We start from the raw sequence: 72,089 nt of genomic DNA, 5'->3' as shown, positions 1-72,089 counted from the left end.
CATGTCAAACAACTGGGTTATGGCACTGGCCTGGGGCACTGATAGCCTTATTAAAATGTTACCATCATAATTAAACATACCTTGTAACTTGTAAGAGGGAATACTAGATCAGAGCAGTTATAAAGTTTCCAAGTATCTTTACCAACTTAATGGAGAATGGTGGGACTTTAAAAATAGATTTTCATGCACATCTCCCCTGTGCTCAACTTTTATGGTGTATAACAAGCTGTGGAGAAAAATGGAGAATTAGATCTAATATATAAAAAAGAATGCCAAATAACTCACTTTGCATTCATTTTTGCAAGCAGACCTGTCGTTTCATGTTCAATTTGTAGGTCATACCACAACTACTTTGATAACAACTAGGTAAAATAAAGATTCAGTTCTTTACTGTGCCAGAAGCTCTGCTTCTCACAGCTGAGGAGTGGAGGTGTCATCCTTATAGGAATATTTTGTTCTCCAAAACCTCAAGGCTATGGAGGTCAATTTACCTTCTGGTAGAATTGGAAACCTCCTCACCAAGATACCTGCTGTACAAATTCCAGATGTTATCACAGCGTTGTGTGCTCCAGCTGAGCTTGCTTGTACACCCAGCCAGCAAGAGCTCACTACCCCAAAGCAACCTTGTGCTATTTGGTAAAGGCAGCATTAAGAATTGATTTGTGCTGCAAAAAGCCTTTTCAAATGTATAAAACTTGACTTAAGAAAGTTTCCTAAGAGTCCTTTTTATTCCTATCATTTAACAGGGTATTATGTGAGTATAAAGTTTGCAGTACAAGTGAGAAAAAAAAGGAGGTAGCCTTCTTTATCATACACACATCCCTTAACTTTCTAAAGACACATTCAGAAGTGAGAAGTTGAAGTTAGCTTTTCTCCTCCCTCCACCTCAGTCATGTTGATCAGAAATGGGAGTTCTTTTATTCCAGCTATATTCTCCTCCATTATAAAAACATTACAAAACCATTGCTATAACTCATTTAAACCTCAAGTAGTTGTCATCAGAGGGACCAGAATACTACAAGGCAGCCACTGGGGATCACGTGAAACATCCCTAGTGAAACATCTGTGATTACCGCAGCTTTCAAGATGTGACAATGTAAATATGGAAGTGTTCTCCAGTCTAGACCAAATTCCAGTCCTGCCTATGTTTCACTCAGACTCTCAATGGAGTATGATCTTTCTCCTCAGTCCACGATTATTGCCATAGTGTTGCTGCTCAGCATTCAGGAGCTGGTGTGCTTTTCTCCCTTTCCTCAAACACCTACACAAACCTTGTAATTCAAATAGCAGAATCAATTGCATTTATTTTTCTGCCTTCTCATTCCCTGTTCCATGTAATTATAAAAGTCTGATAAAGAGACCAAAGAATTAGAGCCCTAATATGACAAGATGCTAAAGAAGCTACTTTGCATTAATATTTTCTTCCCAGCTCTCCATCTGATTTAGATCTGTCTGTGGTTATCTACAATATCTTCTATATGTAAGTAGGTCTGAGTAAGACGTAGGAAATAAAATTACTGTTTTATTTCCTCTTTTTCTGTTCAGATCCACTTTTCTGTTAGAGTGATTTAGCTCCCTTTAGGACACAGCCAACTGTTTCCATAAAAATGCTCACATTTTGCCTGATTAGCAGCATAAGAACCAGAGAGGCTAACATGTGTAGTGGGTTTGCGTGGCCAGGTTTTTGTAGTTTGGGAGGCTACAAGGGTGGCTTCTGTGAGAAATTGCTGGAAGCTTCCCCCATGTCTGGCAGAGCCAACGCCAGCCAGCTCCAGGACAGATCTGCTGCTGGCCAAGGCCGAGCCAATCAGGACTGATAGTAACACCTCTGTGCTAACATATTTAAGAAGGGAAGAAGTTTTGTGCAGAAGTAATTGCGGCCAGAGAAGAGTGGAGTGAGAATATGTGAGAGGAACAAGTTTGACAACACCAAGGTCAATGGAGAAGGAGGGGGAGGATTTGCTCCAGGCACTGGAGGCGAAGTTTCCCTGCAGCCCATGAGGAAGACCATGGTGGAGCAAGCTGTCCCCCTGCAGCCCGTGCAGGTCAATGGAGATGCAGAGATCCACCTGCAGCCCATGGAGGAGACCCATGCCAGAGCAGGTGGATGCCTGAAAAGGAGTCTGTGAACCTGTGGGAAGCCCACTCTGGAGCAGGCAGGAAGCCCACACTTGTGCACTGTGGAGAGAGTTTTCTGCTGGAGCAGGTTTCCTGGTAGGACTTGTGATCCTGTGGGAGACCCATTCTGGAGCAGGCTCTGCTGGAAGGACTGCACCCCGTGGAAAGGTGACCCACATTGGAGCAGTTTGTGAAGAACTGTTGCCCATGGGATAGATTCATGTTGGAGAAGTTCATGGAGGACTGTCTCTCGTGGGAGGGACCCCATGCTGGACCAGGGGAAGGACTCTTCTCCCTGAGCAATGGCAGAAACAACGTGCCATGAACTGACCTTAACCTCCATTCCCCCTCTCCCTGCACTGTGAGGGGTAAGGAGGTAGAGTCTGTGGGGTGGAAGATGTCTTTAAGATTTATTTTTCTTCTCATTATCCTACTCTGATAATCAATTCAATTAATATTCCCAATTTCAGTCTGTTTTGATGGTGACGGTATTTAGTGAATGATCTCTCCCAGTCTTTATCTCCATTTATGAACATTTTGTTATATTTTCTCTCCCCTGTCCACTTGTGGAGGGGAGTGATAGAGCGGCTTAGGTGGGTGCCTGGAATCCAGCCAGAGTCAACCCACTACACAAAAAATTACTCTGATAGGAAACAAGGAAGAAAAAGGATTACTTCATGATAACCTTTTTGGTATAGCTCTGAGCTCTTATGCTAGCACTGAGGGATTGACAGCTCTCCCTATTCTTTTCTGTGATAGTTCTCCTTATTTTTTCCTAGGTGTATTCCTGGGAAATCACCTCCAAATGGCATTGTAGGAAACCAGATCAACTCACTGTACAAATGCCTCCTTGTGCATAGGTCTCAGTGAACTGAATGTGTTCAAGTAGAGTTTAAAACACCTGTGAACAGATATTGTAAGACCACTCAATGTGGAACACTATGTAACACACTGTATACATGATTTCCTTCAATATAAGCAGAAATTTCACTTGTTCATGCTACTCTGTTAAATGTAGTATGAGTTTAAATTAAGAATAAGTCCGGTCATGCCAGTTGCATGACAGGTACGGTCTCACCTCCAGGACAGACTCTAGCCACATCCTTGAAAAAAGTTTTGTCTGCAAGAAAGCAATAAAATAATAATTATGAACTGGACTACTGTTTACAGCACTGCACTTTCTTGTGCTTTTATAGCTAATACACTTTGTTGATGCAGACGAGAAGAAGAGGAACCACAACCTGGCTCTTCTGGAAGAGGCAGGAGCACTCAGGGCTTGCTCCACCTTCCTCTGAGCTGGGCAAAGGGCATATGGGGAGTGTCATGAGACACTGCGCTCAAGGAGAGCTCCTGTGCAGCAGCGCTGGGGGAGGAAGGGACTCTTATGTATCTCAGACATATTTTACTGTGACGTTTTGCCTGCATCATCTCATCAGGCCACAAGTTTTTCTGGACTTCTGTGTGTGAGCACTGGCTAGAACTGGAAAGTTCTTGACATCACCAGGACTTTCTAGGACAGCACCAGGACTAGGACAGCACCAGGGCTTCTAGGTACTGAATGACTTAAGTAATGAAGTCTCCCTTACCAGCTTCAATAAGAAATCACAGAAGGGTGTGGGTTGGAAGAGATGTAAGGAGGTCTGTAGTTTGATCTCCTGTTCAAAGCCTTTGAGAACAGAGTTGCTTGGGGCTTTGTCCAGCAAGGTCTTGAAAACTTCTGAGGATGTGCCTGCACAACCTCACTGCCCGTCCCACTGCTTGTTGTCCTGGTTGGGAAAAGTTTGTCTTCATATCTGATTAGACCTTCACTTGTTTCAATTTATGCCCACTGTCTGTTGTCCTCTCACCAGGCACCACTATGAAGAGCTTTGCTGTTTCATAGATACTGACAGGCTGCTTTTAGCTTCCCCTGAAGGTGTCTCATCCCTGGGCTGGACAAAGTGTGGTCCCTCAGCCTCTCCTCACAGGGCTGGTCTCCAAACTTCAACCATCTTGGTGGCTTAGTAACAAGTTTATTAAGCAGGGCTACAATCTGGATGCAGTACTCTATATGGATCCAATGAGTCCTGCACAGAGGGGGATACTCACTGCCCTTCATCCAGTGACTGGTTCAGGCTTTTGGTGTTCCTTGCTGCCACAGCACGCTGCTGACTCATGTTCAGCCCACTGCACAGCAGCACCCCTACGTCCTCTCCTGCAGAGCTCAGCAGCAGCCTGTACTGTTGCAAGGAGCTACTTCACCCCAGTTCCAGGGCCTTGCATTTTTCCTTGTCAAATTTCATGAGGTTCCCGTTGGTCCCTTCCTCCAGCTGTCCAGGTCTCTCTGAGTGGCAGTTCTGCCCCGGCACATGTCGATCCCTCTCCTCAGTTTGGTGTCAGCTGCAAGCTTGATGAGGATGCATACTGTCTTCACATCACTGACAAAGATATTAAATTGCCAGAATAGATCCCTCAAGAACTCTGCTTGTAAAGGCCTCCAGGTAGAATATGAACCCGTTAAGCTCAACAAAGAAGGCAATTTTTCACCCATCTACTAATCCATCTGTCCAGACCAGGATGTTCCAGCTTAGACACAAAGGTGCTGTAGGAGATCATGCCTAACATTAAGTTAAAGTCAAAGCAGATAAAGCGGATAACAACCACTGCTCTTCCCTTATCACACAAAGCAATCAGTTTGATCAAGCAGGGGAAATTCCCAGTCAATATTAGGGAAAATAAGTTTACCGTGAGGGTAAACACTGGAGCAGGTGCCCAGAAGGGCTGTGGAGTCTCCGCCCTGGAGATACTCAAAACCCAGCTGGGCAAGACCCTGAGCAACCTGCTCTACCTGGACCTGCTTTGGGCAGGGCTGGGAGGAGAGACCTCTAGAGGTCCTGCAAAGCCTTTGTCATGTGATGATCTAATTTTGGTAAATCCATATTGACTATTCCCAATCAGGTTCTTCTCATTCATGTAACAAAGTGTTCACATTCACCACAATCCCTCAGAAAGGTTTGATAACAGCATGACCACACCATACCTGCCTTGGAATTTTCTTATTCTAAAGGGCATAAATCGCCTGCTTCATTATTCAGCAGCATTACACACAAATTGTAGCAGACTCATAGAGACCCTGATACTTCTGTCTTTTGGGTGGAAAAAGACAATACTTTCCCTAGGGGATTTTTTTTTAAATTTAATTCTTGCTGCTGGATGATAACTATTAAGACAAGGTAGAGCTGTCAGTATTGTTTTTATAATGAATAAGAGATACAGATGTGCACATTCAAGCATGCTAAAACATGAGTTGGTCATAATTTTCCCAGTAACAATAGTGATGAAATACTTTCCAAAAAACTCCCCTGTATTTTGGCATCTCTGAGAGATCCCAAATGAGCCAAACTAATGAGATGAGACAACATAATGGACATGCTAACATCAGAAGTGTAACAAGCAGAAAACAATGCAAAATTCTTATGAGTAAATAGCGAACAATCTGATTTACAGTTTAAGATTAATGTTCATTGCTTACAATACATTGTAAAACCATCAAGCATCATCCTTAGGACACATCTACACTATCATTGTGGTTTGCTCCCTGTTTCACTCCTAGGCCCCTGATTGTCCATACCACTTACATGCTGGTTTGTCCCCAGGCTCCTACACTGAGAAAATCAACTTGCTCCCTCCCAGAGGGCACAAAATTCCCACGTCCCAGCTCCAAGAACACAAGGTGCTCCACTGCTTGGTAGATCAGATTTTTGTTCCCAAGGCGGTCAGGGTTTACTTTCCAAGCAGACCACAGATTGTGTAGGTTCACTTGTAGTCTCTCGTCATACTAAGATATTAATTTTGCTGTGTTGCTTCATCTGGAGCAGATGAGCAGTTTTATGCAGGACTACTGGAAGGCTGTTCCAAGGGAAGATGTGGGAACAGCTGAAGGAGGTGCAGCACTGAATGGCTAAAATCAAAGATTTCTCAGGAAGGAAGTAAAATATTACCACAAAGAGTTGGTGGAAGAAACCTGTTGTACTGTGACTACTCAGTATTTTTAAAGGCGAATGTATTTCTGTTTCCTGGCTAGAGGAGTGCTACAAGCAGGGCCCATGTGTGATTGCACTGGATGAGAGGCAGCCTGCAACCCACCCTTGGGGCTCGTTACCCAGTTGTGGGGTTGCCCACAATGCAGGCAAGAAGCCTGGGGGTTAGTTTCAACCAGATGCCAGCAGCCGTGTCAATCCAGCAGCAGGGATTTAGCGTGGCTGATGACCAGAATATGTCTCCAAGGTCTCAGGCAGTTACATACTGATATTGTATTGCTGTCGTGATACTGCCATTACCACCTGAGCTGGCGCCACTAAACAAAGCCCAGGGGAGTCCACCCATGCTGCACCTTCAGCTGTTGTGTGGACATGCTCTGAGTGGCAGGTGATAATCAGTGCGGCGATGCATGACAGCAGCTGTCCCTCCTGTTGCCAACTCCTCACCCTCCCTAAGGATCTTGCATCCCCTCTGTGGATATAGTCCTTAACAGAAATGGTCCGCTGTTGTTTTAGCAACAGTACCTCCACAGGAACACTAGTTGGGATTTTGTGTACACTGGCTTGCTCTGATTTTGTGGTAAAAAAACCCCCTGTTACCTCTGGAATCCACATATCACTAGTAAAGAAGGAGATCACCCTTTTAGTAGTGGCAGGAGATTTCCCTACAACCTTTCAGATTTCAAACAAACAACAAATATTTCAGATTTCTGTCATAAAACCTGATTTCTGTTTTTCTGTGTGTTCACTGAAGGCTGGATCCTTCATACATAGAGATGCGTCCTTCTTGGCATCGTGTCTGTGAGAAGTCTGTGGGATGCCCTGGCTTAAGGTAATACCTGTCATATATGCAGTAATGCAGGCAAAGCTACCTTTAAATAAACACACAAAAAGTCAGACCTAGAGGTCCCCAGCATTTTCATGTTCTACATTGCTATAATCTCCTTTCTAGTTTCGCATGTCCTCAAGAAGATCAGGTTTTGCCTATCAAATTGGCTGATGGGTGTATTCTATATACACTACTACATATTTCATGAACAATAAGAATAAAAACATCCTGCTCCAGAAGGGCAACTGAATTCATTCATTCATTCATTCATTCATTGGTCTGCATTTCCTTCTCCTTTATCCCCTTTTTCTGCAGATTTTGACAAGTTTCCATAGCTAAAAACCCTGTGTCAAACTTACACCAACATACTGAAAAATCCACTGCCGTGTGCCCTTGGTTTTGATGGGAGTAGCCCATCAGGATGCTTGTTCTAACATGTGTGATACAATTTTTGCACCAGCAAACAAGTTTTTATCTAGCACGCAGAACTTATTCAAAAGGTATTACTTCTGCTGGGACTAGAGGCAGGAATGAGTCACATCTGTTTAATACGCATGAAGTGCCCTGCCCCGAGGAGTGCCTCTGTTTTCCTCCCCTCCCTGTCTCGCGCGCTCTCTCTCAAGCCTTAATTGTCTTGAGTTATAACGCTTTTGAGAAATCACTCTTAAAATTATGACTCCTGTTAAAGTTAATTAGACATGAACTCCGGCCAGGAGAGCAGGCATAGTTTCATAATTGTTATTCCAGCTGAAACCAGAAGGATTCCCTGACCACAAGAAGTTCAAAGGACCAGCAGCAAAAGGAAGAATTAACCTCCATTTCCAGAGAACACCGTCTTCACTTGGGATGCCAGCAGATTTATGACATGAGCTTTGCTCTAATTACTGGTTGGGGTGGAGCCTCTCACACTGATAAACAATAAGGTTTCTACAGGGCTGAAATTTGCAACAGCACCGCATATTTAGGCAGAGGCACTAAAACAACACACATTCAGCGTATTTCAGAGTCTTCTGTCCTTGGAGCTGAATATCACCCTGAAAGAGGAGGTGTTGCCCCATGTGATCCATTTGGGAAAAAATTAAGCTTCAGTGAGGTCACATTATTTTAACAAGCAAAATGTAGTCATATTTACAAATTTACAAACCCAGGAGACATTTGAATGAGCAACACTTAAGAAAGCAAGGGAACTTTATACAGACAATATTTATTTATATAAAAATAAAGACAAAGCAAACTAATAACCTAAACCTGCAACAGGACAACAATAATTGTAAGACTGTATTCAAAAACACCCCGTGGCAGAATTCCCATTGACTTTATTGACTAAATTCTCACCCCACAGATTTTTCTTAAGCAGCTTCCACACATAAAATTAATTTCAAAGTCCTTTCAAAGTTGAATAATGTTCTTATTTGAACATATATTGAATATAATATATCGAAATATATTTTATTATATTGAAATAATATAATATATTGAAATATTTAGCATCAACAGTGTATTTAATGATTTATAAACATGCAGAGAAGAGCCTTTGCCCAAAGGTCACCACAGTCTAGGCAAAATACATCTAGAATAGATTCAGAAGAGCATAACAGCTACCTAATACAAACATTGATCATGTAAGCAGACTTACAAATATGGAGATGGATGGAGAAACATTTCAGATGCCGATGTTTAAAGGATTCATGCATATACAGAAGGTTTTGGAAAGAAGAGAAGGTCATATGACTCAGTGTCAGGATGAAAGCCAGTTTTGTTAGAAGGCACCAAGCTGGGCTCTGTTTAACACACATGGTATGGTCTATGGTCAGGACGGAATCTGGAGCAGCGTGAGAGCAAGATAAGGAAGGAATGTGTGAGGAGATACAGAGACAGGGGGTCAGGAAGGGCATCTCTTGTTTAAGCAAGAGGCTCCAAACTCAGTGCAGACAGACAGGAAAACCTGGAGAGCAGGATTGTGAGGGGCAGTGTGGCAGAAAGGAAGGGTGACTTTAGCAATAGATGCACTCAGGATAATCCATGACATGAAGCAAGGACTCGAGAAAATACCATTTTGATTTTTCCTACAAGTTTTAAATAGAGATGGTTTCTGCTAAAAGAATACATTTTGCCCTTTTTTTAAAGGATTCAAGAAAAAATTTCCATGTATGAGTTACAGATTTTACCTTCCCAGACCTTTTAACATTATCTCTCTCTTTAATACCTGCAAGAAGAGGGCTGGTCACTTCTTGCAGAAAGGAGCAACACAACATATTTCTGCATGCAATGTACACATTTTCTATGCATGTAATATATTTTTAGCAGAGGGCAGCTTGACCCTATATGAAGGATTTACTTTGTTAGAACTGTGGTACAGCTTGAGCCTTAGCACAGTTAAGTAAGCAGCACAAAACCTTGGAATGCAACTTGGAGATTCAGAAACAATGCAGGCATGGGTGGGCACAGAGCTGAAAGCAGATTTGATTGCTGCATGAAACCCAGCAGGTCTACAGAGATTCAGGATCCCATGGCTTCCACAGCTTGCAGACATGCAGCTCGTGCCTTCAGCACAAGATCCATCCAGCTGTGGACTGCCAGCCCTGCAACTGCAGGAATCTCTGTTTGCTTAAGGTAAAGGGTATTTTTTCCATGCCTTCCTCTCATCTGTGAAAGCCCTCAGACACTGTCAGGAGATCAGCAAACCACTGCCTTGCAGAAGAACAGCAAACACAATAAACAGATGGATATGGCAGCAGGAAAGAGGCTGAAAGAGATGTAAGAGGGATCATCTTTTAAGTCATGCCCTATCCTGCATACAGTCATAGCTGAAAACAGATGGCTATTTTTCACAGAGACGAACATTTTAAAGCCAGAAGGAACTGGTTCGATAATATAATTAATCCCTGGCACAGGACAAACTACGTAACTCACCTTGTAAATCTAATCTTAAATCAAACCTATATTTTGTGGCTGAGTTAAAGCATAATTTTTGGAAAGATAGGCAATCCCAATTTTACTTCGAATGACTGTATGACAAGGGTGGTTAAGGGCTTCAAGGGGGAAAGACCATTTTCAAAGTATCATGGGTCTATGAAGCTGACAGTTTAAATTCCTCCTATCCCTGGATTAGCAAGCAGTCCTGCCCTGCTATGGGAAAAGTTGCACCTTGTATAGGACCAGCTGGGAAATCTTAGGTGGGAAAAAAAGTGACACGTTAAAGGAATACTGAGGTGGAAATCTTGTCTGTCTTTCCAGCCTCATTACTTGACCTGAAAAAAGACTTTTAGTCTTTTAACAAACCTTGTTTCTCTTTTATCCTTAAATCATCCCAGCTACCACAGTTCTACTCCTGCATCTTTCATCTCATCTCGGAAAACAGCACACTCCAAAAAATGTCTTGCAACAAAAGAGAAAACCACAGCAAAATAATCAAGCATATCACACCCCCACTACATGGCTCATGGCCAGGTAGGATGGTCTCAAGGTCTCTTATTAAGCATTGTGTAAATAACAAACATTTGATCCTGTAGACATAAAGATGGACTCAGATCACGTGCTCGCATGCATGCTGTCCATCTCCCGACTTCCATGTGAAACGCTGGAATGTATTACTTTCACAAAATATGCCTTTTATCTTGCTGCAGCTAATAAAAGATCTGTAGCCAAGAATTTTTCAGGCATGCTTCATTCAAGTGGTGCTGCCTCAACAGAGAGCTGCTGTGCCTTTCCCCTCCTCTCACAACCCTGCCAGCCAGCATATCCTAAGGGAGGCCTGGCACACCAGAAAACTGGCTCGTGCCAAACTTACCTTCTGAAAAGAGGAGCGGTAAGATGGGCCATGGCCAAAACTAAGAAATCCTCATGGAGGTCCTCGTGCAGCATGGTCCCTTTGCCTCTAGGAGCTCTGGCTGAAACAAGCAGGATTTTCCATTGCATTCATCATCCCATCAGTGGGAAGCAAACTCCTGTTTCTCCTGAGCTCCAAAATGAGCTGGAATTGCTCCTTGTTGATGCACAGTCAGTCTCTTGTGGGCCAAGAGTGGTGTGGAGAATTAACTGCTTGACCTGGTCTCCTCTGATTAATACAAGAAAAGGAAATTAATTTCATCTTTCATAGCCTGTGAATTAGCACTCCATGCTTATGGTACCTTGGAGGACTTAGCAGAAGATTAGGTACTGTCTGGCACCAGCTAGGTATTCTTACATCTAAATCTCAGCTTAAACTAACAAATATAAGTGTACATCCACATTGCAAGCATAATTTTTAGTGCTTCCACTTACGCGGAGTAGAAACAAGGTCTCCTGAGATAAAAAAGAACTGGAGACTAATTTTATTGACTGGTATATAAGCTCAGTTTGCACAAATATGCAGCCTGAACAAATATTTGATTTATGAATGAAACAGGTTTATTGCTTACATAGAAGAATTTGGCACAAAAGCCTCTTTTTGGATTATGAGGTTGCTAGGTTTCTAAGGTGCAATCTTAAGGTAAGACAACTTACCTTTTTTTTACAGCATGATCCATCTGGGGTCCCTTATGTTGTATCTGTTGTCTTCACACCTCCTAAAGGACTGGGAAATATAGGCAGGCCTCCACCCTCCAACACAGGAAATGAAAATGACCCCAGTCCTCAATAAGTTTGTTTGAGTTCTAGCTAATTAAAAGGCATGAGAAGGAGGTAAGGATGCAGCCCTCTGCCCCCTCTCATGTCACCTGGGAGAGCTGAGGCCCCTGTCCTGCTCCCCAGGCTCCTATAGCTTGCTTGGGAGATCCAAGGAGGACAGAGGTCTCTCTCTGCAACCTGTGATCCTGGATGCTAATTTGAAAAAAACCAGATTAGATAAATGTTGGATTCCATCCACTGAGCCAAACACATCTTGCATTTAAATCTGTTGATACCAGTGACTGTATACAAGGAATGGATTTGCTGCATTGCAGCTACCCACTGGATATCAGAAATTGCTGTTTGCAAATATCGTGTGGCTTTATCTCCTTTATGTCTATACATGTCCTGGCTGTGCTGACTTCAGCCCACCTCCCTTCTTCATATGATTCCTGGAGCAACACTATATAACATCAACTCCATGTGAAATAGCGAGGCTAGGAATGTACGTCAGTGTGGAAAGTAGAGAGCTGAGGTGAGCAAATTCAATGTGGAAAGGAGAACAGAGGCTCCAAATTTTGCTGGACTTGCTGTTCATCTAGCTCCAGTACTCTCACCCTGGCAGTGGTCTTCATAAAGAAATGTTTCTTGTGAAAATAGGAAAAGTTTGGATAATGCCCTGATGAATATGATTGTAACGGTGCTTTTCAAGAGAAGAGAATGAATCATTTTCTTTTTCTCCTCTATACCAGCGAGAAGTGATCTGAAACTGAAAGAAATCCATCTTTCGGAGGGAATCTTCAAGAACCCCTAGTAGGCAATGTTTCAGGACCCACAGAGTAAACTTGCAAAGAATAGAAAACAGGTTGCACGTACAACTTTCCATGTATTCCAAACCTATTCCACAGCTGTCCACAGGTATTTCCATCACACATTTAGTTGTGAAAGACTTTCACTCTAACCAGCCAGAAGTTTTTGGTCTCAAAACAAAAAAGCCACATCAACATACAAGCCAAACACCCCCAAGGCAACCTATTTCCCATTGACTCTTTCCAAAGCTACACTGTGTCTGAGCTTTTCAAAGGCCATGCCCTTGTGCCAGGCTAGGAGGGGAGAATTTGCCTCTCACGTCCCTGACGCAGCTCCCAGTTCCCATGAAGCTGTTCTGGCACAGACCAATGGGTGTGGGAGGCAGGCAGCTTCCACCCCCTCCCATCCCCTCGCTATCAATAAACCATCATTCACACTGAGTTACAGATAGGAACATGCCACTGGATGGCTGCCTGTGTTGGTTCTGCCACGGATGGCTGCAAGTAATTAGCAGTTAGCCCTGCAGAGAGCATGAGGTACTATTTTTACAGGTCTAGCAAGCTGCAATTATAGAGGGACCACAATAAAGGTTGCAAATAAACCCACATGGCCAACCAGTAGAGAGGGAGTGCTTTAGAGCAAGGATCCACTCAGCTTTTCACTTTCCAAACTTGAGGAAATGACCCCTTCCCTTGGCAGCTACAGGTCTGCCCTGCCACGGTGTTGCACCAGAGAGCCAGAAATGCATGCTGCTCTCTGTTTGCACACCCTCCAGCTCCTCCCCAGTATTCATTTGCCTTCCAAACTGAAAATGACTGCCTGGGTTGGTGATCACAACAGCAAAAAAGTAGAGAGAAGGGGGTGGGGAAATAAAAAAAAAAAAAGCCTATGGTGGTATAAAACAGACCCTGCAGCAATGGAGCTGGATAGGAGCAATGCCTGCACTGCCAGTGTGGTGCTGGGATTGGGTGGGATTGCATGTATTCATCTGTGAGACTTAGGGAGATTGAGAAAATGTAACTTTTATAGGGGATGTAAAAACTCACGTGCTCTAGGCAATCAAATAAATAGAAACTGAAGCCTGTGTGCTGTGCATATTGTAGACATTACATAGCTCCAGCAAACGCAGGGCTGGCAGAAAGGAAAGCCTTTAGGCTTTTTTAAGTGGGAACTGTCAGCACTGCCAGGGAGGAGAGGGTAAGCTCTGGACAAAGAGGGTGAAGGAGGGTCGGAGTGGGGAGCCGCTGACACTCCTGCTGCAATCTGCCACCTGTGCAAGCACTGACAGCAGACGCTGGGGGAAAGTAAAGTAACTGATTCTAGAGGCACTGAACGTGTCCCTGCCCACGGCAGAGGCTGAGCCCACCAAAACAAAAAGAAACTGGGACAATTCTGCACTTGGGGGTCTATTGATGGCAGTATTGACAAGAAGAGTAGGACTGAAATAAGTAATTCAGGGTTTTGTGATCTTCTACCCCACTTTCCCCCATTCTTGTACTATTTTAATTCAGATACATTAATAATCTGTCACTTTAGTTCTTCCATCTTGTTACCTATTTAAGAAGAAACTTTTCAAAGATGCCTTATTTCAGTTCCATTTGTTTTCATTGGGATTTATAGTTACTCAGGCAGCTACTTTAGAAAAGCTTTGCTCAGCACCAAGGGATATGGATCCAGCTGAATGTCAGGAGCCCAAAAATCCTCAGTGACAGGCACCTGCCAAAGCCCAGTGAGTAAAGTGCTGAACTTCCTTCCTCTGGGTTAAACTGTTCCTCAAGGAAATCTTACCTCTCCCTTCTTTAAAGGAAAACAGGGAGAAATTTACATTACCCTGACACATTTGTGTTTAACTATACACAAAGGCTTCTGTAAATTCAACCCATTATTTCATCCAGGCCATACTAAACTGACTGCTTCTCACTAAACTCCATGTTAGTATATGAAATGTGATAAGGCATTAGCATTATCATAGAATGACAGAAACATTTAGCTTGTAAAAGACCTCTTAGATCATCAAGTCCAACAATGAACACTAACACTGCCAAGTCCAGACCTTATTTCCTTTAAAGAAACAGCCACTCTTAGCCAGTTGCCCAGGGATGCTCTGATTACATTACTACTATACTGAATAATTTCATTTAATCTAAAAATACATAAAGAGATTGTTCCTGCTGAGGTTATGCTGTTTAATGCAAGATAATTAAAAATCTTTCCACATCCTGCATGCCTATTAAAGCATTCTAATTGCACTTGCTAGGAGAGCGCTTTTGCAGAGAACTCATTTGGTATCAGCAAAGTTGTAAGAAACCGAGGCCCTTTTCTGGCCATCAGTGGGAGTAGCTGCAGTCCTAGTGATTAATGCAGCTATTAAGTTACAAAGAAAACTCTTCATCTGACTGTCCTCTGACTCAGCCAAAAACAAACTTCCTTTATCTCTTATTCTCCAGTCCAGGCCCCCTCCCTCGCTCCTTTTCCACATCAACAAAGGAAAACCTGGGACAAGATGAAAGAGCTGGGCCAGGGCTTTCATTAGCATACCAGGCCAAGGAAAAAAGGTAAGAAGCTCAGGGAAGGACTTACGGCCCAATTCATGCCCTGTAACCAATGCCAAGGTGTGCTACGTGAAGTAACTCGGTCGGTGTGTAGTATTTAATGACATGAAGTGTTGCTTCCTCCTGCCAATAGCAAATATCATCCTTTATTAACATGGTTCTCAGACAAGCTCTGGTTTTAATCCTGCCTTACTTCTGACTGTGCTCTAGCCCCCAAAAATTTGGAGACCCACTCTTCAGACAGCCCCAGGGACCCATGGGGAGGAAGGCTGCAAGACTTGCTGTTTTGCAGCACAGAGCTCATAAACCCATCCTGCTGAATACCTCTGTTGAAAGCTTTTTATTTTAAGCCACTTTATCGAATGGCCTGTCACATGGTCTTAGTTTTATAAATGTCTCTTCCTAAACCTGTTTAAACATATATTTTACTATGCCATGTAACAAGGCTGTACTTTATCAGGAGCTTTCAGTGCATACAGCGTAATTTACAGCAGCTGAGGAGTGGGCCAAAATATATTTGTAGTTCCACTATTTGTTACTTTTTATTACTGTGTGCTTTTTAATACACTGTGTATTCAACCTGAAAAGACAATATAATCCAAGCAAACAATACTGATAATGAGCACTGAATAACATCTTTTATTTCGCAGACAGATCACAACATTGTCCCTTGCCTGCAGAGATTATGAATGACACAGCAGGTAAAAGGGGGAAGGAGGGAAAACCCACACCATCACTGCAATGCCCAATAAGATTTTTGTTACTAAGCTGCCCAGATAAACTTCTGTTACAAAATTATTTTCACTAGTATGTTACATTTCTGTATGGATGAACACATCCTTTTACAACCAGTCCTGGCCTGCTACACTCTTGGCTGGCCCAAATAAAAGCAGTACTATCTTCCATCTCAGGAATGAATGGGGAAGAATGGTGTCTCCTGGTGATGTCAGAAGAGTCCAGTCCTTTCTGCTGCAAGGCCCATGACTGTGACCCACACCCACAGTTTTGTGTAAAAACGATCCTTCAGGATGCTGCCTCTATGAGCCTAGTCCTACTCTTACCTCTCACCTCCTTTTTCCCATGGAGCAAAGAGGCAAGAAGCAGTTTCCAGCAGATGCTTGAGCCTCCCGGATTTAATTATTTATTTCATCCACTTTCTTACTTGAAAGCCTTCTTCTCTGGCTGGGGAAGACGCTGAGCAATTCCTCCCTGAGGCACTCTGCGTGCCCAGCTCCCATCCAGCCCCAGATGAACCACAGTGGGATCTCGCATAGCAGCATGCTATGGGGTAGTGATAACACTTCTTCCCCCCACCAATTTTTGCTTATCACACACTTACTAAGCATCTGTCCTCTTCTGCAAACAGGCTCCTACAGCCCAAGGGGCCCCCAAAATTTCTTAAACCTCTCTACAATGCAAGAAATAGTACTATGAAATTTATAAATGAAGGAACAAGTCCTGCAGTTCTTGCTCTTCCTATCTGCTATGCTCTTACCAGCGATACAGCGCAAAACCAACTGCTGTGGTTACACAGAGCCTCATGAAAGAACAGAGGCAGCAGTGAGCTACAGGAACATGTCCCCCTTTCTCCTTACTATCATAGGCATTGGTGGCAGCCTCCAGCAGCTAGCTAACTAGCTGTCTGTCTGTCTGTCTATCTATTAGAATCGTCCCCAGGTTTTCTCACCTCACTGCTTGCCCTCTCCCTGGCCATTTACAGATACATTGAACAGCACAGGCTGAGGTGAGACACTGCTGATAACTTCCCTCCATGGCCATGCTTCTGCATTCACTTTGCTTTACCCCAGGGATGACATCTCTCATAGCAATTGGTGAAAGCTTCTTGTTTTACTATAATTTTCTATAACTTTCCCTTTAACTGACTTTGCAATTCCAGTAATTACACCATGCAGGTATTTATGGGTGTAATGGACACATGGGACAACAAATCCACCAGAGTATCTATAAAAATTAGGATTTATACTCCACCCGAATGCTGACTTCAGCATCGCATATGCACATCATCTCCCAGTTCAGTGAGGCTTTCCACAGAAGTCATTGTGTTGCTCCTGGAGGCTTAATTCTCCCAGCAGACCAGTTGTTTGAGTGCCTGACACATTTGCTGGTTCTGCATTTGCCACTGGTGAGCATTGCTTCCCTGTGACTGAAATGAAGTTCGGTCCAATCACTCATTGTCAGTATTAACTGATTTCACAGTCCCACCCCTTCCCCAGAGAGCTAACAACTAACCAACCAAGCAGAGAGGTACCAGGCATTCTGCAGCATAGCCTCTTCCAGCAGAAACCTGACCTTTCTTGATCTTGGAGACATTCAGCCTTCAGGCCAACCTGTTGTTCAACCCCTAACAGCAGCCACAAAGGGGTACCAGACACAGAACCACGAATGAAATACACTTCCGTGCTTGCTTGAGGAATGTCCTTCTTCTTAGTGGCTGCACAATGTCCATGTGTGGAATACAGGCTCTTTTGGCATGGAAAGTTCTTCAGATTTAGGAAAGGTCAGATACACACTGATGCCCAAGAAATATTCAAGAGATAGGCCCACTCCATGCACCCTCCTCCCCCCTACTCAGAGTTTGCGAACACACATCTCAACCTTAAGTGCATGCCCACAGAGTCATTATCAGGTCAGAAATATTATTGTGGGACAGTTCTTCATGTACTACTTTGGAATGGAAATAACTAGGAAATATATATACTACTTTCTTTCAAAAATATTAAGACTGTCATGCTAAGTGCTACACATTTGCGTGTGTTTTTCTCTCATAGGATGCTTCCATATTTGTGCCAGCACTGTTCAATTTTGTAAATACGTTAACATTATTTATATTATCTTCACTTCTCAGGCAGAATAAATATCAAAAGGGATTTTTTTTTAATTGTCTAAATAGTCAAAGCTGGATATGCCCTACATAGTAGACACATGAGGTTTACATTAATAAATTGTGGTTGGAAGAAGGACATTTATGGCACATTTTTACACAGAACAATTTTCACTGAAAGAGATGAAAAATAGTTGTTGCAGTTTTTTCTTACAGTGACTCGAAAGTTGGGAAACTACCATCTGTTTTCATGAAAAGTAAGAAACATGATATTTTCTGACCTCATTTTGTATTGACTTGTTTCTGATGAACCTCTTTGATGACAGTAATTTCATACCTAATCGCAAATCAGCACAAGGTCTGTGTAAGGAAAATTTGTATTAATCCCTGTATTAATTCCCACACGCCTACTTGACAGGCCATACTTTTTACTGCGACACAAGTTGTAGACTGTATCGAGTACTGCTATCCAAGCATTAGCTAAGTAACACTTCAGGGAATAGTGGTAATATTCATGCCAAATGTTTTCACTTGTACCTACATGACACACCTCCTGCTGCCAACAAACATGATGACAGTAAACCTTTCTGATAGGTAGTCAGTATATCTCAGATAACTATGAGAAAATAAGAGAAAAATGAGATGGGATCCCTGCTGTAATATCACCATTTCTCAGCTTGTCCCTGTGGGGTTTCACCCATTCACAAGACCTTGAAGGACTGCTGTCTTCAAATCATCAATGAACTTCCCCTGCTAATTCTTCAGGCCTGAACACTTACAAAAACATTTTGTTTTGTTTTAACTCCTATTTTGAAATCCCTTGCACAGGCTCTGTGAGTCTTCCTGCCCTCTCCCAATAACTTATTATCAAGAAGAAACCACCAGTAAAAACTAGAGCTCAGATCAGTTGGGGAATTAGAGTTTTCCATCTTTTATGAAAAGAATGAATGGGAAAAAAATATCTTGAGGGACCATAAGAATAACTCCTTTTTTCTTCAGCTGGCTTTAATCTCTCACTTTCAGCAAGGACGGCTCCCAGTGGTGGTCCCAGATCAGATGCTGCATTTCAGAGCACAATAAATCACTTGCAGACATCCAAATTGGCCACAGATGCAGAGCCAGCTCATCCAACAATGTACAGGACAGTAATGCTCAGAAAGCAACTTTAGTTTCATCAACTAAGGTAGCTTGGGTGACGCCTTTGCCTGAAGCACTGCGCTGGCTTTCTCTTGCAGCCAAAAAAAAAGCTGCTGAGTGTGGACAAATCAAGGAACAGATTAAAAAGTAGCTGAGCTGATGCATGTGCTTTGTATATCATGTTCTTTCAATGTACGATTCAATCCAAACTCCTCAGGCATCAAATGGTAGACTGGGGACGTGATCTGTTTTTTTCCTCCATCATTAAAGAAAAATCCACAATATAGCCTTTGAAAGGATCAGCTTGAAGTGATGCATGCACACCCAAAAATACAAAAAGCACCTCACTCCAAGTTGCATAAGCATTGAAGACAATATATTATTTTTTTTTAAATATGCTTTTTGATATTGCTTCACAAATTACATATAAAGACAATTGGCTTCATATTCTCTTACAACAGACAACTAAAGTTTTGTCAATACACCTGCACAGAGTTAATGTGAAAGGTGCCTGGGTCTCCCTGATATCAAAGTATCCTGTGTGCCACTATTCTTGCATTTCCCTGGACCTGATAAGAGTACATGTGTAGCACTTCAGAAGTCAAAAGGTTTCTTTAACACCAAATACAGGGAATGGAGGCATTTCACATCTTTCAGAAGCATCTGCTCATGCTGATCACAATGATGCTACAACCTCCGAACAAGCAATAAGACACAGTAATGATTTGCAAAGAGCCTGACGTCCATAACTAGTTTTTAAACTATTTAAATCAAAGGCGGAAAAGAAAAAGTCCAACAGTTGTTTTTACTTATGGTGTTTTGTAAACATGCCCAACAACTGCAAATACCACAGTAGTTCAGGGGCATAGGAGCTGCTGGGAAGACAAGCAGTATCTTTTTGAACAGTGTAGCATTAACCAGGGCACGGCATGGAGATATATGTTAACAGGGGCTTTCACTGTGCCATGGGTATAGGATTTGATCTGACAACTCCCCAGAGCCTGCTGTAATCTTTGGGAGAAGCCCCTCGACTTCCATGGCCAGTGGGTCAGTACCACAGAAAACCAAGTCAAAACAACACACAGAGAACAAAGGAAAGGTAAAAGCATATTGCTAAGAGCTAGAGTGCTCTTAGGGGTTGGTGCATCCTACTTCTGGAGGAACAGCCATTGCTGGTATCAAATGACAGGAGCCAACACAAGGTAAGGCATTTGCAATTCAAAGAGATGATGGTGTCAGAGGCAGAAATGGAAGCCAAGTAAAGCCTCCGCTCTCCTGCCCTGAGTACAAAGCAGAGGAAGGAGTTAACACCAAGTAGGTTTCGCTTTACTAAAAGGATTTTTGTTTTGTTTTGGTTTTAAATCAACATGCCTGCACCTGTCAGGGAGAAACCATCAACTCAGTACAATCACAGAGATCTAGAGGGCAGATCCTTCAGGATCATCCATCACACCCTGGTCCGGAGGAGTTGAAAAAGTTGTAATAAACACAATGCAAGCAAGCAAAGGCTAGAAGGTGAGATCAAAAGGTTTACCCAGCATGCCTAGCTGTGGGAATGGGGAGTGCAGCTGCGTACATGAAAGGGTTACACCCAAAAAATGAAGATGATTGCCAAGCAGGATGGAAAGAAAATCTGTTTACAATTGCAAAGCCTCATGCTTCCATCATCAGGTGTTACAGAGCACGAATCGTTCCCTGCAAAATTTCCAATTAGCTTCCATGATTTTTTCTGCACATAGTTTCCTTTCTTATTATTTGTTTGGAAAATTCTTTTCTAGCGTACTGTTCCCATGCAAACCAAGAATTAAAGAAACCAACCCCCCCAAAAATCTGATGTCATTAGGATGAGCTGTATGCCAGTTCAGACAGGACCATAATGGAAAAAAACCTCAAAACTCTCAACTATTTGTTCTGATTCAGGTTCAACTTTTCAGCTTTACCTGTAACAAAAATAGTGATAACTTCTTATGTCCTTATAGAGGGTCCAATTCATGGAGTAATTTGAAGTTTTATTACCCCCTCCCTCCAAAAAAAAATTCTTTCAAAAAGTAAAGCAAGCTATTGTTGCCTTCCTCTCTTCCAGAGCAAGTGCAAGTCCTGAATATGCCTTTATGTTTTCAAAGAAGTGGTCAATTTGAAAATAAAATTTAAAAAAACAGGAAGGAAGAGGAACTTAAAAATACTTTGAAAAACGAGAACCAAGACAACTACTGACTTAGGCCAATATTTTGAGGTCTTAGAAGCTTAAGATTGGGTCTTCCAGAAGAAGGTGTTCAGTACCATGAAGATGACTTAAAAAGAAGAAAAAGAAAGGAACTGATATGGAGCCCTTTCAGGCCAGTACGTCGCTGAAGATGAGACAGGGACTTTGCTGACCCTTGAGGCTGTTTGCTGTGAGGGAACTTGAACTCTTCCTGTTAAGAGATAAGGTCAGGAAAATCATCACAAAACAGCTACACTGAAATACTGTTAATAATACAGCATTCTGCTTTCCTGAGATGGTTTGAAAGCTTGCCGTATTTTTATTGGACTTTCCAATGATGTCAGTTTGAGGCAGGGCTTAGGCAAGTAATTGCTAAAGGGTGAGTCTAAAAAGGGTATAATTACTGAAGGGAGTGCCTGATGTGGGAAAGTGGCATTCCAGCTGGAAGGAGAGATGGGTCGGTCTCTCCTGCGTCCCAATGAACTCCCAGATACTACACGAGTGTTCCTGGCTCTGTGCAGTTAGTTACAACCATGCAACACTACTGACCTCAGTTATTCTTCAGCAATTACTCAGGCAACAGCAATTTCATGTCCAGCGTTATTCGCTGTCACAATGCTGGGAATGCAAGCACATCTTGAATCCGTAAGATATGTAACCCTCAAGTTATTGCATCAGGCAATGGTTGCAAAACAGACAATTGCTGACTTCAGTAAGGTTGCATGGGTGTAACTGAGAATAAAATTTGGCCCGTAGCATTTGGAATGGTTTCACTGTAACTTGCAAGAGGGATGTGGAGGAATCCTCCTTTTGAAATGGACACACTACATCCCCTGCTGTCCATCTCCTGCCCACAAAGGTTGCTCATCCTCCTCTTACAAATGAGAGGAATTCCAGGTGTCACTCTAGACATCCATCCTCCTTTAAACCACTCCTTTACACTCATCTCTCCCACAAATGCTGACAACTGCTAAACTGGCCTGTAAATAGTCTGTAAAAAAACTCCCTAGTAGGTTTGAACCGTATAGCTGCTCACCCATGCTCATTGAGCCATTTGCTTAATTCAGGTTTTTGGTCTTCCCATTGAGAAAGGCTGAAAGAGCTCTGCAGCCCTCTCTCATAGACTTATCTACATGGTACTACAGTCCCCAGCCAAACTGCCCATCTGGAATACAAGATGGCTGGACATCATGGCCTCATCTCTAAAGCACAAGAAGTTCAATCACCTTGTCTTGTGCACTTTGGTGAATGCTACCAAATCCAACAGCCTGGGAGTCACTCAGAGATGCGAGGCTACAACCATCCTGGAAGCAAAACCACTACTAACAAGCTACAGTTTTGTCATGCTTTCCTTCCCACATGAATATTTGTGTCTTTTGCTGGTGTAAAAAGCAAACTCTTAGAAGAGATCACCCACTGGAGGCTTTTCCAAGAGCCACTGTGGTGATCTGGGAGCTTACATCTCTTCATGGCCCTGGCTAATGTAACTATGAGGTAGCAAAAAGCACCAGCAAAGAGCTGGTTCAAGTCTGAAGGTTCAAGTCTGGACACTGCTCTACCTATAACAGCTACCTTCAAGACTTGATCAAAACACACTTCATTTTCGTTTAAGCCTCGCCACCAAACTGATTTCATTACTCTCAGCTCCCATTTCCAACACTTCACCATCCCAGCCAGAACACTGCATCACCCAGCCTCACTGATTGTCAATAAGTTGTACTCATTAAACATCTTCCAGAACAATACACTGAGCAATGGAAACAGTACCAACATTGTTAATCCCATACAAACTGTAATCCTTTAATTCTGCACAGCAGAACCCATAGGCAGCCACAGGGTACTTAGTGTAATTGATGGGCTTCCCATAAAAGGGCCTGGCTGGTCACAGAAAGCCCACATCTCATTTCTGTTTGCTGAAGTGGAAATCTCTTTGCAGTAGCATCTCTGGGCATTGTTATTGGTCTCTCCAAATGAAAAAATTTACAAGAAAGTGTTCCTAGTTCACCTGTGGGAGAGGAAATAGTCCATAAAACATGTTTGACAGGGACTTACCAGGATCTTGGGAAAGTTTTATATTTAAGTACTTGGAAAGTCAATGCTGAAGGCAAGTTCAAATTGGTTTTTGACTCCTTTACGCAATAACAAATTTTGTCTTTCTTTTTTCACTCTCAAATAAATAAACAACTTCCATAGCAGGCTGGAGCTTGTTCAACTTTGGGAAAAGAGCAGGACTGGCTTTTCTCTCCACATCCTATCATGTGTATAATGTTGAATTGCATCTTAATGCAATCACTTTGGATGGCTGAAAAGAGATCATTACTAATAGGGTATTTTGTTATTTTTCAATTTTTTCAGGGACATAAGTAGTAACTCTTAGAAGCTCAGGAAAAAGAAAAAAGCACACAACTGACTGCTTGGAACTGTCCTTTTAAATGCTTTAAAAACAACTTTGAAGGAACCACTCATTTTCTTCTGCTGCACCAACACTAATGTGCCAGAACACCAAAAACATGACATGACCAAGAAACCCTGTGTCTTCTTCAGCTGAAAACTCCTCAGCCCCATCTGAAGCCAGCCTTAAAGTTCAACTCCCATCAGTTGCACCAGAAGTTGAGCCTCTAGCAGGATTGAGCCCTTGGTCTGGTCCCTACGTATCCCTAATAATGAATCATACCCTGTGCTGCACCAATGTGCCTGATGTCATGGAGGCAAGTCACTGCAAATCCACCACCTCAACCACATATTCCCACAGGGAGTGGCTTTTCAAACAAGTCAAAACTGCCCCAAAAAAGAGTCCCCAGCTCTCCCTGCTGTTTCTTTGCTTTTCCCCAAATGTAGCTGGTGTATAGTCCATGGTAAAGGTGAGGAGCTGAAGTCAGGTTGGACCAATAAGGCAGGTGGACTGGAAAGCACTCAGATCATGGTGGATGTATCAGTGACAACATCCAGAACAAGCAATGGTGCAAAAGGGGCTGGAGAACAACAAAGTGGCAACCCCTTCTCTTCCTTAACTGCTCTTTCCCCTCTAGCTTTGGCTACCCAGCCTGTTGCTCCATCACTTGCGCTACCACCAAAAGACCAACTATTTCCTGTATCCATCACTATTAGAGCAAAGTAAGTTGTATAAAGCAAGTTGCTTCACACAGTACAGTACTACCTCCTTACATTTCCTTAAGGGCCCAAGTATCTGTCAGACCTGAGGTCTACTTCAGTGGTAGTTCTTAGGTCCACAAAAAGGCCTGTTCATAGCCCAAAGAGACGCAATGCTCTGCAACATATGCACACTTAACTCTCCACAGGCTCATGCCTTTCCAAGGACCACAGAATGAGAAACCTGACAAGGACAGAGGACAAACAATTCCTCAAGTTTCTTCTCTAACCAAAACTATAAGAGCATAAAAAGCAACACTTTATATCAAGAACACATTCTTTTAAACAGCAACAACCAGCAAGCCCTCTGCTCCCCAGCACCAGTCTTCATCTCATCCTGCCAACTCACAGTTCTCCGGGCTCTGTGCATCCCAAATCAAACTCTGGTATGTGGACAAAAACTGGTCCTCTTACCACCTCAGTGTAAACCTTATGCCAAACAACTCAACACATCTGACCTCAACTCGACACTCAATCCTTACTAGATCTAGTAAGGAGAAGCCTTACTGAGAAGCCTGCTTACCCAGCCCTACCTCTCCAAACCTTGACTCCAACCTGCTTTGACTATTTGTAGGTTAACAGCAATCTTACCAACATGATGACCTTAACTTACATACTGTACAAACATCAATCTGCACAGTGAAGAATCCAGAAAGATATCACACCTTTTCAGACCTGCTGTCCACATCCCTAACCAAAGTGCTGGTGGTAGACCTGCAATGTCTCCCTGCTCAGAATTCAGCATCATTTTTGATAGTACAAAAATCCACTCAGACTTTACAGAGCTGCCCATCCTGAGCCCCATCCAGGATGTGGATTTCAGGCAACCCACAGCCCGGGCTAAAGACAGAGAAGAATGCACAGACAATTTCAATTCTGGATCCTGGAAGTAGCACCAAGCTAGGCTGATTCTGGACAGTACCAGCTTGGCAAGCTGCTGGCTCCATCTGATTATGGGTTTAGATTATAGAGTGAAGGGGCTGCAGAACCAGCTTTGTTTCTTGCTTGTTTAGGTGCCAGCAGATTGGGATGACAGTTGGTGCTGATCATACATCCCGGAATGATGTCTGGGGAATACAGGACTTTCCTGTTTCAGGGTAAGGCTAGAGTTGGAGCTGGGGCTAGCACTCAGGGCTGGAGGCACTAGATCTGCCCCCAGGCCCTGATGTGTGGGGGGCTGCAGTCAGCTACAGAGAAGCAGCCCTGGCTGACTCTGGGAGTGGGACGAAATCCCAGAGCACAGGGCTCATGTCAGGCTTCAGATTAGGCAAAGGGATTAAAAGAATGCTTAAGAGCAGGAATGCCAGTTAAATGCTCTGGATCTCCAGAAGATAGTTATCAATCAAACTTTCATGTCACCATCACTGGCCTTCATGCCAGCCCTTAACCCAGTACCGCTCTGCAGCAACCTGCTGGAACCACAGCCTGCCGTTTGTTTTTTTTTTTTAAGAAAAAAAAAAAGGAAACTATAAACACACAAAATCCAAGCAATAGCTGCCAACTGCAAGTCCCAGCCTCGTGGGCTTTGCAAGCTCCAAAGCAGACATGGATCTCCGGGCTAGATTAGAGAGATAGCCTTGAACCTACTACTGTAGGCTAGATCTAGCATTCACATCATGTCTTAGGGGAGCTTGCAGTTCCACACAGGCTGCAGAGGTTGGAGGCAGGTTGTTGCATGTCAGGAAGAAGGGCCAAATTTGTTCTTATGTCAATTCTTTGAAAATAAACAACTATGGGGAGTGGGGGGGGGAAGAGCAATTCAAACTGTTTTTAGGGCAAATGATTGTGGCAAAACAATTGCTAAATATTGCATTATATAAAGGATAGGTGTTTATGCTCACGAATTTGGACAGCTGAAGAATGACACCCTTAGCATTTTTTAGATTCTCACCATGACCCTTCATATGTACAGGGGGAAAGAAATCTCCTCCATGTTTGTCAAGTTCCATCTAGAACCTCTTCCAAAACCCAGCATTAATACCACTACTGCAGGCCCGGCCTGGCCAAGAACAAATTATGCCCCTATGACCTCAAACTATAAAACTTTGTCCAAGAACTACAGATTCAAGAGAAAAAAAAAAAAGTTTTAAGTGCATGTACAGATCCATCAAAATTTATAGAAAGTTATGTAGAGAATTGAAACATCAATAGCACTTTTCACATATTAAGGGAGCCTTAACACTTTCCAACATAGTCTGAGGAAGAACTTAACTTCACCCTCTAGAGGATATGAAGATTAGCACAAGGAACATAAGGTTATGTCAAGCCCAGAAAACTAACGAGATGCTAAGGCAGAGGGTCAGCATTTTTGCTTTGAAAGTCTACTAGCAGTTGAGAAGGACCAAAATTACAACTGTAAAAACAATGAGTCATTAACTTATGTATTTATTTTTACAGAAATGCCCTAGAAAGTTCAAAATAAATTCTGACTTAGCTTTTTGCATTTAAGAGATCTGTGAAGCTGTTTACCACAGAATGTTTTAGAAGTTCATTGAGAGTGACAAAACAATTTCTTTAAGTCCTCTCTCACTCACCATGTCCAAAAAATCCTTTCATCTCCTTAGTGGGAAGAGGTGAAGACAGACATAACCAGACAAGACTGTCTCCATAACCAGACAAGAGACCCCTAACACACTTTCCTACCCCAGTGGTCCTCCATCATCCTGCAAGTGCACCTCAGGGGACAAGCCCAGGGTGAAGGACACACAAAGCACCTGCCTTGTTCTGCTCCTGTGCATCATGTTTACAGTATCAAATTGGCTGTACAATTTTGCAGGTGAAAACAGTGGGTAAAGATTCAGTTGCAGAACCAGGTAAGCAATCTGGTATTCTGGAATCCAACTCTCATAGCTTCTCAGCAGCAGCCTCTCCACTACCTGTGACCAAAACTTGTGGGACACATTGGTCCTCAGAAAACATTGGCCTCACCTCTTTTGTCTCTCAAAGGACCACAGGTGTGACTCTTGTCTAAGCACACATGCCAAAAGCAAGCATGTAGCCTGCCACAGCTAGTTTTGCATTGTTTAATCAAAATATTTCACCATGGTAATCAAATCCCTCTAAGGAGTCAAATCCTTAAACACAAAGCTGGTTTTACTGGCTTCATCACTGGGAAACCACATTCACAAAACTCCACCTTTCAATGCTTCTATTGCTACATATAATAAAATATATAGTATGGAAGAAGCAACAAATTAATATCAGTTTGGCACAGACCTTGGACGTGGGAGGAAGCCTAGTGCCAACTGCTCAGAGTGCAAACCAGCCATATGGCACTGAGGGACTTCAGGGAGATGGGGTTGAACCCCCAAAAAACTCCAACACCTCAGTAATGAACTTTTTTGGAACTTAACATATCTTATCCAGGAGTATCTGCCTCCCCAGTCATTCACTGGGACTCGGTGGGAGATGTATTGGGGGAGGACTGCAAGACAGGACTATTTGGGAGGGCCTTGGAAGATAGAATTAATTGCTTTTGTACATTTTTATCTTTGATAGCAGAATTGTAAATATTCCCACTCTACATACTTAAGCTTTCTACTGCCACTAAATCTTTTGGCTGCAAAATCCCAGAAATGCATTTTTCCAAGCATCTGACCTGTGCCGGAGAATTTGATGTCTTTCATATGCTCAGCCTGTTCTTAAATAAGTAAAGACATAAATAATAAGTTAACAGCATCTCAGATTAGGCAGCTAATTTTCAGACCATGCTTACCTGTACTAGTGCAAACACACAAGCAGCATTCTACTGCAACTCACCCACAGCCTGCCCTCTCCATAAAGCACCTTCTCCTGCCTGTTTTAAACCAATCCTCTCCCCTAGTTTAAGCCAGAAAGGGTGTCAAAGCAGTTCTGTTTTGGCAGCTGTAAAAATTCATCCTGATTGCCGGACAGAATTGGACTCCATTTTCAGAGAAGGCAGATAACAAAACAGTTGTACTTTGAAAAACACACCAGACAATTATCAAAAGCCTTGCTTGCAAAAACATTCCAAAAGCCTCAGTGACAAAGCAATTGAGTTTCTGCCATGAGTTCAGTAAAGATGTTCTTATTCAAAAGCGGGAAAAAAATAGTAATCTGGATGCTCCACTTGGACACTGGAACACCCATCAAGCAGTGGAGCAGAGGATGACCATGTCTGCAGTCAACAAAAGGGAATTCTCAAGTCTTAGGGGTAGGTATCACAGCTGCACAATTCAGTCTTACTGCAGCAGGGTCATCTCCTGGTGCCACAGCCCACCAGTTACCCCACAGCCCACCTCTCCAGGTTCTGTTTTGTCTGTGCTGGGTGACATCAGGTGAGCTCCACAAAGGAGGCTCTTGCAATAGCCCACAAGAGACCCAAGAGCCTTACCATTAAGTACAATCTTGGGAAGTGGAGGAAGGGAACCGAGGGGTGGGGGAAAGTATGGAAGATAAATTGGGAGCATCACCTTGAGCTGGTTTTGTCCCAATTCTTTTTATACACGGAACTGGTATTCCTGCCCTGGCAATACTTGTCTGTCTGCACGTGTGCCAGCAGCAGGGCACAGCATAAACATGCTGCTATGGCCAACAAAATGAGTGGGCCTTGTCAGATCCTCATCTCTGGTGGGAAAAACAGCGTGAGTATCCGTGTTACTTTGAAGCTTTTTCTTTAGCACAGGATACAAAGTCATGCCATCCCATTCCCATCCTCCCCAACCCCAATCAGACTGGTGCCTTTTGGTAGTTATGTCTAGCATTCTCCTGCTTCAGGAATCACCAGGAAGATGGTTCATCTCATGATTCTTGCCCCAAAAGCTCCCACCCACCCCATTCCTGTAGACTGCCTCACTTCTATACGTGTCAAGCCTGCAATGGCCAGGACACATGAACTGCACTCACAGCCCACCTTGAAAAGCACATACCCCACTGCAACAGCCATCCCCAGGACACCTGCACTTGCACAACATGGGCTTTTCTGGCATGCTCCACCTCAGGTCCCCTGCAAACACCTCAACTACATAAACACACCCTAGAGCAAACACCTGAGGCAGGTAGCTCATGCTTCACACAGCCCACACAGACAGTCCTGCCACACATCACTGCGAGCAAGGGTCCAATCTGAAATGACTGATTCAGGATCACTTTCCTGCTACAGGATGGTAGAGCCAGGAAAACTTGATCAGGCTGTGGTGCATGACCTGGAGGGAAGACAAGATTATGTGGGCTGGGACGTTTCCTCTTCCCTCAAGCACAGGTGATAGCAGCCTCCTTTCTCTGAAGTGTCTTCTCAGGTAAAGGAGGTAAACACCCCCCAGTTGGACACACACTCTGGCTCCAGGGCTTCCAGGCTCTATGCCAGGAACTAGCACCTATCCTTGTCTTCAGAGCAGCCAGCCCCAATGAAAATTTGGTTGTCTCTTTTGTCTGACAACCCAAGACTCACACTGATCAGCCATGGACCAGTTTCCTGGTGGAATCATCCACAGGTGAGCTACATAAAATTAAAACACACGCAGCTTCATAAAGATTCACTTACACTTAACCCATTTCACCAAAAACACAGAGGTCTGCTCAGTGCATGGCTTGTTACCGGGGAAAGGCAACAACTCGGACACAATTCCCCACTGCACCCACAGCCTCTAGTCCCTACACACACTTCCTGGTGCACGCACCTTCATGAACCGCAGCTGCTATTGCAGATGCACACACGACAGCCCCGTCAGTCAGCAGGAAGAATCCCCAATACAAGGGGATTTCAAGGGCAACGTGCACAAAGCTGTTATTGTTTCAGTCACCTTCAGCACTGCACCGATGAACACAACCAGCCAGGCTCAGGTCAGCCACCACTAAGGTCAGCTCTGCCTGATTATGTCTCCGGGCAAGCTCCCGCAATGGCAGGGGAAAGCAGGAAACAAAGCGTCCATACTTCTAGCTCAACCCTTGGTGTTAAGACAAATGGCCACCCCCAGTATGCCCTCACCTCTGGATACAGGTCTTGCACGTCCTTTCACTACCAAGTTAGAGGCTGCCCTCTTTCTTGCACATTGGCACTGATGTAATGCCAATTTCCAAAATGCAGATATTTTATCTTAGTCTCCCAACATCCCCATATGCTGAGAAAATACCAGTCTTGCTTCCCAACACGCTCCAGCCATACTGTCTACACTTATATGTGAGAGTGTATCAATCCCTGCGTGGATAGGGAGAAACAGAGGGGAGAGGAAGAGAGAGAGAGATCTGGAAGCATTGGCTGGTTCCCCTCTTATTGGCTTTCTAATCAAAGGCACAAATGAGGTCGTGAAGGTCAATCTGGGGAGTGCAGCCACGTGTGCAATTGGCCAATATGCTCTCTCTTTTGGACATGGAAGGTGAGGGGCAGACAGAGGGAAGCCTGACCGTGCCCCTAGCCAACTCATCATTGTTGAATATCCACTGATGGATAAAAGCCGTCGTCCGTCATCAGAGGATGTATGTCCTGTAAGCACAAATCCTCAGGGCATCAACTCCACCCCTAATGTGGGAGAACATATCAAGACATTTACTGGAATCAGAACCTTTCTCTGTGCTGCCACAAGGAGTTCTGAAACAGCAGGCAGAGGGAAAAGACAGTTGATGGCTACTGTGTGAGGAGAACATCTTTCCCAACACTTGTCAGCCTCAGCGGTCAAAGCAGCTGCCAAGAGAGCTGCCAAGGTGGTCTGCCTTTAGACACCTTTGCCCAAGCACAGGCGGGTCACTTATGAGTAAAGCTTTGCCAGCTCCTCCCTGAGAGCTGGGGTACCTCATCACAACACAGACTGGCAATGCTGAGCCATACCATGAAGGCGTTTTGCCACAGCCTTGTATTCAATCACACACGATTAAACAGCAAATACTCACTTGACCAGCTTACAAAATAGAGGGTTAGTAACACTCTTAAGAGAAAAAGTGCCTTATATTGGGATCCAAGACAGAAAAAAAGACAAAAATAATCAGGCACTGTCTGTTTGGGTACACCTGCCTGATTAGTTCAGAAGGGCACTGGGCAATTAGGACAGCCCCCCAAACCACAAAACTCAGCTTTCAGTAAGAAAGCATCAAAGGTGATGCAAGCACAGGGAGGCAGCGAAGGCACAGTGCCTGCAGGGTTATCCACAGGTGACTGACAGCCTGCAGAAGACAGCTTGCTCAATCTGCTTCCATACTGTGAAGAAGGCATGGGCCTTTGAATCGCCATTCTTCCCTCTCCAAGAATCTCTTTGAATGAAATCACTGCTCTGGAACAAACCAAACTTGCTTGTATGCAATGTGAGGCAGGGGAGTAAGAACGCAGGACCAAATCAGTGTGAGTTTAACAACAAGTTAAACCTGCACAGGTAAAGAATTTTAACAGGCACAAGTGTTAAACTCATTCTTCCCACTGAGAAACCCATGGCATACCCTCTGTTCAAACAATTACACCATGTTACTAACAAAACCACCCTTATAGTTCATATTGTACATATATAAATAAAGAATTTTTAATTTTTTAAAAAAGAAAAAAAGATGGTAACTGACTAATTCACAACACATCATCCCTTTCTTCAAGCCAAAGCTGATTTTATTTGCCTTTCTTCATTTTTGCAGTCTTTTCTTTCCTCTTCTTCACGTGCTTTGGGATTTTGGTTTTTCTCTTTTCTCGTTGGGCTTCTTTAACCATCTTTTTCCTTTCCTATAAATAACCACACATCATTCAGTTAAAGATAGAAAGGAGTGAGTGATTTTGAGCAAGTTAATCAATTGTCACATTAACAAGTTAATTTAACACATGACATAAAAATAAGATTATCAAGAGAAAGAAATAAAAAAAATAAAAATCAATAGGAATAGTGAGGGGAAAAGAAAAAACAAGTATAGGTTGGGGTGGAGCCAAGACCTACACACTGGTAATGACAAGGCAAAATTCAAACTAGTTAAAACATCCATTTCATGCGACCTTTGAAGAAAGGGAACCTATCAATAATGATGAGAAGTGACCAAGACTTCTCTGCTTCATATCTGAAAGACAGCAGCTTCACATTGGTATAAAGTGTCTAGTAGAGCACCGTATTTTTATTTGACAGATTTTCTTGGAAGAAAAACCCAACAGCAAACTCCCAAATCTTGAATCCCTTAAGCCTAACAAGTTTCACGCTTCTATTTTTTTTTGCACAGCACCTAAAAGTCTGCCAAAATGTTCTCACCTATGAGTGATACTCTGCAGAAGAGCCTGACCAAAACTGAGCATAATTATTCTGCAGTTTAGAAAACAAAGCCTTAAAAAAACCCACTCAAACCCTAACCATAATTGCTTTGCATGACTGCATTACAACTCTTGCCCCCCAGCAAAGGTAGCCAGTCTGTACTAATTGTTCTGCAAAAGCCACTAAGGTATAGACACTGTCACCAAGACTCCAGTTCTGTAAGTCAAGTGGTCTCAGTTCCCTGGGCACAAGGAAGTTGATCAGTGATCACAACCACAAACCAAACACCAAAGCCTGGAAGAGTAGCCAGAAGCACTGAAAAGCTGCCCAGGCTTCACTAAATTCTGCTTTGTGTACCCCTATAACTCCCTGAGAGACCTCTCCTAGCTTTGCCTAAGCTACAGAGGGCTGTGTTACATGTTGCTCTACATAAAAACACCACTAATAAAGCATGAAATTCACTGTCTCTGCTCTGTTGTTTCAGACAAGAATTAGCAAAAACCACTAAGTTTGGATTTTTTCATGCCACATAAGCAGAGGTGGGAAAAATAAACAATTCCTAGCCAGCTGACCTTTTTGTCCATGCCAACTTCAGCAGGTTTATCTTTGGGATGTACAGATTCTTTACAGCCTGAATCAGAGTCCTCTGAGCTGCCATCATCATCATCGTCATCAGAGTCTGTTTCTGACTGGTTTGCCTTTTCAAGAAGAGCAGGAATCTGCAAGATAAATCAAGAATTATATCAAATCAAACCCAAGAAAACTAATGACAATACACACACACACACACACATATATACACTATGTATACATATATATATATATATTTCTTAAAAAACCAGAACAGAATCTGCTGCAAAGAAACCCTTGAGAGAGCTGATGCCATCTCCTTTACTACAGCCATCACTGAGTCTCAAGAAAAAGAATGAAAAGTAGGTTAAACAAATTAAGAATAAGGAATCTAGAATGTACAACACAGTTTCTTTTAGGTCAGGTCTCACAGCATAGCTGTTATTTGTACTCCCAAACTAATTTCCCTAAGTTAAACAGCGATTTGCTAACATATGTGGAATCCAATTTTTAATTATCTTGGATCATACTCAAATCCACCTTGGGGGCATTGTATGTATACTATATTGCAAACACAAATATCTACACTGGAAAACTCACTTATTCCTAAACAAGCCTGGAGACTCTGCTACAGCCTGATCCCATCCATGTTTATATTTCCATTTTAAATCAGAGTCTTCACCATTGCTAGATAACATTTACAAAGTAAGAAGGGGGAATCCACACACAGCTTCTACCTTGAATTACAGGCTACAGCTGATCTGTATCCAACTTCTTATCCAATGTACTTTACAGAAGTGTCACTGTCAAGTACTTCAAATATAGTAAGACATAATATCTTATGCCTTATACTGCAGGGCTATTCTTTATGCAATATTACAGCAAAGATACTCTGAATATATCAAAACTTGCAGCTGTGCTATGACTTAAATCAATTAAATTTTCCATAATTGGAAAACACTCCCTCATCTCCACCTTAACTTTAGAGATCACAGCCATATCAAGGATTTTCATTTCATTTCAAGCAACCCAAGCATTGACCACAGTTAAGGGAAGCAATTCCTGTATTGTGCAGACACGCTGCCGTGCCAGACACATCCTGGACATAAATGGTCACTCTGCAGACAAGAGGCTTCTTTCATGGTGCCAGCTGCAAGATGAGGCATTCTCTGTGCTACCTGTAAGCACCTTTCTGAAGATGGCTAAAATGAAGGATTTCAAAAAGACCCTCTCACCTTCTGAACACCAGACAAATCCTTCTTTAGTCCTGTAACAGTCTGGTAGAGAATCTACATCAAGGGAGAGAGAAAGAAATTAAATTATCAAAATACGTCTTAATTCTTTGTGCCCAGACAACATTATTATTTAAACATAAATTAAAAAAAAAAAAAGAAAAAAAAAGACCAAGATAAACCCCACAACATTAGCATTAGCACTAACCAGACAATTTTGAAGTATGATACCGGATTCAGTACTCAACACATTGGTAACAAAGCTTCTGTTTTTGTTTGCTGCTATCAGTTTCCAGTAAGAAGAATTCATATCCCCTCCCTCTTTTTCTGCAGTGTCTCAGCATGTCTACTCACATTATCTTGCTGAACATTCAATGCCATATCCTCTTCTTTCAATTTCATCATAATATCCACATCTCTCTCGTAGTTTTTGACTTCAGTCAAAGTTCGAGGTATGTAAGCCTTCTTAAATACCTGGCAGAGTGAAAAGAAACACAGACTTACTTATTTACATACAGTGTCATAATGTTTTTCTTTCCTAATTATGCATCCTTAAAAGAATAATCACAAAGACTCAGAGAAACAAAAAATTGACATAGCAGTCATTCACTACCATGCAACCTATGTATTATTGACAGATCATGACTAATAAGGCTCCTCTTGCTCCTCCAGGCAACTAACAAACTTCTCCAATCCTTCCAANTGAGTCCTAAGGCTTTATATTCTAAGGATTTTTCTAACATTTTTATCGTGATATTTACAATGCCTTCCAAAAGCATCTCTTTATATATTTATATAAAACCTGTTTCAACTTACAGACCAACTCAAAAAAGATTCCTGCAGCAGTATAGTACAGTAAAAACTACTGCAGTATCAACAACATACTTTAAAATTTGTGTTTGAAACAGTCTTCCAGCAAACTTATGACCATACCAGATTAGAGAGAGGTATTTTGCTTCTCTTTTTCATGGTATCAGTTCAATTCTAATACAAATTCAGTTCACTTCGTGATCATCACTGCTTGTCTAAGTGCTGTGCACAAAGCAGAAGCCCCCACCTCCACAGAGCTTGCCCTTAATCAGCTCTGCTCTTTTGTTAAGAAAGTGACACAAACTAGCCATGGTCACATGAGAAGTTTATGAGAAATAAACTGAACTTAGATGCTATGAAACCATTTTTGTTACAGGTCAGTACCTTACGTAAACAAAGGAATAATTGGCTTGCAAAAGATGGACTTGTTACAAAACACTGGCATCTGACTATAGATCAGAAGTTGTATTCTGAGGATATCCTGGGAAACAAAAAAATCTTTCCTTGGTCGATCTTGAAGCAGTTAGTAAAACGTGCAGAGCTCCAAGAGAAAAAGAAAAGTCTTCGATAAATCAAGTAGTACTGACTCCAAAGATAGAGGTTTGGTTTTTTTCTGGTTTGTTTTTTGGGTTTTTTAACTCTTCTGGAACAGATAGAAATGGTTGTATCTTTACATCAAGCCTTTTCAAAACATTAGCAGCTTTCTGTAATGGACTTGAAATGGCTTCACTTAATATAAAAGCAATGGAAAAACTGAATGAGACTGGGACTAGCAAATTGATCAATGCATGTATCCCAATAGCCTGTTTCTGCATCACTGGTCCAAAACCACCAACATAATCAGATCTCTCCACTCTGTTTTTTGTTAACTAAACCTGAACTAGCTACAAGCAAGGATCTAGCTACAAGCAAACAAACTGGTTTAGGAAATGGTGTATTTGTCTTGTAACAGCTTATTGCTGTCAGCTTTTACACATGGCATCCCTTAATACTTCACATCTCAACTAGTTCAAGACATCTCAGTATCACAAACAATGTTTTGCTTATCATCAGCTGTGCATTTTGACAAATAAAATAGAACACTTTTCATTGTTTAGAAGAGGCAAGGTTAATATTATTTTAAAGAAGAAACAGAAATCCTCACTTCCTCGTCCACTTTATCTTGACTGGATCTTTCCTCCTCTGTTCTTTTCGATGCTATTTCCATTGCCTAAAGAAATAAAAAAACAATACAAAGTTATCACTCTTTAGAATCTCATCGCTAACTCTTTAGAACTGCATCCAACTAACTACTCTCATCTATGTTTCTCCCTGTATTTCACTGTCACTCACACACACTCCAGGTTTCCCTATGGGAATGACTTCAGCGACACCTAATGGTAACCAACACTGCTGCAAAGCACACTTACAACAGCAGATCGGGGCTGTTAATAGAGGGAAAACACACTTGCTGCTCCTCCCAGACCAAATTACAGCAGGCCCAGCATGGCTACGGGACATAACAGCACAAGGAGAATACAATGAGCAGTGCTCAGTCCTGGAACTTGGCTCTTCTCATGCACACCAAGCAAGCCAGAGGAGCACAAGTAAGGGGAACCATGTGGCACAGCTCACTCTCATTCAACCTCCAGTATGAGAGAAAGTACACAAGAGCTGGAATTCTGCATGCTGTACTGTTATTTGGACCACATTCGTGTGGTCTTGAACAGGAAAGACATGTCAAATCTCCACTCTTAGTATGACATACGTGGCCCCCATTTTTCTTGTGTTAACTTAAAAAGCACTTACACACACACTCCTTTCTAAAGAAATATCTAACTGGGAGCAGAGGACTGGCAGCTAGAGATGAAATACATGGGTGCTGCTAGCAGCACTGAATAACTTCAATTCCTCCTAGACACAATGTCTTCTGCCAGCAGCTGTATTTGGCAAGCAAGATCAGGTAACTTGAAGTAACACTGTCCTAGTCATTCCCTTCTCCCCTCAGCCCATCATGCTCAAATCTGCATTCTTAATCCCACTCTCTATATAAGCATGGTTATATTTCTGCAGAGCTTCTCCTTACCAGAAAGAAAGAACTAATTTAAAACATCCTGGTTTTAGTAGCACCTCAAACAGACATTTGAGTTTTCACAATCAGAGTTTTTGAGAAAACATAGAATAAAAATGTTGTCACTCCATAATGGTATAAATGGAAAAGACTTGTGTGTGTTTTTGAAGCTCTAGCATAACAGTGTCGTGTACTATCTTCCTTCAATAGCAGGATGTAGAGTAATGAGATGAAAGAGCTTGAACTATATCTGATTTTATTGTTCAAGTCTTCCTACATAAGCAACAAGGCCATGAGGTCTTACCTTAGTCAGGTAGTCATCAATGTTCTCACTTGTGATAGAAGGATCGGTAATAAACTCAAACAGCTCCCTCACAGTCATCACTGCAACATTGTGCTTCTGGAAAAAGTCTACCAGGAGACAAGGGTAGAGACAAAAATTATAAGTAATTACATCTAAAAAATGCAGCTATGATGATAAAGTGAAAAAATGTATTTCCAATACGGAATAGAGACCTCAAACTTTTGCCAGAGAAACAAAAGGATCCACTGAAACACAGTACAGTCTAATTATGATCCACCACACTAGAATTTTCCTCAATAGTACACTCAGAATTGGTTTCTTGAGTCAATTATGACCAAAATCTGAGGCTGCACTTCTGTACTGAAAAACAGCAGAGAACTGCTTAATAGGCAGTTTAATTAAGCAGAGGACTGCTTAATAAGCATTTCCTGCTAAAGTTCTCAGAAGTTCTCTCACTATGAGAAATTAATCATAGAAAGAACAAACAAAATTTACTTTGGAGGCACCTCTCTGTGCCTATGGAACCACAAGTCTCTGCAATGATCACAGCTAGGGCACGATGTTTCTTAGAGACTCTGTAGGAAAACTAGACAGCGAAAGTTGCAGTGACAGAAAACAAACAAAAGCCAGAAAGGAGTTACTAGAAATCCATGACCAGAAAAGTAATAAGGAAAAATTAGCATACTGGGTATCAACAGACATATTGCATCAAAACACACACAGTTTTTTGCACAGACTTTTGAGACTCTCTGTCAAATAAGAAAAAAGTCAATCTGAAAAGAAAGGGAGGACAAAAGCAGGCTGCAGTGAGATTTTTTTGTCCTCAGAGACACACCCTAACAGGAGGTGTGTGTGTTACACAACATGTAGACTCACATATGAGGGCCAAATTCTCAAGAGAAAAACACTGTAAAGGTAATTTGTTTATCAAAATACTATGACAAGTGATAACATCTCTAATTAATTACTCTACGCCTCGATCCTCTCAGCTGCTCTGGACAAGTAAGCACAGGGAACTTTATAACATAAGGTAACTTCTTGCCAGTTGAGGAATTCCAGATGTGGATTCAACTCACAGAAGGAAACACATCAGTATGTCTGCACAGTATTTTAAGTAAGGGAAGACTGGAGTGGGCAGTGCTGCAGTCTGGGACTCATATCTATCATAAATCTGAGATTCAGTCAGGTGACTCATTTTGGCCAGATAATTTCTGGCAAAATAGGTTACTCTCTTCTGAACTCAGCACAGCTGTACACTGCTCCTTGAGGAAGTCATGAGAACATAGGAGAGGAAGTATTTTAATGGAATTTTGACAGCTTCTACAGTCAGTTACACCTGAAAGAACACAGGTGAACACAGTCAAACTTGCTAAATAAACCGGTGAACACAGTTAAACTTGCTAAATAAACCAGCTTGTCAGAACAAGGGTTGAAGTGCAGCCCACTCACCGTTAACGTTGGCACAATCTTTTCGCAGGAACTCCAGTGCGTGAGGGTGGTCATGTTCCACAGCCTGAGACACATCAATTATGTACACATCCCCACTGTGGTATCTGCAAAAAAAACCCCATACAGAGCTGCACTAACTCCACCATAAAAAAAAAAAAAATTATAAAAATGATACCTCACTAATTTTTCCCCCAGTTGAGGTTTTTTTTTTTCTGGTTGTGAGGGGGCTTTGTTTGGTAGTTTCGGTGAGGTTTTTTTATCTTTATTTGGGTTTTTTGTTTCTTATTTGTGGGGTTGGTTTGCTTGTTTGTTTGCTTGGGTTTTTTTTAACAGAGAAAGCTCAAATCTGGCTAAAAGCTACATAATTAATTACAGAAGTTACAAAACCCAGTAACAAAAAGGACCCCACCCTCCCTTAAAGGTACTTTAGTACTCTTACAGACATTGCCAATGCATACATTTCAGATGTCACAATTCAGAGCGAAGGTTAAAAACATACAGCATATTAAATTCACTGAGATCTGCATGAACAAGTCTGGCATCTTGGTACATTCTTCTCATGTACTGGATGATTTGTAGGTACAGTTCCCGGACTTTGGAGTCAGATAACTGAGCATTCTTCAGCAGAGGAGCAGGCCTTGAAATTACAATATAAATAACAGAAAGTGAATACCTTTTCCTTCTTTGTACCAGCTGCAAATGCTTTAATTGCTGTCCTTCTTTGTACCAGTTGCAAATGCTTTAATTGCTGTATCTGATCCTTCCACTGAGTAGGTATGTCAAGCAATTCAGCATGAGCGACAAAGTGCAAGGAGCTATCATGAAGGGCAGCAAACCTTGCTACATGCTTGCCAAAGATACTGGAACTCTGTTTCCAACATGAAGTAATTTGGACCATGCTACATTAATGTTTGTACTACAAAACTTATGAGCTATCTTCAGTAGGATTAGCAAACCTTTCCAGCCTTAATCTCCACTTAATCCAATTTATGACTTAATTTTGCACACAACTGAAGCTTCGGAATCATACAGATTGCCTGCAGTAGTAGCTTGCAAATGTCTGGATACTCCAGTCACATGCACATATAAGAATAACATGTTAATTTTACAGGTCTGAAGCAATAGTAGGTTAATTCAGAGGGTTGGTTTGTTTGGTTTTAATAAACCTTCATGGAAAGCTACTGTTAAAACAACAAAAAAAAGTAAACAAAACAAACTTGATTTTCTAAAGATACTTACCTATCACCTTTACCAATAAAGCCCATGACAAGCACATGACTCCTGAGCATAATTGGCTCTGGGCAAGGTATCTGGGCTGTATTCAACCTGAAACAAAGCCACAGAAAAACATAAAATCAAACTCTGTTATTTGCATTGCACTAGTGCATAAAGGAGCTCTGTTGCTTTAAACATAATACACAGTAAGAGCTCAGGAAACTCTCACTTGTGAAGAGCAACTAGGAAATGCATACAAAAAGCCACAACCATTCTGGCTCTGACCCTTTTCTAAGCATTCCTGTGTCAGACAAAGAGTCTTTACACAATTCAGGTTAATCCTAGATTAACCTATATCACACAGCATGCTGCTACTCAGCAGCAGCTATTTCCAGCTTTTTCTTGCTGTTCAGTCATGTCAGACAGAGTTCAGACATTGAAGAGCTTAGAGCATGAGCAGTAAAACAAAAGAATATCTTTATTCCTCCCTCCCCTTTTAATTTCTCTCCCATAGTGAAATTTAAGACAGTTTCCTGAACACTCCAGAGACCCTAAAAGATAGTGATAATCACAGTCTAGCAATAGGAGTACCTCCTATAAACTTAAAAGTTTCAGTTACCTTTGCATGATGAAATAAAAACTGGAAAAAATCACCTTATTAAATTTCTCATTTCTTTTTCAGCCCAGGTTTTCACCATTTTTCTTGGGTTGCCTTTGCAGTATCCATGACGAAATCTTTAAATAAAAAAGAAAATACATCAGGGACTCTTAGCCAATCAATGCAGTATTAGCACCAGTGATTTTATGACCTTTCAAACAATCCCACTTCCCAAGTAAAACCAGGCAGAAGTCAAACTCACCTGAATTCGCCACTCACATACTTATCCCGATCTTTAAACATCAGAATAGAGGTTTTGTAAATCTTTATTGCTCTGTTCTCTCCATTTGCAGTACCAGCATGATATACATTAGCCTACCAGATTACAAAGGAAAGAAACAACATTACAGAAAAGCTCTTTAAAGCAACATAATCTTCTCTCTTCTCCTTCTGACACCCGGAAAAGATCCGATCTCACCCCAGCCCCTACATGGCACCCAGCTGAGTGAGACTGAACACAAGGGCAACCCTTTTTCTATGAGGCAGCTTACAGGAAGTATGTAATACAGGGCAGGGCTACTACAGGACAAAACCAACACTGAACAAGAAAACTGTGTCTCACTTTGGAGACTGAAACAAGTCCCTGTGTGAACAGTTAACTTGAGCCTGTGCACTATTTAGTCCCCAAAGCATGACCCAAATATCTCATGTTTTCACTTCTACACAGGGTGGAAGTATATCTTTAATCAGCATCCAAGGACTTGGAAGAAAACTAGTTAGCCTAGGTGACTAGGCATTCTAAAACTGATTTATTAATTTACTTGGAAATCTGTGGTCTAGTTTTAATTATCTGCAACATTACTTGATAATAACAGCACACAAACATGATAGTTTTGTAAAAGCAATGAAGGTTTAATAGTATTTTAAACAGAATTCTGTTACACCATTTAGATACTTCCATGTCTGCTGATCTGCCTGCAAGAGTCTCACATGAAGAAAGAATTACCTGGGTTGGTGTGTTTTTTCAGGCACTATATAAAATTACGTGTATACATAACTTTTCAAAAAATTTTGGTGGAAAGATACAATTAACGAGATCCACAAATTTAAGATAACATTCAAGCATTTTTAGAAATCTTTCATACTTGGGAAAATTGGTTTCCTTTAACATAAATTGCCTTTTATCTTTATGATAACTTCATACCAACCAAGCAACACAAAAAAGCTAGTACTAAACCCAAGTCTTTCAGTGTATCTTCTGAGCACCATAAACTTCTGCCTAGGTTGTTGAAAAAAAAAAAACCAACTACTATGTCACTTTCAATAAAACTTACTTCTTTCCCTGTGCTGATGCAGCCATTGATTTCTGATATGACACCTCTAGACAACATCTTGAAGAGAATCATTCGGGTCCTTGGATCCAACACCTCAAATTTAATACAGAAAAGTCAGCACAGGATAAAACTTAATAATACTGTCCAGTCTTAGTACCATAATAAAGGATCCATGGCATCAGACTACTCTCAAGGATTAAGTGATAATCCAAACAGCAACCACTCAGAATTCTGGCATGATTCTAGAATGATACTTCACTTTTTCTGCCAACATTATTAATTTTTCTCTTTTTTAAGCTAAGCATACGTCTTTGAGCTAGCTCTAGAAGAGAAAAAGAGAATTATTTCCTACACATAGTTGCATCAAATGTTTTAAAATAAGGTTTCTCTTGGGATACAGTATCATAACTGAAATAAAGCAGTTATGTGGCTTAAGTCCAGTACTAGTTCAGTCTTGCTAAAGAATAAAAAAAGAAAAAGGCAAACCTAGCATTTTTCCTTGTTCTTTGGAATTTTGGAATTCTGCATTGCATATACAAACACAATGCTAAGCACAAAAATGAGCTCCAAAATGTTTATGGAAGCAAGTACAACCTTCATATACACAAAAGAAACAACAGGTCTCTTCAGGATAACAAGGGAACAGAAGTCCGAAGTAAACTCAGTTGCTATTGTATCTATTTTATCAGTGATTCCAAAATTCAACATTATTTGCTCTGGTCAAGAGAAATTTGATGAATTAAGGACTTACCTGTTCTACTGTTGCTCTGTCTGACTTGTCTTTGACTCGGTACCTAGCAGAAGCGAAAATAAAATGATAAAATCCCACATATGGACTCAGTTTTGACAGAGCAAATCACGACATTCTGTATCAAAGATAAGGTGACAGCCTCAAGGAGTAAGGCTTTCAGCTCATACAGAAGCAAAGGTTTCTCCTGCCAGCAGAGGGATGTTAAAAAAACCCCCACAACAAATCACCACCACCACCATGACCATCAGTGTCCTTCACTTTTACAGATATCCTCTTGCCTGTGCTGAATTATGCTCATTCAGGAGAAAACGGCATCTGTCTTTACAACTTACAGCTATAAGCTACAGGCCTAAAAAAAATCTTAAAAAGAATTACTTTTCCCTCACCAAATCATCAGGAGGAAACTTCAAAAGGTTTCTAATACCTTTTTAGCCCAACTGCTTAAGGATCTCTGTCTAGAAAAAAGAGTAACAGAGATAAAATAGCCTTTTCTAAGGGAATGACGCCTGTCACTTACGTCTTACAACACCAACACAATTTGATGTGCTACCAGTGACAGAAAGATCAAAATCTTGGAATGATTTAGACAACTGTTTTGGAAACCAAACAGTTTAAGACTAAAAGGCAAACTGCACACAGACCACTTCTAAATTTCATTTTTCTTAACAAACTTTTCAAAATAAGGAAATAAGCACTACACTTCTGGGTTCAAATTATTTAAGTGAAAACAGAACTACAAGTAATACTCACATATCTGCTTCTTTCTGTCTAGACTTTTCTGTGACTCTGTTTATAACAGAGTCATCAAAATTCAGCTTATCTGAAAAACACATTAGAAAAAAATGAGAAAAAAAAAACAAACCCAAAGAAGTTTCCTATGTTCAAAATTGCCCCTGGAATTCTGCTGCCAGCCAATTTGCCATAACACAATGTTAAAACATAGGCAGAGCTCTCTGTAACAAGCAGAGAAGCTTAGCTACACACTAGGGTTAACCTAGCTCTTCACTCTGTCTACATTTCAAAGTAGGACTCTAAGGGAACAACACAGTGAGACAGTTTCACAGACTTGGAGATGTGATGCCATCCAGAAGTAATGCCTTTTGTACAACATCTCACCATTAAATTTGTCCCCTCTTCTCTTATCACAATAAAATGCCATTTTTCTGAACAGAATTAAGCAATAGGCTCACGGATTCTCTCTGACAATATATTTAAATGGTGTTTAATCAAATGCTAAATGTCTAAATGTATAAAAGCTGCTGTATTTGGCTACACATACCAGCAACCTTTATTTTAGCACCACTTTGTTATAAAGGAAAACACAGCCTCTGATCACCACCCTGTCAAAAGGTACCAATCACACCCTGTCCTACCAGGCTGTGCCGAGAAGCCATTTCCATCTCACAGTAACCATCAAACTGTCTAGGACAGCAGCCTCCTCACTTATCACAGAAACTCTACCCCTGTGAGAGAACTGTTGCATAATGTGTCACCCTAATACTACAGGGGATTGCAATTGTCTAGAAAATGTAGCTGTGGTAGCAGCTGTGAGAATGACCAATATCACAACAGAGAGTTGACACCCTCTCACCACACCAAACAGTTTGCTCCTGCAGAGAAACTAGGAAAGAAAGAACTTTATGTGGTCTGGAGAAGTCAAGGTGAAGTTAAAAAAACAACAAACAGCCACAAGGCTCTGAAGGTGGAGACAAAGGGGTAGGACAGCCAGTTAATGGAGACTAAAGGCAACTTCAAGTATGCAAAAGCCATTTTTAATCTGTCTGGCAATGGTTAAGTGATTCATTCCAGTGAGTTCTGGCTTAATGTAAGAGCAGTTAGTCCGAGAATGTCACAGTGTTAACTGTTTTCATAAGAGAAGACAATGCAATTGTACTCACCTAAATTAATTTTGTGTTCAAATTTTCTTAAAACCTTGTCTGTAGGGGTAGACATTTTTGCTGAACAGCAACTAGGGGTCTGTCTATTTGCCTGAAACAAAGGATTTGTTATTGTAAGTTGCCTTCTGCGCACAGACCTTTGAAATACAGACAATATCATTGGAAAACTCAGCTCAAATGCCTATGCCTAAAGCTATAACAAGAAAACCACAAAGGGTGAGGAAATAGATATAGATTAACATCAGATTTTACTTAATTCAAGAAAAGAAAATACAGCTAATTTTAACTCAGTTAAAATTAAAAATGTGCCCTAAACCAGGGTCATTTTTAGTCTAGGAGGCTGCCAGTCTCTCATATAGCATCTTTTCTATCTCTAAAAGGAAGGGAAATAGCAAACAAAAACATAGAGACAATTGAGAGAAAAAAATGCGAAGGTAATGAACAGAGAAAACTTTACAAGATGCTGTCTTTTCTTACAGGTAGTCCTCTCCAAATACAACTAACACCTGAACTCGGTTTGACTAATATTGGATAGCATAAACCTCTAACTAAAGGCAAGAATAAATCACCAGGACAAGTGCTGTCAGACATGACATGCTGTGATCAGCACCACTCTTAATTTATCTCAACAGTAGGAAAAATGAGGTTTTGAACCTCTGCTGTCCAAGCTGGTGTGAGAACTAGCACCCTTCTTACCCTTCATATATGCTTTTCATTCTGCACAACACCAGAGTTTCTGTGCCAACAGCATACACTTTAATTCACTTCTAGCACCTCCCTCCATTTCCTATGCTTTTTTTTTTTGCCTCCTTCACTATAAGTCTAAAACATAACCTGTTTCACCCTGGGTGTTACTAGAAGGTAGGGTCTTAAAATTAAATAGAAAGGATGGGGAAAATGGTGAGAAACATAGAGGACAAATACCAAAAAGTAAGGGATATCAGTAGAGATCAGGGTGGGCAAAGAAAGAAAAGCTGAGAAAGGTAAGGAACAAAAGGAAAATTGCAATGAAAAAGAGAATCCAGCAGCAGGGTTTGAGACAAGAAAATCAAGATGAACTCTGGCCACAATGTACATATACAGATAGCATGGCAGAGGAACAGACTCAAAAGAAAGGGATTCTCTCAAGGAAAAATTCCTATTTACATTGATCCTCAACACAGTATTAACAGAGAACGAAGCCTTCAGATTAGCCCCATGTGCTCTTGGGCACCCTTGACACTCACAGAACAGCCTCCAACATACCTGTGGATTGCACCCACCAGCAGCATTGTGGCGCTTCAAGAGTCTTCCCACCTCATCATCCCAGTCCCAGTCTCCATCTTCCTCTTCATCATCATTGTAGTCATCACCATCTCTTTCCTCAGCATTAAGTTCTTCACATGGGAATGACTGGCAGCTATAAGTGACCTCACCTTTAGGTGTTTCTGTGTCTTCTGTAGATTCACTTGAAAGAAATACAGATGTCTATATAACTAAAAACCATTGGTACAGTCACTAAAAATTCAATACATTTATCCCAACAAATGCTTTTGCAAGGTTAGCTCTCCATGAGATGCCTCTCACTTCATCTGTGTTTAAGCAATATACACTTAAATATATGCTTACAGAGGATGTCACTGCTTTTAGAGCACAGACTGCATTCAAATTATCACCCTCACCACATCAATGCTGCCTTCTAATTTGTTCTACATTTACACACATTCAGATCCCTCTGACTCCAATCAGATGGACATGCCAGATGAAGCCAGCTGGCTCCTTCACCAGAGACAAACCACGCTGCTTGCTGCTGCAGCAGACTTCCACTGGCAAGGTCTCACACAAAACCTCAACAGCAGCAGACAGCCAACCCGCTGGTACCTCAGGGCACCAGCACAACCTGCATGAAAAATGTTAGGTAGGCCTGAAACAGAATTTATGGGAGAAATGAGCTCTTATGATTTAGTCATGTCATAATTCACTGTGTCCAGTTCTGGGTTCCTCAATTCAGGAAGGACATTGAGGTGCTGGAGTGGGTCCAGAGAAGGACAATGATGCCGATGAAGGGTCTGGAGCACGAGTCCTGTGAGGAGTAGCTGAGGGAGCTGGGGTTGTTTAGTCTGGAGAAAAGGAGGCTCAGAGGGGACCTTATCACTCTCTACAACCACCTGAAAGGAGGCTGTAGCCAGGTGGGAGGCAGTCTCTTCTCCCAGGCAACCAGTGACAGGAAGAAAGGACACGGCTACAAGCTGCACCAGGGGAGGTTTAGTTTGGACATAAGGAGGAATTTCTTCACAGAAAGGGTGATTGCACAGTGGAATGGTTTTCCCAGGGAGGTGATGGAGCCACCATCCCTGCAGGTGTTCAAGGAAAGACCGGACGTGGCATTCAGCGACATGTGTTCGGTCACAGGTTGGACTCGATGATCTTGGACGTCTTTCCCAACCTAAATGATTCTGTGACGCTGCAATGTCAGAAGTATGTCACGGTTTTCTGCCAAAACAAGTCTGTCCCAAAGCAGCACACACAACAGAAGAGCGCAGCTGGGAGAGCGCACGCAGCCTTTCCTCTCCCCCGCCTCCTGTAACTCGGGCAGCACCGCCAGCGCCGGGCGAGTCCCGGGGCTGCTCCCCGCTCCGCCCCGCTCCGCCTGTCTTCCCGGCCCCTCTCCCAGCGCCCCCCCACACCCGGCCCCTCGCCGCCTCCTACCCTTCCGAGCTCTCCGCATCGTCAAACTGCCCGGGCACGACCTGGCTCATCACCATGGCCCGGTAGTCCATGGCGGCGGGAGGCGGGATAGAGATGCTCGCGGGACGCAGGCGCCGGCCCGGCCGCTACGGCGCCGGCAGAGGGACCAAAAGCAGCGCGAGCGAACGAGGATGGGACGAAGATGCTTTTGCTTCCCAGGCTCCGAAGCGGGGAGCGGCTGGCCTCGGGCACACAAGAATGCCGGAGAGGGACTTTTTGCAAGGATATGTAGTGATAGGACAAGAGCGAATAGCTTTAAACTGAAAAAGGTTCCGTTTGGATTAGGTGTTTGGATGGAATTCTTCACTGTGAGGGTGGTGAGGTCCTGGAAGAGGTTGCCCAGATGAGCTGAGTGTGCCTGGAACTGTTCGAGGCTCAAAGCAACCTGATATAGTGGAGGGTGTCCCTGCCCATGGCAGAGGGGTTGGAACTGGATTATCTTTAAGGTCCCTTCCCACGCAAACCATTCTGTGATTCTATGAATTCGCGGCAACTGCCAATATGTACTCAACTGTGCCACATCTGTATAATGTTAAATAATACAGCCTTAAAAATACTGCATCTTCAAGTGCTCTTCTCTTGATTGGAAATGACCATTTCTGCCATAGATTCATGGTTGTTTTCCCTAAGACACTGGTGATGACTCGTGTTCTCCATAATAGATTCTGAGTAGAGTTTTATTTTGTATGGTCTGAAATATTGAATTCCAATCTTTGTTAAAATAAATACCTAATTGAAGCCAAAAGAATTCCAAATTTTCAAGTCTTGCTAGAAGCATCTTAGGTCCTAACACTCCTTACACTGAACGACATTATAATCTATTTGTATACCAATATAATGTAGGATTAAGAAAATAAAAGTGAGTGCTGGGTTTTTTCTACCTGGTACATAATGGTACAATTTTAAAATGCAGTCTTTTTATTGTAGATGTTTTCCCATTATCCAAATGGTATGTGTAAAAGGTATCAAAAACCTGTGACTGTGCAGAAAACACAGATGCTTATACTGAGACACCTTTAAAAAGGAATTAATGCTATAGGTGTCATTTGCATCTGCAACGCTTCCATAAAGTCAGCTCATTGAGAGTCTCTGAACGTGGAAAGCAACAAGCCAGTTACTGATATTTCTAAAGCTAAAGCTTTACTTCAGACTTTCTTCAAGTTCTGCCACCTAAACTTTTGACACTTGAGCATCTCAAACCTAAGTATCCCTTTTTCCTTCATTTGTATAAAAGAGGGAATCTTGTGTTACATGCTCCCTCTGTGGAACAAAGTGCCAGCTGCTAGGGCAGAAGAGAATACAGTGTCAGTCAGAAGGAATGGTACAACAACTGCTTTCCAAAGCATTCTTTACTACAGACAAACATATAAGGTCAAACTGTGCGAGAAGGTACTATGGCTCTGCTTGGACCCAGGTGACTCCAGCCAGAGGAGAGAGGGATCATTGCTGGAGGGCCGTGCCTCATTCTGCTCAATGGCTCCAACCTCCAAGTCGATTCCCTAACACGTCACAAGGGAGGTCTGGAAGGGGAAAAGTTGATTCCATACAAAAGCAAACTGTCCCGGTATTTCTTATTATCTTGTATAACCTGGAAATTCCCATCATGCTTCATTGTGCTAGACATCATACAAATGCTGAACAAAAACAGGAGCCTGTACCCAAAGGAACTCACTGCCACGGTTCCTCTCTGACAGTGGACACCATGCTGTTTAAGGCACTCTTTAGCTGCAAAATAATTACAGCAGCAGTCAAGCGTTCATCTCTGGTTTGGGAATAGGCAGCCAAGCAGCAGCCCTGCCACCCATCTTAGGTCCAGTTGCTGCCCCGCCAGCACACCTTGCCTTCACCCCATCTGAGTAGTCACCAGTTTAAAGAGGTCAGATGTGTCTTTGTGCAGGCATGTTCTGTGCTCTTTCACCCGAAATGTACAGCTTCTTTCAACAGAAATTGGATTAAGCTCACCTGTTTGCTGATCTTTTTCCTAGAATCAGGTGCTGGAGAACTCTTAATCCACATGGGTTAATCCTTGTGCAGAAAGAATGCTATTCTACAGGTTTATGTCACTGCCCAATAAATTATTCAGAGCTCTTAATTAAATATACTCATTTATTTTGATGACAGGAGACAGTTTGAAACATAACACTGCCAGAGGATTTTCACATTCATTTTTATTCCTTCTTTGCTCCAGGCTTCCACGTAACTTCCTCTACAGCTTTAGAGGGCAACTTGCTTTGTTCTGTCCCAGGCTTCAAGCACTCATTTGGAAACACACAAACTGTTCTACAAACGATTCATCTGCAACAGGGTTGAGGGAAGTAGTGCACTAGGCAGTGGTATTTTCAGAAGGAAAATCTCCTATGTTACAAAGAACTAGGGTTGCTGTGAACTCTCGATTTATCTCTGTCACAGGCTGAACTGCAGTGTGGCCTTGGGTAAACTCCCTTTGTACAAATCTCAGGGTGGCAGTTTCTCATTTCTGAAATGGAGATAGTAATATTTCCTGTGTTCACTCAACAAGACATGAAGATAAATGCATTTAGAAGACGTTTTTAGGGAGATGTATTGGGTTTATGTGGCAAAGCTTTGAAAGCAGGGGGGGCTACAGGTGTAGCTTTCTGTGAGAAGCTGTCAGAAGCTTCTCCTACATCTGACAGAGTCAGTGCCAGACAGACACAGCGCTGGCCAAGCCCCTCCACTGTAGCAGTAGCACCTCCGGAATAACATGTTTAAGAAAGAAGGTAAAAAATGCACAACAGCAACTGCAGCCAGAAAGAGGAATGAGAACATATGAGAGAAACACTATTAAAAAAGAATTGCTGGGGAATGGCAACAACCAGGAGATGTTTCATTGCCAGAATAATTATCAGTTAAGGCCCTTGTACTTTCTCATGAACAGCCATTTGTAGAAATGGGGAGTCGCTGCTGGATTGCATTATTAAAGAATCTTCCATAACAGATGTGTCTTATTTTCTCACAACCCCCTGTCTCTCCATTCAGGACATACTCAGGTTTCGCTACTGAGAAACAGTTTTCTGGAGAAGATAATTTGAACTCGGCTATCAAAACTCCCAGTCCAGAAAAAGCCGTGGTAGGATTTCATGCTGTTTGAATGATCAAAATACCCTTCTCCAATAAAATTATTAATAGTGCTTTAATAAAACTTACATTGCAATATTTTATATGGAAGTGCTGGGCCTCCCAGATGTGTAATATAAAAGAGAAGTGTTAAGAATATCAAATGCAGGTGCTGGAGTTGTGCCTTGAATTAACTGAGTAATGAATGTGGGGGGCAATGCATTTGCATTGCAGTTCCCATTCAGATTACAAAGTATTAAAAATTTTAATTAAGATTTAAATTATGTTTAATGACAGTTATTACAAATTAAAAATTATATGGGTTACAAATTACACACTTTTGGTAGGCAGCCACCGAACAACAGAAAAAGCCTCCAAAAAGTTGGAGAGAGAATAACATGAGTATATCATCTGATTCTTTGCATGAGAACATGGTGGATATACTAGGTCTTATACAGTCAAACAGAGAAGTGAAAATAGGTAAAAAGAGCAGTGTAATACAGTACAACAAAAGAGGAAGTACTCTGACAGGGTTTCCACCAGAATCTGAGATACTTTTCCCTATTTATAGTTTTCTTTTTTTTTCAGTTACAAGTGATGTAAGAAAAAATTAAACCAAAAGTTTAAAAATTGTAGATCAAACTCTACTCCTGTTTATTAATAAATTTATTATAGTATCTAGGAAATTCAGCTTAAAAATGTATAGCCTTCTTCCAACAGACTAACTCAGTAGCATTTCAAACATGGATTTTGCCTTCTACTTTTGTCTTCAGTAAAATCTCCCTTTTATCAATCTTCTCAAAATTCAGTAAATAGACTGATTCATGGATCATAGAAGACATTTTATTTCTTACCACTTTAATGTAAACATTTCTTTTTCTTCATTTTCTATAATAAAATCGGTTAGCCAATAATTGAATTTTGATTTCTTCATGTTTTGAGTTTTTTTTAATTTTTGCTTTAAAGTCGTGGATTACTGTAATTTAGCCCAAAATCTGACAACTACTCTTTAGACTTGTCACTCCACTGGACCTTGATGCAGGTGCAAGGACTGTAGGCATTGTAGAAGGGTGAACTTCTTAATTTTCATGATTTTGTAATGCTGGCTTTCATTGATTCATCTTTGCAGATGGAAAATTTCCACTGAAGTTAGTGGAAAAATAGTTTGCATAAACTGAACAGAGGGTGTCACCTCTTTTTTTGCAATAGCAGAATGACACAACTCCACTAGAGTGGTAACAGTATGGATGAAGTTTACTCAAATTTATCCTTAATTGCCTTTCCATCTTCTTTGAATTACAATGCTGTCAAGCCACGTGACCTCTCCTTATTCTATTTAGTTGATGATAGAAAGTAGTTGCCCCCCTAGGATGTGCTGAAAGTTGGTAAGGACTCTTTACTCCCGCATTCTGAGCTATCACTTTCTCCCAAGGAAGAATAAAAGCAGGGAGATAGAAACAATAGAGGGATTCTCTCCACTCATAGATCGGGGAGCCCCTTATAGGTCCTTATATACAGCCCAATCTTATCCTCCTCCTCCCTCTCTACGTGTAGCATGATAGAGTCATATACATAATAGCATGTACTTCATTAAGCTTATTAGCATACGCAGAGCTGTGCATTTTAATATGTAAACCACCCCTAGCCAGGCAAAAGTTACTTTTTCACCATTGTGTCCTTTGAAATTTTGGTGATATGACTTTGTTTCATTCTTCCGAGCCCAAATAGGACCATCCTATCTCCACAGACCTCCTCTTTTGGCCTGGTCAGCCTTTCTCAACATCAGCTATGCAGATCTCCATCTGCAAAGATAACACAGAATGCACACAGTGTATGCCAGAGAGAGTAATCCTTAGCCTTTGACTGACTCTTTTGTCATCATCCCACACCACTGAGGGAGGAAAGTGAGAATACACACAGAAATGGCTCCTGTCCTTGGAAACGAAATTCCAAGGAGAAAGAGATGGCAGCTTAGCAGAAAGTCAACAGTCACTATCTAAATATAACAAGCTGCCTCCTCAGCTTAAAATCCTGCAAGCAGAATTTGAAAATGAGCAAGCCAAGATGAAGAAAATGCAACAACAGATTTGTGAGTTTAGAAGAGAGAACAAAAACCTGCAGCAACACAGGGTGAAAGACCAAGGACAAAACCACATCCTGCAGCTTGAAACTACCAGATGGAAAGAGATATGATAGAGTCAGAGAATCACAGACAGCTAAGTACAGTTTCACATTGATACTGTAAGCATTGTAAGTATCTATAACAGTCCTAGATGTTATGTGCAGCAGTTCCCCTTACCTTCTTGGGACAAACTTCCACTGACTCAAGCTGAAGGTTCTGACCAAGAAGTTACTTTAAGAACTTTAAAGGAAAAATAGCATTCCTAAAGTCCTTTGCTGGACATGAGTCCAAGTGTGGAATTTTGACTTACAGAGATCACCTAATGCAATCACCTGAATTCAAGCAGTGACCAAACAGTTTGCAATTTATTATTGGAAGTAAATGAGGGAATAAAAAGTTACGGCAATGGCCTTTTTCACTTCTTCAAGGGGAAAAGAAATGAAAGGATTGGAATGCAAATGTTGCAAAGTTTGACACCTGTGCTGGTTTTGGCTGGGATAGAGTTAATTTTCTTCACATTGGCTAGTATTGGGCCTGTGTTTTTGATTTGTGCTGAAAAAAGGGTTGAAAATGTGTGGATGTTTCTGTTATTGCTGAGCTGCACTTGTGCAGTGTCAAGGCCTGTTCTGCTTCTTGTACTCCACACCGTCAAGGAAGCTGGGGGTGCACAAGGAGTTAGGAGGGGACACAGTCAGGACAGCTGACCCCAGCTGAACAAAGAGATATTCCAGACCGTATGGTGTCACGCTCAGCACATAGAGCTGGGGGAAGAAGGGGAAGGGGAAGAAGGGGAAGGAGTAATGACATTTGTCTTCCCAAGTAATTCTTATGTGTTATGGAGCCCTGCTTTCCTGGAGATGGCCCTATACCTGCCTGCCCATGGAAGGCAGAGAATTAATTCCTTGGTTTAATTTTTCTTGTGTGCATGGCTTTTGCTTTACCTATCAAACTGTCTTTATCTCAATCTGTGATTTTTTTCACTTTTACTCTTCCAATTCTCTACCTGATCCTGCTGCTGGGAGAATGAATGAGTTCCAATTTGAATGCACCAATAAGAGTACAAAAAGTCATTCAACAAAGATAAAATACCTGCTTTGTTAATTTCCATTATCATAAAGTGTAATATCTAGGAATTAATCAAGTCTTCATCTTTCCTTTTTTTTTCTTTAGCGCTGACAATCTACCATAGCATTTCACTTCAGAGCTTGCCACTAGTGAACAACATCCATGTCTGTGAAAGCCCCAAGCTTCTCCAGAACAAGCAGTTCTGAAGTGTGCCAGTTAGCTTTGCAGAACTGCACCACCAGATTCGTTGCCACTCCTGAACTATTCCATGCTGAGTCCGAATTACGTAAAAGGGAATGCTGGTACCCTAAGCCACTACGCCACACAGGCTCCGAAAAGCAAACTCTCACACCTACCAATGTGATTTGCATTCACAGAAATGTGAATTTAAGGTGTAGTCTTGAAGTTGAGACATCTCTGGCATTTCAAGTGAGGTTTCAAACAACATACAAGGATTAGTAGATAAACATAATTAAATGGACATGTCAAATCTTTAGTTTGGTACCACTAAAACCACTGAATTACTTTGGCTCTTTTCAAAGGGTAAGTTTTCTTCAGATTTTAAAATATTGCCCATACTATTTATTCTTTATATACAGTAATTTAACAGTTAACTAAACTGTTTAACTAACCAAAAATATTCTATCTTTTACGTAAAGAAGACAGTCTATTAGGGTTTTTTTCCTTGAAGAGGATAGTCTATTAGGTTTTCTTGTTACTAACATCTCACAACTGACACACTTAGAAGCACCTGGGGAACTCTTCAGAAGTCAGGACTCTCTGCAGCTTTGTACTTTTCTAATTTCACAGTGTAGCATCCTTTCTTGGTTGAGAAAGACTGGACTTACGAAATTCACGTCCACAATGACATGAATCTACCAAACAGCCAGCCTGTCACTGAATTAGTAGCAAAAATTAACTTACAGTGTAGAGTAAAAATAGGTTTTTATCTTTCCAAGTCAACAACTTCATTTCTGCTCTTCATGCAGAGGGAAGATAAAAAAATCTGGTAGCTAAAAATACTCTGTGCTTTAAGCTGTATGTGTTACAAAATCATCACCTCAACCTTCAACTGAAGTGTTACAAAGAGTCTTAAACTGGGCAACCTTGAACACGGCCAAAGTGAGCTCTGAAGTTCCTTTCCTGTTGCCATCATATGGAGCATATGGAATCCATAAATCTGGTTAAGCAATCATGTTTAGCAATGACAAATTTATCTAGATTATTAGATTTTTCATTTGAATTTTTCCATTTCTCAAAAAATGATCTATTTAGTCATTATTTAGTCAAGTTTGTGGAACACTATCAGTTTATCCATATATTTCTATGAGGTACATCTTCAGAGAGGTACCTCTCCTTTTTTTTTTTTTTTGGATAAAATAAGGAATCTGTGTGTGTTTTAGTCAATTTTTCTGTAATAGGGTAAATAAAATTTCTTCCTGAAGAAACTTCAAAGAACCCCCATAATTCAGGCAAAAACCTAGCAAGTCTCATTAAGAGCTCCTGTGAACGGTTTTGTCTCGTAGTCAGAAGCAACCAACAGACTTCCAGGGATGAGGGTTGCAATATGACCCCTTTCTGCCTGCATCAATTTCAAATAAGTTGATTCCCCAGACTTATAATCAGTGGTGAGAAAAATAATGTCAGCTTGATAGGTCTAAGTGGAAGATTCTCATTGGAATTATTAACTGCCACATATAGTAACTTTGTGATTTTGAAAAGAACCATAGAAATAAAAAGAAAAACAAATCTCAGAATTCCATATCCACAGAATTACTTCTCTAAATAAAAAAAGGTAAAGAAGAGATAAAGGAAGCAGACAACAGGTTAGGACTTTATGTATGACACTGCTCCTAAAAGTGCTTTGTTGAATTCATCTCTCATTGAAGCTACTGAGTAAATGCTGAAGAGGCAGTCCAGCTGGTTCTTAAACACTTCACCAAAAACAAGTATTAATGCAAAAATAAGTCTGTCTATATGTACATAAACAGTTATTTGCCTTTTCCTGGTATCTTCAAAGAGGAAACACACATCTGGGAGATTCAGTTAAGAAGTTCAAAATGGAAATAAAAAGTAAACTTTATTTATAATCCACAGACTAGGAATGCTCGCTCTTTTTGTAATACGCTTTATGAAACTGAAGGCATATTTTCTAGTTACAGTTTTACATGTAATTTCTTACTGAAACCCTTTTTTAAAATGCGAGGATACAATGCTTGTACATGACTGCAATCACATTCCATTGGCAACATGAACTCCCAGTGAATAGTAGCCTTCTCAGAATTAGTATCCAGCAGAAGGGATGTCAAATCTAAAAGTCACAATAGTGGCAAATACTGTCAACACTTATTTTATTACGACTGTGAATGCATATGTGGAGCAGTCCATGAAAAAAAAAAACCTCGGAATCTTGCTCCAGTTTTTCATACGGGCTTTTCTTTCAAATTATAACTTGTTTAATATGGGTACAGTACTTAGCACAAAAGAACTGCAGCCTAATATGCTTTTAGGCACAGTTGTAGTATTGCAGTCAGTCTTGGCTTAGCGTTTTGCTGCAGGTAGTCAGGGTACCTCAATTATTTCCACACACTTTTAATTAACACATTTCTGTGCCGCCCACCACGTGCAAATTCAGTAAGGGCGCCATACAGGTTAATTAATTAGCAACATCATGAGTGGTTAACTCAGATGGAAAAGCAGCACATTAAGGACACAGTCAATGTATAGATGACACAAAATATTTCAGATCCTACAGTGCTATATAGGAAACCTCCTACAGCATGCCAGTATTATTCTACTTTCCTGAAGAAAAAGTAATTAGCTGCTTTCCCCCCCACAAAAAACCCCCCCACAAAACAACCAAACCATGACTAGGTTAAGTCAAACATGTTTGGCCAAAGATTATACGCTAAACAAACTTTGGGACCTTTGCAGAAAAAGTAATATTATACCACTGTGTGGATAGACTAGAAATACTTTTATCAGTAGCAGTGAATGTTTTCCAGTTTTCAGAATCATGCACCACTTTCAGTTAATACTTAACAGCATTTCAGTAAGTTTTTTGGCACGTTAAAATAAGATTAAAAGTTAGAATGGTTACTTATGATAATTTTTTTAGAGCCATTTGCAGGTTGAAAATCAAATGAGTGAAAATAAAAAATGAAAGCCTCAAGACTACATTTACCATTGCCATCACAGCAAGCTGCAGATGCTCAAATGACAAATTAAAGCTACCGCAAAATATAGAATGTATCAAAACTACTCTTGCTTCATTGTATCCTGTACACAAATTGCTGAATTAACTGTCAGAGGAAGGATAAGGCTTGTAGGCTGTTTTTGGCCCTGGTATTTTTGTTTTTGCTGAATGTTTTGATTGCAGGGCCTAGGAAAGCTTTCCATCTTAATAACCCTTCTAACATTTAAGAAAAGGTCCCCTGAGATAAAGGCAACGTTTCAGTATCATATTCATTGCCTATCACACTTTGGGAAACTTTCAATTAAACTGTCAAATACATGATTTAAACCCAGTTATTCCAAAGCAACATGGAATTACAAGATTTAAACAGCACCTTTGTTTCAGTAATATGCTTTATCTTTGCTCTTTCCAGAGGTATGTTAATCTACTAAAAAAAAAAAAAAATCCTATCCTTTGGAGTTTACTGTGTTATAGCACATTAACAAAGTTGAACACAGCTGGCATTCCCTGCACTAAAAGCATCCCAAGCTCAAAGTGCAGGCTCCCACACTGCCAAGTGCCAAAGGCATGCTGGCAGAGAAGCGGCCCCGGCCTCCCACAGCCACCCCATCCACCTGTTGTGGTCATGAGCACCCCGACAGCCATAGGCAGCACTTCCCACAGAATCACAGAATATTCCAAGTTGGAAGAGACCCACTCTTGCGCAGAAAAAGTGGATTCTTTACTCAGCGTGCAACAAACCATTAACTACACACTTGAGAGAAACATTTATTATTTATTTCAGAGTTGTGCGAGCCTGGGTGCTTGGTGGTATTCCGCAAATCAAGCACACCAACAATCAAAACTTTCCACTATTTATACATTTTAGCAAACAGGCATTAATGTTCATTGGCTACAAGTTACATAGTTTCTTTATTTATTAGCATTCTATCTTCTGTTGGTTAATGACTCCCTCGCTTCTCATGCTAATCAATCCGCATGCTCGGTCTTTCTCTACTTTTGAGTCAGTGAGTTTCTTGGGTCGGTGGTCCGTGAGCCAGTCATCATGATCTCCCCCATGCTGGAATTACCTTTTACCCAGTTGGAGCTGATTTCAGCACAGCTGCTGAGTTGTCTTCATTAGTTTCTTCCTTATCTTGGGAGTTTTGCCAAACGTTCCTGTGCCCCGTAAATTTTGCATTCTTTGTATCCACTATCAGTGGTGCATCCTTCTTCCCAAGCTTTGTTAACCTCCCCCTAGGTCTGAGATCATCGAAGCATGTCAAGCCTTACACCTTAACAAGGCAATTCTACAGGTAAATCTTCCTAACAAATGGAAATCACTCAGAGCTTGATTGTTAGCTGCTATGTGATTCACGGGTTAAATTTCCTTTCTTGTTATCAGGCTTGAAAAGAAAACAAAGAGCAAACATCAAAGAACATCCTCTCTTAAGAAAATTTTTACATCTTCCACATTTTGCAGCGCCGCGCTGATCAATCCAAGCCAGATTCCTGGCCCTGCACAGGACAGCCCCAAGAACCACCCTCCCCCCCCCGCCCAAGAGCTACACCAGGTGGATGAGAGCGTTGTCCAAAGGCTCCCCGAACTGCTACAGGCTCGGTGCCGTGCCCACTTCCCTGTGGGAGGGGCTGCGCGGGTGGATCGGGAGGCGCGGCGGCTGAGGGCAGACGTGTGCTAAGCGCCCACGTGACCGCCGCGCCTCCTGCCCGGCGGAGCCACGTCCGCGGGGGCGGAGCGGGGCGGGCGCGGCCCCGGATGGAGGAGCGGGAGGAGGTCCCAGCGCCCGCTCCCGCACTCGCCGCCATTTAGACAATCCCGCAGCGGCCGCCACCCGCTGCCGCCGGGGCTGGCTGCGTTGGGTGCCGGGCCGTTGCCGCCGCCATCATGAGGCGCCTGTCGCAGCTGCTCCTGCTCGTCCTGCTCGTCTTCCCTGCCGCGCTGCTGCTCGGCGGCGCCCGCGGCGGCCCAGGTGAGGGCGGGCGGGTGAGCGGCCGGCGCTGCCCGGGCACGGGAGAGCGGTGGTGGGGCGGGAGGGATCCCTTTGGCGGTCCGGGGAGGGGGAGCGGCTCCCGCGGGGCCTGCGGAGCCCAGCGCCGCCTCCGCCACTCTCCCGCCGGGAGCCGGCGGGCGCTGCTCATTCATCGCCCCGGGCGCACCGCGCACGTGGCCGCCGGGGATTCGGGGCCCGGCCCGGTGCCTGCGGGGCCCCGGCCCCGTCCCCGTCCGAGGGCGCCCCGGCGGGGTGCGGGGCCGGGCCCCCGTCTCTCCCAGTAGAGCGGTCCGCGGTGTCGGGCAGGGCCCTGCGGCTGCCGCCAGGTCACCGGTCCCGGTCCCGGCCGTGACACCGGCCCGCCCAGACCCCGCATGGGGACGGGGCAGCGGGCTTGTTCTTTTCGCCGCTCCTCGGCGGTGCTGGTTCCCACATTCCCCAGCAGATGCGCTGGCTGCCACCCTGCCTTCCCACCTCTTCTGCCGCCACCCCCCGAGTGTCCTTGGCGACACCGAGGAGCGCTAATCTCTGTTTACGCTGCAGCGTTATCTGATTCACGGTCTGGAAATTGCCTCCCTACTACTAAGTTTGGGAAGGCAGGAGAGGGAAGGGAGGCTTCTCATCCAGCTCTTGCAGTGGGCTGCAGCACATGCCGTGTGATAGTCCCTTCCCACAGCCGGCAGCTCTCCTTTCCCGCTATTGCCACATCATCATCAGCCCCTCCGACATCCATTGAAAAGACTGTAAGCTACGGATATGAAAGAGTGTGCTGGGCAGCAAAGGGTGCCTATGGCTTACCTGTACCCTGTTCATTTTTGAATTGAAATAGTCTTTCGTACACTTGCAAGTTGAAAACTTCAGCAAATAAAATCACGGTAGTTAAGGCTTAGGTTAAGTATTGCACGTGCTCGAGCAAAAGTCTTTGAGTGTACCTTCTGAAGACACTTGAGAGGAGGGGTTGTGTTTGCTTTTTCTAGCGCTGACTGACAATTCTTTAGTTTTCGGATATACTTGTCCTGCTCAAGGATTCTTATTTCCAGTGAAAATTTTTAAATATTTATTTTAAATGCATATTTATAGCAGTTAGATCTTTTTCAGACTTGGGTAAATCAATCATCTGTTCATTTCTATTTTTTCATATGTGGAAAACGTTAGGTTTATTAACAAAAAAAATCTGTAGTTTTGTGCACATGTTTTAAAAGTTCTCAGCCTTGCCTCTATGTGCTGTAAACTGCGAAGGGACAGAACTTTGTCCCATGGCCAATATTTTTATTAATCATATTTGCCCAGTGTTTGAATGTATGAGGCTTGGCTCCATGAAAGCAAAGAGGCAATGAACTATCAGATTACACTTGTCTTGGAGCGTTGCTCTAGGTCAGGTTTCTTTCCTGACTAATGTTGTGGTTCAGTTGCGTGTATGGATATATTAGTACATTATATTGAGGTCATATTAAAAAAAGACTTTTTTATATTTTAAAACTTGAGTGAAAATACGTGCAAAAAATAACTTTTAATCTACCTTTCAAAGTGTGCTGTTCTGTTATCAGTATGCTAATAATTTAGTAGACTTGCTAGTCTTAGAAGAAACAGTACTTACTAAATTACTTTCCTGGCAATAGCAATGTCTTATTTTCACTTTTTAAATTACAAAATTAAAATATTTTCATATGTTAACATGTTCCAAAATTAAGCAATAGCTTTTAAGGCAAATTTGTTGCCTTCTGCAAATTTAAGCATTGCTGAGTGAATGCTGATTTTTTTTTTGTCATCCAACTGTAAACTTTTTGGTTTTGAACTTGGTGGCAGATAAATGAGTAGGTGAGAAAGTTATTAGAGAAGGAATAAGGCTGAAAGATCAACCCAGGCATCATTTCAATGTGAGGTTTTTGCAACTGAGGCTTCAAAACACTGTACTGGACAGATTTTTAAGAACTTCTTCAAACATTAGTTTGAGAATTGTATTTCAGTGTCAGTTTTCTATTCATTAAAAAGGCTTTCTTGAATTTTGTTTTGGTAGGTTCAGGTTTATTAGCTGCAGCTCAAGATGCTACAGAAGATGAGGAAGCTGTGGAAGATACTGTAGTTGAAGATGAAGATGATGAAGCTGAAGTTGAAGAAGATGAGCCAACAGACTTGGTAATTTTACATGAGCGTTACTTCAAAAGTATGAATTAGACCAAAAGTGCTTCAAGCTGGATAATTTACTTATGAGTTTAGTAACGTTATTTTCAAGTAGCTGTTTCCACGTGTCTGATTAAGCTTGTGTTCAGTTTGAAGTGTCAAAAGGATTTATCTTTTCTTCCTGAATTACAAGTTGAGAAACCACATGGGGACATCCTGCCAAAACTATAGGTCACAAAAAAGAACACCAAGTGAGAGAAACAGATTCTCATGGGAGCCCCCTGTAGTTCTTTTCTAGCTTAAGCTGCACCTCAGTAACCTGAGAAAAAGATTGCGCTGTGGGTCTACTTAATTCTGGCTTCTTTGTATCTACTTTCCAGGGGCAACAGAACATCTGTTTTGTAGCCCCTTTTCACTTGCTACATTCCTAGCCTCTGACACTTGTTGCAGTGTATGTTGTGAGCATGTTGCTGTTCAGGGTCACTTGCTTCAGCTTGGCAAACGTTAAAAAAATTTCTTTGACATAAGTTTTCTCTCAGCAGAGTCTCAGATGTCTGATTCCAGGAAAAAATAATTTAATAATTGAGTGCTACTGCAATCGGGACAGTTTGAGCTGAGTCCCTCTGGAAAAGAACCCTGAACAAAATCCCTGGGCTTTTATACTCTTACAACCTGTGCACCTGTTCTTCGTGCACTTTGCACGTGCCTCTTGGTTTAATGGTGATTTTTGTTCTGGGGTCTTCTTGTTCCTTATTGAGTTATTTCTCTAGCTGTATTTATCTGGATGGGTTGCATCTTCTGCTGACAGTTGTGGCTTCCTAATGTTTCAGTTTGCACTGGTCTCCCAGCCTCCCTTCACATAGCTAAGCAACAGTTCAAGATTTGTTCAACTTTTCAAGGTGAAAGTTTGCAGCTTGCAGCCTAAGGCTTCAGAAACCTTAGTTATTCATGCTAAGCAAAACTAATCAGACAAGACAACACAGGTAAAAGAATTCCGCTAACTAAACTTAATTTACAAGACAAAAAAAATTACAAACAAAATAAATTGTAAACAAAAAAGTGAAATATTTTATGTGGTTTTATGATCTGCTTATAGCAGCCGAGTATTAGGTTTGCTAGACACTTAGTGTACAAAATTCTCTCAAATAAGGAAGTCTGGGACATTATTAGGCAAAGACGGGTAATAAGAACATAGATCTGGTAAACTGTTCTTTCATTGTATCAGATTTTACTGATGTTGATAAGCTGGTGAGCTTATGGTTGACCAGCTTTGCTAAGCGGTGGAAGGTATGCTATGTCAGTAGTGACAGAGTATTATTAAATAACCTTTGGAGTGTATTTTGCTTTTAATAAATAGTTTATGGCTTGGTTACAAAGCATTACACTTTTTAGACATTTCTTTTATTTGTCACTGGAAGAGAAGATGTACTTGAAATCAAGATGCTAGGTGCTCAGCTCTGGTTCCCGAGTTCATGGTATGTGTACGACAGATCCGGTAGGAAATCCACCGCTTCAGGTGGTCGTTTTAAGCACTGAAATCAAATGGTCTGACTTGCAGGCGGTTAGCTGAGACTGTTCAAAATTAGGTCAGCCTTGTTTTTATTTGGTGGGGCAGTGATGATCCCATGATCCCCAAGTGGAAAATAAGCCTTTAATGCTTGCATTTGCCAAATTAAAAAGTTCATTGTCACAAAGGTGAACTTGAACAAGTGGGTCCATGAACTTGCTTAGTTCCAACAGTCTAACTGTTTCCAGGCATACATACACTTAACTAATGAAAACTGAATAGAAAGCTACTAAACGCTCCCTCTATGGTGAAAGTAACTCTCGTTTGTCATATTGTTGTCTGTATTTTGGAAGTTCTTGTTTTCTAAATAGAAATATCTTAGATGTGAACACTTAACATTTAGACTCTATTCTTTTCCTTCTGCCCCCAAACAGAAACCATGCTGATGCTTTCTGATTATAAACCTTTTCAATAGAGCTAAATGCAGTTCAGATTAGTACTGTGTCAAATATAACAAATAGAAAGAGAAATGCTGAAAATGATGCTAATCAAGTCTAGAGGGAGACTGACTGTGCTAATCCTGCAACAGTAGGATTTGGTACTTGCCGTTGTTGCTTGCTTTGCCGCATGGGATTCTCATGAGCCAAGCATGGTCTTTGCTTCACTGTTCATTATAGGATTTTTTCAAAAAAGTCTCTTGTCTTAGACAGAAGAAAAAGAGGAAGAAGACTTGTCAGGAGAGCCTAAAGCCTCACCTAGTGCTGATACAACTATCTTATTTGTGAAAGGTGAAGGTAAGAGTCCCCTGCTAATCTACCATCCTCTTTACCAATGCTTAGACTATATCTGTTTGCGTAAAACAGTGAAGCTCTAAACCCACAGTCTGTTCTAGATGCTCTCTGTTTAGAAATTGGCTAGGTGTGGTGTATGAAGTTTCTAATAGTTGGATATTTTTTCGTGTTTCAGACTTTCCAGCGAACAACATTGTAAAATTTCTGGTGGGCTTCACCAATAAGGGTACAGAGGATTTCATTGTCGAGTCTCTCGATGCTTCTTTCCGGTATCCCCAAGACTACCAGTTTTATATCCAGAACTTCACAGCTCTCTCTCTGAACACAGTAGTTCCACCACAGAGACAAGCCACGTTTGAGTACTCTTTCATCCCTGCTGAGCCTATGGGTGGTCGTCCTTTCGGTCTAGTTATCAATCTCAACTACAGAGATGTAAATGTAAGCCTGATGTAATTCATCTGAATCTTCCTAGTTGATGTGGAGGTGTCAGGAAAGAACTGCTTAGTTGAGTTACTACCGCTTCATAAAGTGAATGTGTTTGTAATGTTTAACTAAATCACTAGGTACGTAAGCACAGTAAGTGACTGCTTACATGTTTCACATTAGCTGCCCAGGCACTCTCAGTTCTTTATATGTTGCACTTAAAGTTATGTCTTCAGTGGAAGCTAGAAGGCCTTAGAACTGTATAGTAGTGGGATGTACTCCTAAAAAACCAAACCAACCAATCAAAGCCAAAGCTCTGTTTAGGACAACTGAATTTTCACTGTGCTTTTCATATTGGACTATGCTAACAAACCCTACTCCCAACCTGAATGCCACCTGCAAACTTTATTTTAGGCAAATAAATGGCCAGTAGTTGCAATCTGGGGGAAGACTATGCAAAAGCATAAATGGGGATAAAACAGGGGATTCTTTTTCTCTTTTGGTGCAGGTCAAAGATTAACGGGCCTCTGTACCTTTGTGTTTTGGTAGTTGTAATAAGAACCCTTCGTATGTAATATCTCTTGTTATAGGAAATAACATACTGAAGGCCAGGTGTGACTGTCTTGCTAATATCAAGACTGTTCTTTGCAGTTGGAGTGAAACATTCGTGCTTTTATGTGTTGAGTCAAACTAGCACTACTTATTACTTAATAAAGTCTTATGCAGGAGTTACTGCTTTCTAGAATTTTTCCAAGAACATGGAAAAAGATAAACATTTGCGTATGTGTTTAACAAATTAGTTTGAAATGTTATGTGCAAACTCTGTTATAGGGCAACATGTTTCAAGATGCTGTCTTCAATCAAACTGTTACAATTATTGAAAAAGAAGATGGGCTGGATGGAGAAACGTAAGGAGACTGGAGATGCAAGTTTAGTTTGTGTCCTGGTAGAACAGGTTACTGATGGTGCCAGTGAGAATAGTTCCTGTATCCTCATTTTATTGAATGTTAGGTCTGCTATGTTGATGGTGTAGTAGGCATCTGACAAATGTTGACAGACTGAAAATAAGAACTTTTTCCCAAAATTAAAGTCTGTATTAATAGTGGGGATCTTCAGAATTGGTACTATGTCAATGAGCAGTTTACAGATGTGCTTTAGCTCAGAGGACATAAGCCTGGAATAGGACCGGATGTTGTACACGTACATAGCAATTCCAAGCTGTTATACTACTCTGCTTTTTCCTAAGAGTTAAGAGGTGCAGAGGGTCCATAGTATTAGGCTGTGGGTCCTGCTGTCAAGACTGGAATAAATTTCTGGAGCACTCCAGTATAATCTAAGGTTATATAAACTAAAAGACATATTTGGAGTACAAGATAGAGGAACTCAACCATTCTTTGCACTATCCCCTATCTGTAGAAGATATCTTTCAGGAGTGATTCTTTTCAAAGATCAGTAGATCTGACACACCTTATATGTTGCAAGCACATGCCGTGCTGATATGCTTTTAAATATTTTAACACTGGAGTGGAATTTTAAGTGAACCTCTGAGTTAAAAAAGGTTATTCTTCAGAAATACTTGTAGACAATGTTGAATATCTGAATTGTCCTGCCACAGGTAGAAATTGCCTGCTGAGCAAGCTTCCTTTTAAAAAAGGTCAGCCAAAAGAAATAGTTGTTGCATTAATTCATATTTCTCAAATAGAATGGCATAAATGAAAGAAAAATTGGTCACATGAAAATGTGTGATACTCTGAAAAAGGAGCTCTCAAAAGAATTCAATGTATTAGAATTAGTTTGTGCAAATGTCCTGTGAATAGATAATTACTCTATAACAGGGATTTTCAATTAAGTCTCTTGTTTAGTTTAACTCCATAATTTCCTTTATCATAAATCTGGGTTCAGATGTTCAGCTTGGAATAGGTTTTTTACCTGTAAACTGCCTACTTCCCAAATTAATTTCAGATCTAACTTATATTCACCTCTTGCTAAGTATCTACAGGTATTTCTGGTAAAATTCTTCAAAACAAACCTAAATACACAGATTAAAAACTATTTATTGCATAGGTAGAATTCTAACTGTGGAACCCAGAACAAGATAAGCAAGGTCTTTCAAAGCTCTGTTGCAAATAAATTAAGTCCTAGCAGCACTTGCTTTGCAGTAGTGTACTAAAAGCACGTAAGAGATTTTTAAGGGGTTTGTAAGTGTTTAAAGCTGTCACAAACATAAATATTGCCTATAACCCAATATCTTGAAACTTCATGATAGTGCAAAAAAGTTCTTGAAGTTACACAATTTCAGTATTTATTTAGAACAGTTTTCTAATGTATACAGCATTTTTCAAATGTTCTGTTGTTCAGAATTAAGTTTGATTACAGTTTCTGAAGTCAAAGTCAGAATATTTGTTAGCACTTCAGTTTCAGAATCATTGGTTTTTTTCCCACTCCTCCCCTACAAAAGTTCATATGTGGCCAAAGCTAGGCTTAGATTCTGTGCCTCTGTGTAAACTCTCTTCAGAACTTAGGATTTTCATTTAATGGTTTCTTAAACTTTTTTAAAGGATCTTCATGTATATGTTCCTCGCTGGACTTGGTCTACTTGTCATTGTTGGCCTACATCAGTTACTAGAATCTAGGAAGGTGGGTAGTGTGTTTCTTTATGTACTTGTTAATGCAAGACCTTTTTGATGTGAAAAGAAAGCAATTCAGTAATTGTTTCTGGAATATGACAGTACAGGTAAAACTTCAGAAGATTTATTTTTAGAACCTTAGAGCTTACTGGAGAAACTAGAGAGTTTTTTAAAACTTCATAACTGAAGACATTTTGATTGCTCAGCTCTTTGGTGCCACACTGAAGCTGAATTGGAAGCTTTGATACCTTCCAGTCACTGGATGTGTGTGTCTTCTGATTGACTACTTACTGGGTAGATTTTCCCCATGCTCTCTACTTCTGCCTATTAGTTTAATCCAGATCAGACTTTGGGGAAAACAGCTGTCTAGTCCTTTATTTAGTTCTCATCAAAGCTTTGCCATAATGTTGATTAGGGCCTTCTGAATTCCATTTGTAATTGCATTAATTTAGCTAATAACAACTAAAGATTTGTCTATGTATGTGGTTTGGCAAGTAAAAACTGCTGAAAGCTTGAAGTCTCATCTGTATGCAATGCATAGGTGATGCCTTTGTGTGGTGTGGCTTACCATATTTTTGAAGTAACTTCACTTGGGAAAAAGTATCGGATGATTATTGTATGTTGACATCTATTTTGCAAGGTGACATACAAGAATGTTGTACTAATCTGAGAAAGCATAATGAAACTAGTCATCACAAAGTTTGATTAATCATCAGCCATTTTTTGCAACAGGTATAATGAACTTGCCCAGGTGTGCATGAAATCTTGATGTCTTTATGTGGAATAAGTATTGTGAAGCATAAGAAGTGGAAGTGTGAGGCTTGGGGAATAAATTGCTATTCAGAAGGATAGCTTAGCTTTAACTCCAAAGACAGCTCCATACATTGACTAGCCTTAAGTTTGTGCCTTAGTGAAATAATTACAATTCATTAAATGTAGCATTTTTAGTAATTTCTTATACTTATGCTATCCAAACCTTCTTTGAAAGAAAAATCTTTCCTTTCTTGAATTTTCAGAGGAAAAGACCGGTACAGAAAGTAGAGATGGGAACATCAAATCAAAATGATGTTGATATGAGCTGGATTCCCCAAGAAACTTTAAATCAAATAAGTAAGTTATCTGTCTTCGACAAACTGGAGCATAACAAACCTACTTGATCAATTAATTATAATGGAATAAGTAACTGATACCCATTTCTCACAACAGCATACAACTCTTCTAGGGAATAAAAAACTGTCTAAAGCACTGTGCCTTATGATTAGACTGTTACTTTAACAGCCTGGTCTTTATTAGATCAAGCAGTAAAGTTTGTTCTGTAGTGACTATTGGTGACTTTTACAATTTGGTCTGTAGACTATTTTTCAACACTATAAAATCTCTACCCAAAACCTGCATCACAAAGGAGGTTTAAATAGGAGAAAATAGGTGTCATCTCAAAGTTTCTGTAGGTTGTTTGGAAGTTTGCCTGTAGATCAAAGTTTTAAATGAGCATTAGAAGTGTATATTAACTAAAGCCACATTAAAACTTGGTATTAATGTCCTTCACAAATCCAAAATGATTAAGTTCTACTTGATACCTGAAATGACAACAGTAAACCAAATATCTGATTTCCTTAGACTGTTTGTGGATATTTCTAACTTCTCTTACTCTTTCTTCTCTTTTGCTTTCCCATGGCTTCAGTGCAGAGTAGAAGAGGTGAGGCAAACCCTTTGTGAGCTGCAGAGTGAAAGTGGTTAATGTGTTGTCCATGTAATAATTGGGCATGGATAGAAGTACAGCTTCCTGCATGCAATGCCTGGTGATGTGGCATGAGCAGTAAAAGATAACAGATGTGTGCAATGGCACAAATGCATTTTATGTACTTCTAAATTTATGTTTTCATGTATTTTGTGTATGCATTTCTGGTTATATTGTAGTCACATAGTTTCAGTAGGATACTGCTGAAGTATTGCTGTCTCTTCTAACGGTTCCCAGAACTCTTTATCTAAGAGGCAGATGTGTATTTTGCCTTCTCTGCTACCTTAGTGTAATGTCAAACTGATATTACATAAGGACGGTGGAGGGGCTATTCATGACCAATGGCTGAGTGCATCTTGTTTCAGTGAGAAGCAGACCTCACCCTTGGGTATAATAGTTTACTAATCAGGTTTATCTTCCTGCGTCTTTCTTATCTGGGTGAACTATCAGCAGCAGCATTGGCTGGTGTGAGGTGAGAGAGCCTCAACAAAGTGCATCCTAGACAAGACGTAAACAGAAGTGCTTTGAAAACCCTTTGTGGGACCTACCTTTACTTGGCAAAGACTGCTCTTGTAATGAAATAAGCATATTCTGAGCTTCATTTAGTGTAGAAGGGCTAGAGGCCTTAGGTCTGATACGTGCCAGGAGCTGATGACTTTGCTTTTTTTATTCCTTCACCCTTTTTACTCTATTTACAGGACTATTGCCCTACTTGTGAAGATGTAAGCTTTCTTGTGTACATTGTTTTCTGTGAGACACAAGAATGATAGTGTAAAATCTAGGCACAGAAATCTGAAGTCTCAATCTAGCAAGAAAAACTAAATGCTGTTTTTTTCTGAATAACAAGCTGTCTTTAAACAGGTTCAAATCCTGGTAACGTTTGGGTCCTGTCCCAGTCCCTTTCTTAAGCCAAATAGATATTCATATCTTTTCGTATCTTAATACCTGAAGTCTAGGAAAAACTGATGTAAGTCGAACAATTAAGTTGTTCTTAATTGTTGTTTTCTCAGCTCCCAGTTAGCTTCAGTTAGAACTCTACATTAGAGTTCTTTAAAATATGTGGCCTTTAAGATATTGGAGGTTCTTGAATTTTTATTGCTGAAAGACATTTAATACTGTACTGATTGGCTCATAGTGGCATGATGGCTGCTCCTAGTGTTTGCACATACTCTAAACAGTGAAGTTATTGGAGATTGTTCTGTTTTAAGAAAATGTGCGTTTTTAAGTCAGCAGGTGCACATATCAATTGCTTTAGCACTTCGTACAGAGTATTGAAGCTTCTCTACAATAATCATAGAACCATAGAAGGGTTTGTATTGGGACCTTGAAGTTCATCTAGTTACAACCTCCCTGCCATGGGCAGGGACACCTTCCACTAGACCAGGTTGCTCAAAGCCCCGTCCAACCTGGCCTTGAACATTTCCAGGGATGGGGCAGCCACAGCTTCTCTGGGCAACTTGTTCCAGTGCCTCACCACCCTCACAGTGAAGAATCCTCATATGGGGTATCTGATTATAAAGTGCATCTTCATAGTCATATGTGGATGCTTTCCGGAAAAGTGGGATTTTTCACAAGAAAAACACTTATCTTCAGCTGCTAGTCTATATGAATGTGGAAATGCTTTATGCAAGACAACTTGCTTAAAGGAGAGTCAATCATAAATTCTTCAGAAAGGCAAACTCAAGTCAGTGTTGATCAAAATAATTCATTAACTTTATGAAAGCGTAATTACCGAACATGAAAGTTTTCTAAACAGAGGAGTGGAGTGGAGATGGTGTAGGTTTTTGGTTCTGGGTTTTTTCGTATTTTATTAACTGGCTAGAGCAAACTTCACCCTGGAGTTGCATGTTACAGAATGGAAACGTTTTTTTGTTACCTTCTATTTAGTATGAAAAAGGCTAAACAAGTTGCTTGAATTGGCGTCTCTGTGGTGATACATTGCATTAGCAGGGCAGTTTGTCTTCTGTTGGGAGGAGAAAAATACATAGTCGTGTAACAATTGCAATTGATGCAACTGTAACTCCTTTTTTCTTTTTTTTTTCCATCCAGATAAAGCTTCACCAAGGAGGTTGCCCTACAAGAGGGCACAGAAGAGACCAGTGGGCTCTGATGAGTAATATTAACTAAGTACAACAGTTGAACCTTTACTAATCCTGCCTGTTTGGGTTTTTTTTGGATTGGAGTAGTGCAGAGAATCCATATCACCATAAGGAAAATATTGCTAAACATTTGGACTGAACAGATTAACTGAATGGTGTTAATATTACTGAAAATGCACTTCTCTTTAATTTTTTTTTTTTTAATTGTTGGGGGGTGGGGGAAGCTACCCATTAAGATTTGTGCCTGCGTGTGTAAGCGGTTGGTCTTAACAGAAACATGTTACCTGAAATGTGCCTTTAGAGTTCTTTGTAATGCTGGCTTGTCATCTGTACATTGTCTTTGAAGGATTTTTCTCCTCTCCTAATCTGAATGTCTAGTGGCTTAATCTGTCTTGATTGTATCATATCTGTATCAGAATCTGTATGCATTTCTCTTCTTCAGTAAGTAACATTATTCTTTACAGCATGCACACACTGAAGTTTGTGTGTGTGGTCCCATTTCAGTGGCCAGGCACTGATCATCTAGACTTCTGCATTCTAAAGGCACAATTGGGTATAGCTGCTTGTAGTGGTAGATATTTTGCTGCTGTTTTGATCTGGGCTTGCAGTGACCTAAAAATCTGAACTTATCTGCACAGATGTTAGAAAGACTCTTACACAGCAGCAGAACTCGTGAAGCATGGAATTTGTGTGCTGAATTGGTATTACTACATAAATCTTTTTTATACCCAACTTGGTAAATGGTTAGTTATTTGAGTCATGCCAGCAGCTTAAGTATTCAGATTATAGTGGTAGTTCTGCAATGTTTACTCAAGAAACTATTGAACAAGACAGAACAACTTTTCAGTAAGTTCTTGGTTCTCTCTCCTAAAAACTAGAATGCCATATGTATCCAAATGTTGATTTTGGGCTTTTTAAAAGCTTTACAAGGATTTGCTGTACACACTTGAAACTGAATTTGAATAATGGTTTTTATTGGCAAACTATTTAATTCACCCTTTATGGTTTTTAAATCTCACCCATCTTTCTGCTGCTCAGTACATTGGTCTGAATTATTTTTTTTCTCACTTTGTCTTTCTTACTAGTAACACAGATGCATATTCATCACTAACTACATGTTATTTCAGTACTCAAGCAGAAAAGCTCTATGAAATCAAAATGAGGTTCCCTTTTGTGCTTACATGATTACCAGGTACTGAGGTATTGATCCACATCCACTGCATTCAAGAATTTAACTGACAGGGAAAAGAGCAGATATACAATGTCAGTTTGCTGCCATTCAGGCACTTGGACAAGGTGTGAATTGCTTGCATCTAAACTGCCTCTCTTCCTGTGTCGGAAGGTTATCTGGAAGCTCGTTGAGGTCAGGAAGAGGCATCAATTTGAAACCTCTGTCTTCTTTCCCTGCCCTTTCTGATCCCCACCTGTAGAAATGCTCTTTTAGATCTAAACTTGCTCTGCAGGGGCTGAGCTTCTGAGTCAATGAATGCTAAGCAATATTTCCAAGTCCTGTCACAGTGTGTTTGAAGCATCTAAGCTCTGAAACTACCTGTACTGGCACTATTTTATTATACACTTTGCCAGAATGAACTGTGAAGATGTTCTTGACTCATCTTGCTATGGAAGAGATGCTTTATTCAACTTTCTGAAAAATCAACTAGTCCAGGCAGAATACTTTTTGCAGTTAAGATTGCTTTGTTTTCATACAGATCACTTAGCAAACAGTTGAATGCTGCCTTCATAAGAGGTATCTCCACTCAAGTTGTGTGGAACAACTTTTTTTGCCTTTAGTGATGTAATCTGTGATTCTGTGGTAGGTTTGAGGGCTTATATTCAAGCTTGCATTGATTCAACAGAGTGTTTATGTATTAAATGCTTTATATACTAAAGCCCTATATTTATTGCAGCACCTGATACACTGAACTGTTAAGTTACCTCTTTTGGATTATGTCTCTAACCTGACATCAAGAGGGGTTTTTTT

General features: G+C 41.3%; 2 protein-coding genes across 5 annotated transcripts in view; one reads left to right on the top strand and one right to left on the bottom strand.

Moving 5' to 3' along the window:
- Positions 1-31,615: 31,615 nt before the first annotated feature.
- Positions 31,616-47,385, bottom strand: RIOK1 (RIO kinase 1). Its single transcript, XM_017808653.1, has 17 exons — positions 47,315-47,385; positions 45,872-46,073; positions 44,627-44,717; positions 43,479-43,548; positions 42,729-42,771; positions 41,978-42,070; positions 40,906-41,018; positions 40,700-40,780; positions 40,070-40,156; positions 39,330-39,467; positions 38,831-38,934; positions 37,382-37,488; positions 36,172-36,237; positions 34,572-34,691; positions 34,221-34,274; positions 32,988-33,134; positions 31,616-31,904 (listed from the first exon to the last, which is right to left on the bottom strand). Exons 1-17 carry the CDS (start codon positions 47,383-47,385, stop codon positions 31,794-31,796), a joined length of 1,698 nt encoding a protein of 565 aa, XP_017664142.1. The 3' UTR covers positions 31,616-31,793.
- Positions 47,386-58,580: 11,195 nt separating this feature from the next.
- The window catches only part of SSR1 (signal sequence receptor subunit 1), a 24,608-nt gene continuing 11,099 nt past the window's right edge, over positions 58,581-72,089 (top strand). The window contains exons 1-9 of one of the 4 annotated variants that reach the window (XM_017808449.1): positions 58,581-58,781; positions 60,820-60,938; positions 63,137-63,224; positions 63,397-63,659; positions 64,476-64,552; positions 66,203-66,281; positions 67,288-67,381; positions 67,953-67,967; positions 70,059-70,122. In XM_017808449.1, coding sequence (XP_017663938.1) covers positions 58,697-58,781; positions 60,820-60,938; positions 63,137-63,224; positions 63,397-63,659; positions 64,476-64,552; positions 66,203-66,281; positions 67,288-67,381; positions 67,953-67,967; positions 70,059-70,122 — 884 coding nt within the window. In that variant the 5' untranslated portion in view covers positions 58,581-58,696. Of the gene's footprint in view, positions 58,782-60,819; positions 60,939-63,136; positions 63,225-63,396; positions 63,660-64,475; positions 64,553-66,202; positions 66,282-67,287; positions 67,382-67,952; positions 67,968-70,058; positions 71,038-72,089 lie in introns of those variants that run through there. The other 3 variants (XM_017808451.1, XM_017808450.1, XM_017808452.1) reach the window with 3 other exon arrangements.

The sequence above is a fragment of the Lepidothrix coronata genome, unplaced genomic scaffold (genome assembly GCF_001604755.1).
Source record: "Lepidothrix coronata isolate B3197 unplaced genomic scaffold, Lepidothrix_coronata-1.0 Scaffold23, whole genome shotgun sequence".
In the NCBI taxonomy this organism is placed as follows: Eukaryota; Metazoa; Chordata; class Aves; order Passeriformes; family Pipridae; genus Lepidothrix; species Lepidothrix coronata.
Note: the sequence above shows the minus strand (reverse complement) of the source record. Positions and strands in the feature narration are given on the sequence as shown.

Bases quoted from the DNA above. Each gene is read 5' to 3' on its own strand.
- RIOK1 (XM_017808653.1), bottom strand. From the start codon at position 47,385: ATGGACTACCGGGCCATGGTGATGAGCCAGGTCGTGCCCGGGCAGTTT. The intron at 34,692-36,171 runs GTGAGGATTTCT...TCACTCTGCCAG, and splicing joins AAGATAAAGTGGACGAGGAA to GTATTTAAGAAGGCTTACAT. The intron at 34,275-34,571 runs GTGAGTAGACAT...CCCTTGATGTAG, and splicing joins TGAATGTTCAGCAAGATAAT to ATTCTCTACCAGACTGTTAC.